This window comes from Salvelinus namaycush, chromosome 1 (assembly GCF_016432855.1).
Source record: "Salvelinus namaycush isolate Seneca chromosome 1, SaNama_1.0, whole genome shotgun sequence".
Taxonomy (NCBI): Eukaryota; Metazoa; Chordata; class Actinopteri; order Salmoniformes; family Salmonidae; genus Salvelinus; species Salvelinus namaycush.
In genome coordinates this window covers 15,264,201-15,330,700 of record NC_052307.1, presented here as the reverse complement: position 1 = coordinate 15,330,700, position 66,500 = coordinate 15,264,201, and the positions used below count along the sequence as shown (strand labels likewise).

General features: G+C 41.6%; 3 protein-coding genes and 1 pseudogene across 3 annotated transcripts; 3 read left to right on the top strand and 1 right to left on the bottom strand.

The window, feature by feature from the left end:
- The first annotated feature begins 23,970 nt into the window (after positions 1-23,970).
- LOC120050534 (solute carrier family 2, facilitated glucose transporter member 11-like) lies at positions 23,971-32,609 on the top strand. The gene is made up of 12 exons (XM_038997124.1): positions 23,971-24,039; positions 24,554-24,652; positions 25,362-25,522; positions 25,829-25,953; positions 26,115-26,244; positions 26,357-26,505; positions 27,080-27,267; positions 27,881-27,991; positions 31,390-31,491; positions 31,764-31,839; positions 32,109-32,236; positions 32,412-32,609. The coding sequence occupies exons 1-12, from the start codon at positions 23,971-23,973 to the stop codon at positions 32,607-32,609; spliced, it is 1,536 nt and encodes a 511-aa protein (XP_038853052.1).
- Positions 32,610-38,105: 5,496 nt separating this feature from the next.
- On the top strand, positions 38,106-40,827 carry LOC120053981 (annotated as a pseudogene).
- A 1,619-nt stretch (positions 40,828-42,446) lies between these two features.
- Positions 42,447-48,278, bottom strand: LOC120053972 (serine/threonine-protein kinase Chk2-like). The gene is made up of 14 exons (XM_039001319.1): positions 48,041-48,278; positions 46,828-46,952; positions 46,589-46,721; positions 46,292-46,382; positions 46,084-46,183; positions 45,942-45,995; positions 45,638-45,702; positions 45,363-45,462; positions 44,706-44,792; positions 44,301-44,464; positions 43,289-43,407; positions 42,997-43,082; positions 42,764-42,856; positions 42,447-42,506 (listed from the first exon to the last, which is right to left on the bottom strand). The coding sequence occupies exons 1-14, from the start codon at positions 48,276-48,278 to the stop codon at positions 42,447-42,449; spliced, it is 1,515 nt and encodes a 504-aa protein (XP_038857247.1).
- A 701-nt stretch (positions 48,279-48,979) lies between these two features.
- LOC120049298 (endosome-associated-trafficking regulator 1-like) lies at positions 48,980-61,183 on the top strand. The gene is made up of 8 exons (XM_038995583.1): positions 48,980-49,282; positions 49,779-49,885; positions 50,118-50,546; positions 52,684-52,757; positions 52,982-53,093; positions 56,648-56,710; positions 60,486-60,625; positions 60,814-61,183. Exons 1-8 carry the CDS (start codon positions 49,237-49,239, stop codon positions 60,902-60,904), a joined length of 1,062 nt encoding a protein of 353 aa, XP_038851511.1. The 5' UTR covers positions 48,980-49,236; the 3' UTR covers positions 60,905-61,183.
- Positions 61,184-66,500: the final 5,317 nt, after the last annotated feature.

The window sequence follows — 66,500 nt, the reverse complement described above, 5'->3', positions numbered from 1 at the left end:
GTTACAGTCCGTAGAAACATGTCAAACGATGTATAGAATCAATCTTTAGGATGTTTTTAACATAAATTTTCAATAATGTTCCAACTGGAGAATTCCTTTGTCTTTAGAATTGCAATGGAACGCAGGTCGCTCTCACGTGAACGCGCATGGTCAGCTCATGCCACTCTGGCAGACCTCTGACTCATTCAGCTCCCATTCCCCCCTCCTTTACAGTAGAAGCATCAAACAAGGTTCTAAAGACTGTTGACATCTAGTGGAAGCCTTAGGAAGTGCAATATGACCCCATAGACACTGTATATTCGATAGGCGATGAGTTGAAAAACTACACACCTCAGATTTCCCACTTCCTGGTTGGATTTTCCTCAGGTTTTCGCCTGCCATATGAGTTCTGTTATACTCATAGAAGAGTTAGGGAGTCTTTGCAGCGTGTAGATGGTGCATGTATCATTGCCAGAATGATCCAGCTTCGTAGCATTGCTTGGCAAAAATACTCTGTTCCTGCTACCCCTGTTCCTGCTCCCCCTTGTATGCATATTGCATATTTCCCATCACCTAATGAACAACCACAATACCAGTCTGGTGTTAAGCTTTCTGTGCTGTATTGACGTATCCTGAAAATGACATCTGTTGCTTTAGATTGGACGGTCATATCTCAGTTATTGTTTTCAAATCTAGAAAAAAATATTTTCTTTACTTTCAGAGTGCGAGCTGATCAAGGGGTCGAAAATGTAGATATTGCCAGATGTATGTTCACTGTCCAAGGAACAGGCCGTGGAAGCTTTATTGCTGGCAAAAGTGTCCATAACCAGAGGTAATTAAACTGGTCTGTGTTCTTTTTCTCTCTTCCTCTCTGCCTGTTTTGTTGTACATGGAACCTGTCTCACATGCATTAATTTAAAAACCCTTAAGATGTCAACTGCTAATTTTAAGATTTACACATAAATCTACATAAACACCACATAAACACTCAGCCATTTCACTGGACTATCAAGCCCCTGTTGCTGCCAAATGTATCTTTTGATCATTCCAGATTCAGCAGGTGGAGGACCTGCTTTATCAGGAGGATAATCTGGAATCTGGAAACACTGACAATGGGGTAATTGTTCCTGACATCCCATGCCCCCTGTCTACTGAGAATCTTGCTGTGCTGCAACATCAAGTGAACCCTGCAGTACCACTGACTCCTCATCTTTTGGTCAGGACATATACATGCATGCCCTTCGATTAGTTATGAGTCTACAGCTTTTTTAGGTGCTGTCCTCCCACACTATGTAGGATATTGTTTTATCCCCAGTGCCACTCTTGATAATGGCAAACATTTGTATTTTTTGGAGTAGGGTGAAAGGATAGCAGGCCCAGCTGTCAAAGTGAGAGACTAGGCTATTCCAGATAGAGCAGGTACTTTTGTGTAGTCTATTTCTTGTGAGGTTTTCTGTCCTCTGATACAGAGAGTTGTGAAAGCCTGTCTGCAGATTAAGAGGTCCCAATGAAGAGCAACTGTTCTCAGTCCTGGTCCTGGTGACTCAAAGGGGTGCACATTTTTGTTTTTGCTGATACATTTTTGTATATAGCTGATTCAAATGATCAAGTCATAATCAAGCTTTAAGTGGTATTTTTATATTAATTTGTGACGCTATCCTTGATATGATCCTGCTATCCTTGTCACATGCATCTATTTATCCAATGCTATCCTTATTTGTTATAAGGGATATTATACTTATATTATACAGGAAGTATAATTAAAGAGATGCCTTACATTGAAATACAGATAGAGATGTAGTAGTCCCAGAGTTGATCCAAGGTCAGTTTTGCATTTCACCTCCTGATGATTATGATGACTGACCGTGTTAGAATTTTAAAAAACTAAGCTTAATCGTGCTCTCTCGCTATCCATCTGTCTCTCGTCTGCAGGTATGTTTTGATGTGAGAGAGGAAGCCAGTCCCGTCAACGCCACCTCACCCGCTCTTAAGATAACCTCCGGGCCGACTGGGAGCCCAAGGCTGGTTAGGAGACACCGCAAGAGACACTATGCAATTGTGATGAACTGAGAGAATATTAGGGTAGCACTGTAATTCATTAATCATATGCTGTCTTCCCTGCTTCTCTGTTTTACCTCTTTTGTTTTCTGTCTTTTACACCTCTCTCCCCACCTCCTCTTTCTTCGTCTTTTTTTATAATGCACACCATATGTGCATTGAAGTATAGCTTGAACTTGTATTTAGAATATTACAATTATAATATTTATAATGCATGTATTATGTATTTATAACACCTGGATAATGAACTTTCAATAAAGCGTTTCACATTCTCCACTGGTTGAAATTAAGTATCTCATTGGAATACTACACAACTATCCTGTGTCATCAGATTAATGCAGATGAAGTATTATAGGTGTATTTCTGTATATATGAATTACAAATCAGCCTTTACTTAAATCACGTTTCTTCTCTATTGCATAGCTACAATGTGTAATCATTGATGTCCCAGGAGCAGGAGTGTCACATCGTGTATGTAGGTGGCAGGGAAGTCAAGCGCAGGAGAATTAAACTTGGTATAAATGGAGTATTTTAATAACTTAAAACATAAACTCCAAAACCAAAGTCCATGATAAAATAAATGTGAGTACAAGAACCAGTCGCACACTAATCCGTAGAACATGAACATAACAAAATCAAATCAAATCAAAATCAAGTTTATTTTATATAGCCCTTCGTACATCAGCTAATATCTCGAAGTGCTGTACAGAAACCCAGCCTAAAACCCCAAACAGCAAGCAATGCAGGTGTAGAAGCACGGTGGCTAGGAAAAACTCCCTAGAAAGGCCAAGACCTAGGAAGAAACCTAGAGAGGAACCAGGTTATGAGGGGTGGCCAGTCCTCTTCTGGCTGTGCCGGGTGGAGATTATAACAGAACATGGCCAAGATGTTCAAAATGTTCATAAGTGACAAGCATGGTCAAATAATAATCAGGAATAAATGTCAGTTGGCTTTTCATAGCCGATCATTAAGAGTTGAAAACAGCAGGTCTGGGACAGGTAGGGGTTCCATAACCACAGGCAGAACAGTTGAAACTGGAATAGCAGCAAGGCCAGGTGGACTGGGAACAGCAAGGAGTCATCATGCCCGGTAGTCCTGACGTATGGTCCTAGGGCTCAGGTCCTCCGAGAGAGAGAAAGAAAGAGAGAAGTAGAGAATTAGAGAGAGCCAAGATTTTCAAAATGTTCATAAATGACAAGCATGGTCAAATAATAATCAGGAATAAATGTCAGTTGGCTTTTCATAGCCGATCATTAAAAGTTGAAAGCAGCAGGTCTGGGACAGGTAGGGGTTCCATAACCGCAGGCAGAACAGTTGAAACTGGAACAGCAGCAAGGCCAGGTGGACTGGGGACAGCAAGGAGTCATCATGCCCGGTAGTCCTGACGTATGGTCCTAGGGCTCAGGTTCTCCGAGAGAGAGAAAGAAAGAGAGAAGGAGAGAATTAGAGAGAGCATACTTAAATTCACACAGGACACTGGATAAGACAGGAGAAGTACTCCAGATATAACCAACTGACCCTAGCCCCCCGACACATAAACTACTGCAGCATAAATACTGGAGGCTGAGACAGGAGGGGTCAGGAGACACTGTGGCCCCATCCGATGATACCCCCGGACAGGGCCAAACAGGAAGGATATAACCCCACCCACTTTGCCAAAGCACAGCCCCCGCGCCACTAGAGGGATATCTTCAACCACCAACTTACAATCCTGAGACAAGGCCGAGTATAGACCACAAAGATCTCCTCCACAGCACAAACCAAGGGGGGGCGCCAACCTCTCCTTGTTCGGGCGGTGCTCGGCGATCGACGTCACCGGTCTTAACAATAAACAATCTCTGACAGGGACATGAGGGGAAACAGAGGGTTAAATACACAACAATTAATGAATGGGATTGGAACTAGGTGTGTAAGAAGACCAGACAAAACCAAAGGAAAATGAAACATAGATCAATGATGGCTAGAAGACCGGTGACGTCGATCGCCGAGCACCGCCCGAACAAGGAGAGGAATCGACTTCCCCCCCCCCGGAGGACGAGGCACAGGGCGATCCGGATGGAGACGGTGGAACTCTCGTAGCAGGGAAGGATCTAACACGTCCTCCACCGGAACCCAGCATCTCTCCTCCGGACCCTACCCCTCCTAGTCCACGAGGTACTGAAGGCCCATCGCCCGACGTCCCGAATCCAGGATGGATCGAACGGAGTATGCTGGGACCCCCTCAATATCCAGAGGGGGCGGAGGAACCTCCCGCACCTCAGCCTCCTGGAGCGGGCCAGCCACCACCGGCCCGAGGAGAGACACATGGAACGAGGGGTTAATACGGTAATTGGGGGGAAGCTGTAACCTATAACATACCTCGTTCACTCTCCTCAGGACTTTAAATGGCCCCACAAACCGCAGACCCAGCTTCCGGCAAGGCAGGCGGACGGGCAGGTTTCGGGTCGAGAGCCAGACCACAAACCTACCCACATCCTGGTTAACTCTCTCTACCGCCCGAACATGGAGAGGCATCGACTTCGGTAGAAGTCGTGACAAGGAGTGGTAAACACTGTTAAAGTGTATAATTGTAGTACATACATGCAGACACAGCATCATTCAAATAATGGAGTTTGATACATCTGGTATTGGATATGACTGAAAAAGAATGTCTCACAGAGATTCATACCTGAACTGCACCTTTAATTGCCAAAGAAGAGTACATGATCAGTGAATATAATCAATGTACAGGCTACAATGTGGGGATCTCATGCGTGGTAATAACTACAGTACATGTATATAGGACTTGCATCCTTGGCACAATAAAGTTATTATATTCTACTCAATCCATAGGCTTCATTAAAGACTTGAAGTTGATGCAAAAACTATGATAGCTGAGGTTCATAGATAGATATGAATATTAATTCAGAACCTAACATTTTAGGGTCCATACACAGATCGGCTACATACTGTAGATAGCTACACATCCATAGGTATACAATTATTCTTATCCTCCACTACACAATAAGCAAGTAATGGTGACTAACCCCATTCCGTACAAATTTACGCAACCACGACATTCAAACGAGGCTGCAATGAAAACTAATGGGACTGCAGCGACTGTGTTGACATCCAAATCTAGGATGTGAACTACGTTTCTATTCATGCGTTGATTGACATGGTAATGGATCAATAGTATTGGAGAAAAGTTGAAAAAACTGACCCCTCCGACGCTGTACGTTAAATTGTGTCGTGTCATGACGTAACGTACAGCACACATAAAGCAACTAATTCTGTGTCTTACAGCCTCTCTCCACCAGGTGTAGCGCTTCTCTCACCGTTTAAAAATAAGAAAGGGACAGGGTAAGGGGGATAACGTTACATAGTTATTTTTGCGTCAACTGTAAGCCATCATGACTCTCAAAAGCCGCTGTTTACTTCTGAAGATAACTTTAGGCCGCCCTAAAAACCTAATTCAAATTCGACACAAACCTTCAAATAGGTATGGAATAACAAATTATATAAACTCTTTATAGTGTTTTATTTACATTTTAGAGGTGATAAGGTGATACGTTGGACAGATCTGGTGAAAAAAGCCGTTTCCCCACATTACATATCTCTCCCTTTCACTATCACACAGTAGGTTTCGCTTCCCCACCTGCCATTTTTAAAAAGACCCGACGGAGCTCATTGCCTTCTTGAATCATGCAGAGATGGGCATCATAAAGGTCTCATCATTGGTTTTGTTGGAAAGGGGAGAAATTGTGCTTTACAATGGTATTGATATTACAGTTGATCTGGAAGTATTACGTTTTTTGGACGCTAAAATAAGGTAAATTGTACGGACCAGTGCGATGTACAAAAGTGAGTTAGTTACCGTTAAATAGTTAGCTAGCTATGTTACTTCAGCTGCATTGCACGGCAAGGCAAGCTTACACAATTGTACATTCAATTTGCAGTAAATGCTTTAGCTAGCTGGATTCTTTACATCCACTGTGTCCCATGACGACAGCCTGGTTTGCTGGTTTTCTCAGGAGCCCCTAAAACATTAGAATTAGAATGTCATACTCATGTCATAACACCAGCTAACTAGCTGGCTAATGTTAGCTAGTCAGCTAACTTGCTAAATAGCGATTTTCGTAAATTAACTTTATGACCAAAAAATATGCACAATCATTTGTCTCTACATGAACTAAAATATTCCTCTCAATTGTACATTTTTTGCTTGACTCGTTATGATGTTAAAATTACTTACACTTGCTTCCCCCGTAATGTTATGTTAGCCATCTTTGCTGAAGAAAGTCACCAGGGACGGGTAGCTCGCGTCAAATTCGTCATTGAAACCCCTCTATATGATTGGTCATATAAAAACCTTGGGACCCAAATGCATAATGAGTGCTGTAACTCCCCCTTGTGGTGGTCTGGAGGAATGACGCCATGATGCTGGGTACCTCTAAGTCCCGCGGTATAAGTTCGCAACTTTTAAAGGAGGAACCACTGTATCCACTCACTGACGCTCCCTGCCAGTCCGAGGCTGGTCCCTTTCTGCTGCGCTTAATCTGAGTGTGGTTACCCTGAGCCGCGTCTACTGTAGCCCCTGTGTGCAGTTAACCTCGGTCTCCTCAGGAACGATCAGTAAGCGGAGTTAGCGTCCCATCCTCGTTGCCAATTGTTGTGGTAATTCTAACCAAAAGGAAGAGAGGTTGCAGATTCTTTCAAACAACACTTTATTTAAGATTTGTAAAAGATTGAGCAGTTAACTATGCACTTCAACAGTTGGGCAGTTAAGGCCCAACGAACAGTGTCGGTTCTCAGCTTTTATAGAGAAGTACATCCTTTTTGTATATGTGCCAGTCAGCAGATAGTGTGTAAAAGGCAATTAGTTGTCTGTGCAGATTTAAGATAGCATGAGGTTGATAGCCAGAGGGCTCAACCGTCTAACTGTATTCACAACAGAAAACACTATCATGTGCTCCTTTCTGCAAGTTTCCATACATGTGACTTCCTGTAGATAGTAAACCCACGGGATGTCACATGCTGCGGTTGCACCCAAACGGCTCTTAGCTGTAAGTCCAGTCTTATGACTAAGCCACACAAGACAAGCCTGTAATTACTTTGCCACTATTGGCCTATTTATTGCCTTACCTCCTTACTTAATTAGCACACACTGTATACAGATTTTTCTATTGTGTTATTGACTGTATGTTTGTTTATCCCATGTGTAACTCTGTGTTGTTGTTTTGTCACGCTGCTTTGCCTTATCTTGGCCAAGTTGCAGTTGTAAATGAGAACTTGTTCGGGACAGGGGGCAGCATTTTCACTTTGGACGAATTGCGTGCCCAAACTGAATTTCCTCCTACTCTGTCCCAGAAGGTAATACATGCATATTATTACTACTATTGTATAGAAAACACTCTGAAGTTTCTAAACCTGTTTGAATTATGTCTGTAAGTATAACAGAACTCATATGGCAGACAAAAACCTGAGAAGAAATCCAAACAGGAAGTGAGAACTCGATTTTCAAAACAGTGCCAAATGATATCCCTTTTAGTTATGGATGAGCAAACACTTCCTAGGGCTTCCACTAGATGTCACCGTCTTTAGATTCTGGTTATATGATTCTACTATAAAGGAGGGGCTCATAGGAGCTATTTTACTGAGTGGTCTGGAGAAATTCTCGGTCTCATTGTGCGCGCTCACGAGAGAGAGTGCTCTCGTTCCAATGCTCTTTCTTCAGACAATGAAATTCTCCGGTTGGATCCTTATTGATGATTAATGTTAAAAACATCCTAAATATGGATTGCATACATCATTTGACTTGTTTCTACGACCTGTAACGGAACTTTTTGAGTTTTTGTCTGGAGGGATTGCTCGTGCGTCATGAAAATGGATTACTGGGCTGAACATGCTAACAACAAGTGGCTAAATGATGGACTTTATGGAACAAATCAGTCATTTATTGTCGAACTGGGAATCCTGGGAGTGCCTTCTGACGAAGTTATTCGAAGGTAAGTGAATATTTATAGTGTTTTGTAGCTTCTGTTGACGCCAAAATGGGGTAAAACTAACCTGTCTCACGACGGTCTAATCCCAGCTCACGTTCCCTATTTCTTTGGCTGGATTGTGCTCTGAGCGCCGTTCTCAGATTATTATTTTTCCGTAAAGTTTAAAAAAAAAATCTGACACAGCGGTTGCATAGAGGATAAGTTTATCTTTAATTCTGTGAATAACACTTGCATCTTTTATCAATGTTTATTATGAGTATTTCTGCAAAATCACCGGATGTTTTGGAATCAACACATTACTGCACGTAACGCGCCAATGTAAACTGAGATTTGTTTTAATATATATATGCACATTATCGAACAAAACACACAATACATATATAACATGATGTCCTATGACTGTCATCTGATGAAGATAATCAAAGGTTAGTGATTCATTTTAACTATATTTCTGCTTTTTCTAACTCCTATTGTTGGCTGAAAAAATGGCTGTGTGTGTTTGTGACTTGGCTCTGACCTAACATAATCATATGTTGTGCTTTCACTGTAAATCCTTTTTGAAATCGGACACCATGGGTAGATTAACAAGATGTTTATTTTTCATTTGCTGTATTGGATATTTCAAAAAATATATTTTTGAATTTCGCGCGCTGCCTTTTCAGTGGAATGTTGTGGGTGTTCCGCTAGCGGAACCCCTGAGCTAGAAAGGTTAAATAAAAGGTGAAAAAAAATATTATAATAATTAACATATAGCAATGGACAATTCTCTAAGTAAAAAGAGCATAGTATGTCTAATTAAACAATATAGTATGTAATGAATATTACATTTCCACCACACCTCAAAGCAGGTGTTTGGAGGATATATTGGCATGATTTGCCGGCCAACATAATAACAACACCCGTGCCAATATATCTTCCAAACATTGGCTTCTCTGGCATTATCACTTAAAATTTAATACCACCCAGTTCTGAACCAACTAGTATAAACACATGTTTCTTTACAGACATCGATCCAGTCACTTCATGGACAGCAGAGGGATCTAGAGATCTAGATACTCTTTGATGTCCGTTAAACCTGTAACTGACCTGTCTGTCCATTTCCCTCCCGGCTTCATCTGCCTTGCTGAGGTAGAATCGCAGCTTGTCCGCAATCTTATCGCTAAGTTTCTTCACGATGTTGAGCGTGCACTTGCACAGCGCCTGGCCCACGGGGTCGAAGAACACAAAACCAGGTCCGCCTGCTCCCCTGGAGAGACACGTAAAGATAAGAGGCAGCCCAAGGTAGAGTGATTTTCTAAAAGATTAAGAGTTATTTCAAAAGGCATCCTCTTTGTTACCCCCCCCCCACCCACCCACAAATTATGTCTACAAAAGGAAAGCATTGGGGTCATCAACTGTCCACGTTAGGGTTGCGTTGGGGTCAGCATCAACTGTCCACGTTGGGGTCAGCATCAACTGTCCACGTTGGGGTCAGCATCAACTGTCCACCCACCAACATACCAGAATGATTACACAAGGTGATGCAGTCCTACCTATGTGATGTGATCAGGGTGTGTGTGTTCGTGCGTGCGTGCATTTACTGTATGTGAAGCCACACCAGAGAAGGGAACGAGTCATGGAATCATACCAAATGAGGTGATAGCGCAGTTGACATCAAAGGGAGGCCATGTCCCCGTTCAACAGGCCCGGGATGTCCACGAACGTCACCAGACTGAACTTCTTCTGCTTTTAGGTGGAGATCTCAGCAGACAGGTAGTCCGTAACATCAACAACACACACCAACTGGGTCAGCTGGCCCCAATTCGCTCCCTACCCCTCCACTTGGACCTAACCCTTTAACGTTAGCAGATCTGTAGTGTATGGATAGGTATAAGCAGTGTAGTGGTGGAGCTTCCACCATATTGCTTCCACCTTACATATCTGCAAACATTAGCGGGTTAGAGTCCAAGAGGAAGGGGTGAATTGGGACTGGCTGTGTGCATACATACAGAACTGGATTCTGGACTAAAGTGTGGCCCTTCTGGAGAACTTGTAGGTGATAAATAAGAAGTGGAGTCCCGCTGAAGGCTGTCAGCTCCAATGTCTGTTTTATTTGTTACCCATAAAGCCGCAGTGCGGTCAATACTTGGAAAGCCGAGGACGTGGCCCTAGTCTGCGAGAATGCAAGAACTGTCCATTCAAAATTGTTAAACTAAATGATTTTGCATACTCCTGCAGTAACAATTATGATTCATCGTTTGTAAACTACTTCAATAACCCTCTGATTTGATCCAGAGCTAGTAGTACACATTGTTTGACCCACTCCTCAGGCAAAAACATGTCCTCAGAGATCAACCCTCAATTTGACTCTGGGATCCCCATTAGTTGACGCCATAACGTCAGCTAATCTTCCTGGGGTCCAACACAGAACTAAAAAGACATTACAAACAATTAGAATTGTCATTAAGACATTACAAACATTTAACAATTAGACATTACAGACAATTAAAATACCTGACAGGTAATACATTTAACATTCAGTAGATGCTCTCTAGTCTCTGTCCAGTAATATGGTCGATCACATTAGATGTACTTTTATTGTTTTCTTGAAGGTTTACTTTTTGTCTGAAAAATGTGAGTTAGTAAAGAATTCCATTCAGTGATTGCTCTGTATAAAACTGTAGATTTGTCCTTGACCTGAGGGGTATCAGGGGCCCTGAATTAGATTGAATCATGTCTTAACATCCCCATCTGCAGAGAGTTCTGTAGTCATAGTTACCCACAACAGCTCTTCAACTGGCAGCTTTACGGAGGGGAGGGAGACATAAAGCTAGCCAGTGAAGAACGACTGTGAAGCAACGCACAGCGGGGGTAACATGACTCCACATACACACACACATACGCATACACATTAAATGTAGCTATGACAGACCCTCCCCCTCCGGCCAACCCCTTCCCTCTCAGCATCAGAACAGGATGGATGAATGTTGAGACACATACCTACCCTCCTCCTCTCCCATTGGGTTGTCACAGCCTTGTGCTGCTGGTGCACATCAGCATTCCCAACATTCTCCTGCATCAACATGGCTGCTCTGTGCTCGCTCCCCTAATGCATCAATCTCCCCAGCGGCTCGAGACGAGACGTCTCCATAGATTTCCACCAACAGGACTTGTCTCCATTCACAACCCAACCAAGACTCAAGGGCAAGTCCCGTCAACGGCACAACCAAGCTGCATGTCAAACACAGTTACCGAGTTTGAGCTCCTGTTACTGCACTCCAGTAGGGTCCAGTTATAAGACATTAAGGATCCAGCGCAGACACCTGTGTCTGCCCCTATAGGGGTTGACAGACACGAGACAACTTGTGCTACTTGTCATTATACAAGAAATTCTAAAAATAGCCAATCAGATAGATTGGGTACAGACATGTTCCTTTAATAGATTACTTAATTGTAAGCAGCCGTAATAAGCCTCTTGAAAGATGAAAAGGTAAAGAAAGAGACATTCTACTCTGGCCCTGCTAGCGCTGGCCTGGCCGCCTCAGACAGAGGGATACATACCCGCCATATCCAGTGCACCAGGAAAAGGCCAAAGGCTGCAAAAATGCAGCATCACCCAAGACTGCTAGACAAGGCGGCCCTGAGGGGCAGCATAGGACAGGGGCTGCATGTATCAAGCATCTCGAAGTAGGAGCTCTGATTTAGGATCAGTTTTGCCTTTTTAGATCACAATGAATCAGATTACATGGACAGGTGTAGCTGATCGTAGTTTGATACATATGGCCCCAGAGTAATGTAGTATAAGTATACACAACCAGAGTTGGACCAAACTGATGGCTGTCAAAACAAATCATTTCTTGACAGGAGTTTGATTAAAGACTGGTGTTCCAACACTCTTTGGAAATGATACTAGGCATATTGTTTTATAAAACACCTGTTCCACAGGAGTGAGTACACATTTTCTGTTCTGACAACTGCTCAATCACCCTTCACTGCAAGGCGTACTGAATAGTGGCAAGCAAATAAAGAAACACATCTTAAAAGACAGTATAAACCAGCAAACAAAAGCCAATAGTCTCACAAAAGATGAAGAAGGATATCAAACAGCGTTTCGATGAGTCATCCTCCAGTGCCTAATAACATCTCAACATGTCTTTGGAGAGAGGCATTGGTGTCGGGGGTGGTGTGGAGATAAATGGCTACTGTATCCAGGACAGATCCATGATGATTCTCCGGCGGCAGCGGCTGAGGGTGCCTTGGCTGCTCCATCTCTAATGGCCGTGACATTTCTCAGCCGCTCCTCCTCCTGTCCTCCCGACTCCACCGCACTGCCGTCAATGGGGTGTGTGACTCACAGCTCCGTACAGTACAGTGTGCACTCTGCACCCGGTGAACCCTCTCTCTCAGTCTCTCTCTGTACTACACATCTCACTGTCAATGTGGCACCACACTGCACAGCCCTCCCCTGGCCCGAGGCACCTTGGGCACACCCACCCAGAACATATCTACATTGTGATTACCACATACCTAGTAGCCACCATACTGGAGCTCCAGCCTACTGCAGTGTCACATACCGTACGTCATAACGGCCACCATGCTATTGGTGTGTATGCATGTGTGCTGTTGTATTGTTGGGGATCTGATTCGATCTGTCACCATCCCTTTGTTTTGCTGCAGACACATCATCTAGCTATCTTCTAAGTGTCATATCCTAAGATGATAGCAGTACTTGTTGTGAAACAATATATACGTAGTGTTATTTGTCCTTATCTGATGGTCCAATGTAATCCCAATTTCACCTCCATCTCATAAATACAGAAAAGAGATTGAAAGGCAAGCACACAGAGTCTGTAGGACAGATGACGTGGTAAATTCCCTGATATACTCAGAGGACACGTCCTAGATGGCACCCTATTCCTTAGTGCAATACTTTAAAGAAGCAACCAGAGACTATGATGACTCAGAATTGAGCATTAACATCAAGACGAACAACCTATAACCTCTTGCTCCTATCAGACAAACACATGCTATAGAGAGAAACAATTAACAGTAGGTTACTGTGGTCATCTTTGGATCTTCAATAAGAAATCACTGCATTCCAAGTGGATTTGATGTAATGTTCTGATACTGTGGACACTTGGGTCAGATTTACAACTTTAAGCCTCCGCACCAGTGAACAGTTTACCACAAAATGGTATTTATTCAAGTGTGAATTTTAAACGTGTGTTTTAAACCTCCCTTAACAAAACAGGTGGACACTTAACAGGTGAAAACTTAGCAGACACTGTGGTGGTTCTGAGGTAAATATGCTTCCCATAAGAATTATGGACAGGAGCACACAGAAGTGTCATTAAGTTACAGGTGGGCAGACTTTCCTGCCACTGTGAAAATGAAAATGGGTGTCAAAATAGGAATACAGCATAAACAGTGAAATATAGGCCCAATATAAAGCTGTGGAAATTAGACGGCAATCAATCTTACTAGGGCCTCCCGGGTGGCGCAGTGGTCTAAGGCACTGCATCGCAGTGCTAGCTGTGCCACCAGAGATTCTGGGTTAGAGCCCAGGCTCTGTCGCAGCCGGTCGTGAACGGGAGGTCCATGGGGCGGCGCACAATTGTCCCAGCGTCGTCCGGGTTAGGGAGGGTTTGGCCGGCAGGGATATCCTTGTCTCATCGCGCACTAGCGACTCCTGTGTCGGGCCGGGCGCAGTGCACGCTGACCAGGTCGCCAGGTGTACGGTGTTTCCTCAAACACATTGGTGCGGCTGGCTTCCGGGTTGGATGTGCCGTGCGGCTAGATTGGGGAGAAAAAAGTTTTTTTTTAATTTAAAAAATGTAATCAACTATGTTATTACTCACGCAAGAGAAAAATATAAATTGTGCCACAAAAAGACTGGAACTCCAGAAAGAATTTCAATCCACAGGGGAGGACCTACCTTTAAACTCCAGGAGTGGTAGGAAATGGGGGTAGAGATGGAGCGTGGCGTTTCCCTGTGGAAGATAAAAAGATGGTGAGAGAGGTGGTAGGAACAGACAGACAGTGTCTAGGTACGTGTGGACTTGTTGTCAGAAAGATGTCTTCCTCCTTCTGTAGCCAGGCGAGGCGACACTCTTGATCTCAATGACAGGGGCTTTTCTGTGGCTTGCACATGGCTTTAAGCCCTTCCTGTATATAGTAGATAATCCTTCACTATAATTATATTATTCATCTTCATTTCTTTCACAATAGTAGGGGAGGGAGAGATAGAAATAAGCTTTTTCCCCGAGCCTAATCATACTGCAGTTACACCTCTCTCTCTGTGCTCTCTCGCTCTCTCCTCTCTCTATGTGCTCTCCCTCTTCCCCCCCTCTCTCTATTTCTCTCTGTGCAGCCCAGCTCCTCTGAGGAAGGAGCAGCATGCAGAGCGAGCTATCACCACTGTCAGTACTGTTATGTTAACACAGGCATGCAGGCATCACTTCAGCGAGTAAAAAAAGTGGCCTCTCATCGCATTGTCTTGTACAACTATATGGAGTACAAATAATGTAGAGTAATATCAATATCAGCAAATCCCACAACATTGGTTGTGTAGATCCAGCTGTATGCCTCAATTCCAAATGAGTGGAAAATATGTGAAAGTGTGATGTCCCTTTAATAACGTCATAGCACCAAAGCTGTCAAGAAGATTTCCTGAATATGTACCATAGCATAGCAATGGCTATAATGAATTACATTCATGGAGCTTATAACAGTAAACCATTGGTAAGCAATCATTATTATAAACAAGGTTTATTATTATGCTATTCAATCACCACTGGGTGAATACAAAATCACTTTTTCATAGCATGGTTCAAATTCAAAAGTGCTTTGAGAGACATTCAGAGCAGTGGTGGCATGGTGCTATAAACATACCGTCAGTGATTCTCTTTTCCAGCTGTTTGTGATCAATTTAAATCCCTGTGTTTTGATGGCAACGCCTATTTTCTGAATATGTTCTTCCACATACCTGAAATGGCAGCGATTGAAATTGGGTCAACAATGTACTCCAAATTGACATTAATTTCATCACCGGTGAAATCACATCAAACTTGCTAATATGAACGAATATTCATTTCAAATGTATAGGTGACCATATGAGATTCAAGATATTCTTCAAGGATACAGTGATAACCATGACAATGTCAGACAAATAAAACATGCAATAAAACAGAATCTTTCAATGTCATCCTGTATGTATTAAACACAAATACATTTACATTCTTAGGTAATTCATACCCTCAATAATTTGCTTGATGCATTTCCATTAGGAAATGTCTCAGATAATCACCTGATTGTTAGGCCACAATGTCAAGGCTAAAATCTTGTTGCACCTCCAATCCCTGTCCCTGCATTGTCATTTGTTTATTTATTTCCCTCCATCCTTCCTTAATTTTCGTCTCACACCCGACTCAGCTCTTGACTGTGGCCTAGCCTGCTCTGGCCCTGAACAGCTATTGTGAAAGTAGAAATTGGGGAGTTATTTGACCAATTAATAATGGAGCTCTTTCCAGCAGTGGTTCCCCATTATCATCACAATGATCTTATACCCTACCCCTGGGATGAATTTCAGTGTTTGGGGAGAGTGACATAATATCACTGGATAGTGACAGAAAACGCTTGTTGATTTGAGTAGAATATTCAAGCAAGGGTAACACTTTGTTTGACGTAAGCAGAAACGTTCAAATGAATGGCTACTTTGTTGCACAGCAGACATGACCAATATGCACAGCTGTTTGTTAATGGATCATATATTTGTGCAGCAACAGCTTGCCAACTTTACGTTTTTGCCGTTGATATATCAATTGTGGCATTCTCACAAGATTCATTCACTGGGTGTGGTCATCACGGATTCCAGAGGGACCTTATATAGACAGGTGTGTGCCTTTCCAAATCATGTCCAATCAATTGGATTTACCACAGGTGGACTCCAATCAAGTTGTAGAAACATCTCAAGGATAATCAATGGAAACAGGATGCACCTGAGCTTAATTTAGAGTCTCATAGCAAAGGGTCTGTTTTTAATTTTTACTACATTTTAACAAAATTCTAATAACCTGTTTTCACTTTGTCATTATGGGGTATTGTGTGTCGATTGCTGAAGAAAATGTTTTATTTAATACATTTTAGAATAAGGCAGTAACGTAACATAATATGGAAAAAGTCAAAGGGTCTGAATACTTTCAGAAGGCACTGTACATACAGATCAGGTGGCTTTCTTTCTTTTACACACTACTGTAACAGTTATGGGTCATGCGAGCTGTCTACCAGTGTCTTAGCTATTGCTAGCTACCTACCTATCCGCCTGCTGTGTAACGGAGTCTTAGCTTGCTAGCACTCAGTGTCCTAAACGCCTGCCGAACACCTACAACACTGGCCCTCGCCGTCGTTAACAGAACTGCGGGAAAACACTACCCAACAAGCGGGGTCTACCGGTGTGCTAGCTAGATACCTCTCCCGCCTGCTGTGTACCGGAGTTCTAGCTAACACACAGTGTCCTTCGTTCCCGCTTGCCAAACGCCTACAGTGCCTTCGGAAAGTATTCAGTCCCCTTGACTTCTCCCATAACGAAAACAGGTTTTTAGACAGCCTCAGAGAATAACATCGCTCTATACGCTGACTCGGTGAGTGAGTTTATAAGGAAGTGCATTGGAGATGTTGTACCCATTGTGACTATTAAAACCTACACTAACTAGAACCCGTGGATGGATGGCGGCATTTGCTCAAAACTAAAAGCGTGAACCATCGCATTTAACCATGGAAAGAGAACTGGAAATATGGCTGAATATAAACAGTGTAGTTATTCCCCCGCAAGGCAATCAAACAAGCGAAATGTCGGTATAGGGACAAAGTGGAGTCGCAATTCAACGGCTCAGACACAAGACGTATGTGGCAGGGTCTACAGGAAATCACAGACTACAAAAAGAAAACCAGCCACGTCACAGACCCCGACGTCTTGCTTCCAGACAAACTAAACACCTTCTTTGTCCGCTTTGAGGATAATACAGTGCCACCGTCACAGCCCGCTAACAAGGGCTGCCCCCCCATGGCCGAAGTGAGTAAGACATTTAAACGTGTTAACCCTCGCAAGGCTGCTGGCCCAGACAGCATCCCTAGCCGCGTCCTCAGAGCATGTGCAGACCAGCTGGCTGGTGTGTTTACGGACATATTCAATCGCTCCCTATCCCAGTCTGCTGTCCCCACATGCTTCAAGATGGCGACCACTGTTCCTGTACCTAAGAAGGCAAAGATAACTGAACTAAATGACTACCGCCCCATAGCACTCCCTTCTGTCATCATGAAGTGCTTTGGGAGACTAGTTAAGGATCATATCACCTCCACCTTACCGGCCACCCTAGACCCACTTCAGTTTGCATACCGCCCCAACAGGTCCACAGACGATGCAATCGCCATCACACTGCACAATCCTATCTGGACAAGAGGAATACCTATGTAAGAATGCTGTTCATTGACTACAGCTCAGCATATAACACCATAGTACCCTCCAAGCTCATCATTAAGCTGGAGGCCTGGGTCTCAAACCCGCCATGTGCAATTGGGTCCTGGACTTTCTGACGTGCCACCCCCAGGTGGTGAAGGTATGAAACAACATCTTCACTTCACTTCGCTGTCACATATACATTCATTTCAGTACAGTACATTTCATTGAGATAATAAGGTATTATGTTGAATACAAACTTAAAGAAGAGGCCAGAGCAAAATATGAAACAAAATTTTAATATATTGATCAACGGTTTATCAAATCAAGTTTATTTTTAGAGCACATTTTAAAACAACTGTAGAGTGCAAAAATGCCAAACAGTGGGCACACAATGAAACAAACAAAACATATCAGATACAATGAATAAGAGTACATAGAAGTCAAACTGGGCAACAACAATGGTAAGATACAATTATGTGAAGTGCAGTGGACATAGAACTGGTGCTCTCCTGATACAAAGGGGAAACAGGGGAAGCAGGTCTACAAATCCTTTACTTTTAGTAGAAATACTCTGATAAAATACAGGTAAAATAGAGACTGGTTAATGGTTAATTTAGGCTGTGGCTAGATTTAATTTCCCAGCCTGAATACAACTGAAGAAGTCTTGAACTCAAAAAAAAGTATTTGCTATTAAATGTACTTAAGGATCAAACATAAAATTACATTTGAAGGTTTTGTAAACCTATCAGATGCTTAATCATTTTAATAAACTTAAACCTCCTCTTCAGACTCCTCACTCTCTACCGCAATCACCCTCTTTACATGGTCCATGAAGTCTGGCCTCCTGCTCCACACAGCTTTTATTGGATCATACTACCTGATCTCTGGAGAGGACAGCTGGACCATAAGGAGATCTGACAGTGTATCAGACTTTAGGTTGGACAGCCAATCGGTTTTTTACTCGCCAAATGGAAAATCTACCCGCATTTGGTGCTTGGTGGGTGTTCATTTCGGACCCTGGTATACAGATATGCATCTGCTGGTCAGATACCTTAAAAAAAAGATAGGGGCGTGGATCAGAAAACCAGTCAGTATCTGGTGTGACCACCATTTGCCTCATGCAGCGCAACACATCTCCTTCGCATAGAGTTGATCAGGCTGTTGATTATGGCACGTGGAATGTTGTCCCACTCCTCTTCAATGGTCATGCAAAATTGTTGGATATTGGCAGGAACTGGAACATGCTGCCGTACACATCAATCCAAAGCCTCCCAAACATACTCAATGGATGACATGTCTGGTGAGTATGCAGGCCATGGAATAAATGGGATTTTTCAGATTCCAGGAATTGTGTCCAGATCCTTGCGACATGGGGCAGTGCATTATAATGCTGAAACATGAAGTGATGGTGGCGGAACGACAATGTACCTCAGGATCTTGACACGGTACCTCTGTGCATTCAAATTGCCATCGATAAAATGCAATTGTGTTCATTGTCCGTAGCTAATGCCTGCACATACCATAACCCCACCGCCACCATGGGTCCCTCTGTTCACAACATTGACATCAGCAAACGGCTTGCCCACACAACGCCATCTGTGAAACTGATTTATCCATGAGGAGCACACTTTTCCAGCGTGCCAGTGGCCATTGAAGGTGAGCATTTGCCCAATGAAGTCAGTTACGTCGCCAAACTGCAGTCAGGTCATGACCCTGGTGAGGACAACGAGCACACAAATGAGCTTCCCTGAGACAGTTTGACAGTTTGTGTAGAAATTCTTAGGTTGTGCGAACCCCCAGTTTCATCAGCTGTCCGGGTGGCTGGTCTCAGACGATTGTGCAGGTGAAGAAGCTGGATGTGGAGGTCCTGGGCTGGCATGGTTACACGTGGTCTGCGGTTATGAAACTGGTTGGATGTACTGCCAAAATCTCTAAAACAATGTTCAGAGGCAGCTAATGGTAGAGAAATGAACATTACATTTTCTGGCAACAGCTCTGGTGGACATTCCTGTAGTCAGCATGCCAAGTACACGCTTCCTCAAAACTTGAGGCATCTGTGGCATTGGGTTGTGTTGCAAAACTGTACATTTTAGAGTGGCCTTTTCAGTGGCAACCTGTCATTCAGGGCAAATCATTGAGTTAATAAACATGGTCTCTTTTTTGCTTTCTTGAGTAAGGCAGATTCAAAATGCAGGTATTTCAGCCTACCTAAGTGCTTTCCGTGGTGGTGGGGCAGCCAGCAGAAAATAGTGGTTAGAGCTTTGGGCCAGTAACCGAAAGGCTGCTAGATCGAATCCCTGAGCTGACAAGGTAAAAATCTGTTGTTCTGCACCGGAACAAGGCAGTTAACCCACTGTTCCTAGGCCGTCACTGTTCCTAGGCCGAATTTGTTCTTAACTGACTTAACTAGTTGAATAAAAAATATTTATTAAACCCGTTTGCCAGCTCCAGGTAGGGTACACAATTGGCACAAATTAACTTGCAAATTAACTCCAGTGATGCAAGTTAATTTGCAAGTTAAGTTCAACAAATTTATTGTATCAAATGGTAGCCTACAGTAGCCTACAATGGCATATAAATGAATAGGCTTATTGATGGCTAACAGAGGCAAATGTATCATTCTTCACATTTAATGTCAGTTTCATTGAGGACTAACCCTAACCTTCCCTTTAAAAAGAACCACGCGATAACTTCCATTTCAAACGTCCACTCGCGCAGTCCCCGACACCCAAGAACTGAGCATGCGTAAAACAGTTCTCGCTTGATTTTTTATTTAACTAGGCAAGTCAGTTAAGAACAAATTCTTATTTACAATGACGGCCTACCCCGGCCAAACCCGGACGACGCTGGGCCAATTGTGCGCCGCCCTATGGGACTCCCAATCACAGCCGTATGTGACACAGCCTGGATTCGAACCAGGTACTGTAGTGACGCCTCTTGTACTGAGATGCTGCGCCACTCGGGAGCCATTTTCTTTAAGTGAAGTCGACATTACAATGGAGTTTAAACCACCTCAAGCGAATATATGTAATCCACCCAAAGTTGTTTTCCAATGCTTTGTCTCCATTATTTATTGATGTGCATCAGTTCTAGAGTGTTAATATGTTTAATGGAAAAAAGATTGGGGAAAAAATAGGTGTCTCCATAATGACAATCTAAATAGCCTACCTATAACTGGTAAAAGTTGTCACGACTTGCGCAAGTGCTGCTCTTTCTCCTCTCACCACTCACTCACTTTGTGTCACTGCCTGACAGTCAGCAGCAATAGAAATAGCCCAATTTTCTCCCAGGACATAATTTTCAAAGTAGCCCAATATTGGGAAAACCGCGAACAGGGCAACCCTGGGTATTATGACTCATACTGTGGCACTCCATGCATGCTGAAATCTACACCCAACAGCACTGCTGAAATCTACACCCAACAGCACTGCTGAAATCTACACCCAACAGCACTGCTGAAATCTACACCCAACAGCACTGCTGACATCTACACCCAACAGCACTGCTGACATCTACACCCAACAGCACTGCTGACATCTACACCCAACAGCACTGCTGACATCTACACCCAACAGCACTGCTGACATCTACACCCAACAGCACTGCTGACATCTACACCCAAGAGCACTGCTGACATCTACACCCAAGAGCACTGCTGACATCTACACCCAAGAGCACTGCTGAAATCTACACCCAAGAGCACTGCTGAAATCTACACCCAAGAGCACTGCTGAAATCTACACCCAACAGCACTGCTGAAATCTACACCCAACAGCACTGCTGACATCTACACCCAACAGCACTGCTGACATCTACACCCAACAGCACTGCTGACATCTACACCCAAGAGCACTGCTGAAATCTACACCCAAGAGCACTGCTGAAATCTACACCCAACAGCACTGCTGAAATCTACACCCAACAGCACTGCTGACATCTACACCCAACAGCACTGCTGACATCTACACCCAACAGCACTGCTGACATCTACACCCAAGAGCACTGCTGAAATCTACACCCAACAGCACTGCTGAAATCTACACCCAAGAGCACTGCTGACATCTACACCCAAGAGCACTGCTGAAATCTACACCCAAGAGCACTGCTGAAATCTACACCCAACAGCACTGCTGTAATCTACACCCAACAGCACTGCTAACATCTACACCCAACAGCACTGCTAACATCTACACCCACCATGACATTAGAACTTTGCACTGGGTGAAATGGCATGAAAAGAGTATGTCCATACCTTACATGCTGACTTGAACGTGCATGCACCATCACGAACATGTTGATTTTGTCCATCCACACCAGACGCGATCAGGACCTGCAGGTTTAAATATAAAAAGAACTCTGAACCACCTATATTAATTTGGGGACAGCTAGCTAGCTTGCTGTTGCTAGCTAATTTGTCCTGGGATATAAACATTTGGTTGTTATTTTACCTGAAATGCACAAGGTCCTCTACTCCGACAATTAATCCACAGATAAAAAGGTAAACCTAGTTAGTTTCTAGTAATCTTTCCTCCTTCAGTCTTCTTCTTCTTTGGACATTATATGGCGGTTGGCAACCAACTTTAAGGTGCATTAAAGAGTGGGGACCTCAATTCGTCTTTCAATCACCCACGTTGGCATATGCTCCTACAAACCAATGAGGAGATGGAAGAGGCGGGACTTGCAGCGCATCACGAGTCAAAAATAGAATAAAGTTCTATTTTAGCGCCTGGCTACTCAAACGTGCGTTCACCGTGTGAGCAGTTTGGATGAAACGCGAGCGATGTGGTCAACATGAAGAAACTAATGTCCGTTGGCATGGAATAGCGTTTGGCTGGTGCAAGGAGTCTGGATTGCCAGCCAAATGTCTGACAGTAGTACTTAAGACAGTCAGTATAGTATGAAGATAGGCAGAAACTGCTTCTTCAATAAAAATCCCCGATCACGCTTGTAGGCGATGTCATGTTGTCTAGCTAAACTCAGATACATATAATTGGGTCTAACAGTCGTCACGCGCAGAACTGCAGATGTTGCATAGTTGTTTTTGACGAAAATCAAAACGTGTTAGTTTATCACTTTCACGTGGTTGGAGTAATAACATGTTCAGATACATAAAAGTTTGGCTCGAAACTAGGTTGTGCCTTTAGATTTCGAGAAAATGAACAACTAAGGAAAGAAAGTTTTGCTTATCTCATTGACTTCTCTAACCCCAAACCCCGGCCTGGTATGCTTGGAACGCTTCGCAAGCATTCCCTGAAGTCTCGCGATGTTGCACGTCTGGGTTTAGAAACTCAAGTAGAACGGTTTACAGTATTTATTTAGTAGGCTATACATCAAATAATATAAGTAATTTAATGCAAGGGTCTCTTTTGTCTACAAATTGGCTAAGAATTTAGACATTTTGACATTCCAAGTCTAATGTTTGTGTAAACATGCAAGGTTATTGTAGGATAGAATGAAAGGTATCTAGTCCCCATAGGCTCAATATGCTAGTCAATACTGAAAAAATATGTTTAAGTTTTTTCCCATTGTGAAAATGTATTTAGAAATGGAAAGGATTGATATTATAGCAAAAACATGTAGATCCTATCTGGCAACAGTTAAATGACCATGCTGCTGACCAAGAAGAGGCTTATGAGCTTTGTTGGTCACTTCACAAACAATGAGGTCTTTATGATCAAAGAGGGAAATTGCCTCACTAATGAAAATGGGTGAAATCCCATATTTCCATATTATATTCTACCTCTTATTATTGTTTTTGTTTTTGTACATGGTTTTAGATCAAAATAATGGATAGTCAACCTCAGTGGAGAGTGCAATTTCTTAACTTGTTTCACATCAGCTTGAGGTGAATGTACTGCATAGGCTACTGGTAGCACAGAGTAAAATAATGTTGATGTGTGCTGTCAAACGCCCTAGTGATAATTATACAGCATAAGGCTACAATGGAATCACACATTAGAACTGCTGTGTGCCCTTGGCTGTTACCAGGCCATAAAGAGCCTAGGTTTTTTTTATCCATAAGTAGGTTGCAGTTGCCTAACTTTCATTAATGGTGCCTATTGAATGTTCTGGCTCAATTAACCAAAAATGGATAGTAATGAAGAGTCTGCAGAATTAAAGAAAAGGGTAGGCATAACAGATTTTCTTTATTTATTGATATAATGACAAATAAAAAAATAGCCTGTTTGATGACGATATCCACACAGAATGGATTATCTGTAACCGGTGTATGAGAGAGGAATGCCTTTCACACAGTCATAATCAACGGTTTCTGTGTAAAGAGTGCAGAATTAACTTAGACTGTAATTCGATGTTATGCTCAGACAATGGGACACTGATTAAAACAACTGATCAATTGTATTATAGTCAGTATATTTACTGCGCATCCAACCACATTCTCGAAAGGCATTCTGCTTAAGGATGAGTATGTTTGCACTTGTAAGATAGATAGATAGATAAATGTATTTTGCTTGACAGCAAAATCTATAGATTAAACAAAGTACAGGACTCAAAATGACTAAAACAGATACGGAATATCAACCTTTGCTTGAAGGTATCACAGAAACAAAACAGAAAATTAAGGTACGTATAATAATACAATAACAATGTGTTATTACTATATTAGTAATAATAATGACAACAGTAATAACACAGTAATGACAATTTATTATAATTACTACTATTATGATTACTATTATTATTATTAAAATTGCTTGTAATGACAGTTTAAAAGTGAATTATAGGTTACATAAATGTATTATAATGCATATCAACTAAGCCCACTGTTTTAAGTGTCCTTCATCTGCAAATGGGGCCTGAAATTATTATTAACTTATTTTAAGAAACCTATAGTTTACTTCATTGTCTACACTTGGCTATTGTAATTAATAACCTTAGCTAAAATATAGTTGATCTGTACTTGTGCCTCATTTGAACTTCTGAAAGCTATCTAATAGTAAAATATGATAATGATTAGGCTGCTCTTGTTGAAGATATCCTTTTTCTGTTAATAATGAATGTTGAAAAGTACTACTGCACAGATTCTGTACATATTATGGAATGCTAATCCACCAATTATGTGTGTTATTGGTTTCAGTGTCCTAACACATCCCTTCTACTGGCAATTTGTGCAGCTTGCATCGGAGGAACCTTTCAATATGGTTATAATATTTCGATCATCAATTCCCCCACCAAGGTAAGACATTATTGTCCATATTTGTCTACTTAAATTGACTGTACGTAGATAGCTAAAGAGGAGAGGTTTAGTTGTTATTGAACTGATGAGATGATGATGAGGACATTGGATAATAATTTGTATTTTGCCCTCATTGAACCATGCCTGTGTGTTCAGAAAACAGTCACATGCAACCCTGAAGACTATATTCCATTTCAATCTTAGGTCACACTACAAGGGAATCTTGACTAATCATTTAACACTAACAAGAATACTCCTTTGAGTAATTCTTTTTTAAATTCTACCATGTAATTTCAGTAGCCTTGTGTAACTGTTGTGTGGTTGGTACATTTCTCACACACATTCAAGGGCACAGATGTAGGATTTTAATTTGATCTATATGTTCACAACAAAATAATACTGCATTAACAGGATTTAAACATTTAGTGCATAATGTTGCTTGATCGGTGGTTATGCCAAAACTAGGTTACATGAAAAGTACAATACTATTAATATAACTGTAGGTTTTCAATGAATTTATGTAAATCACAAAGCTCATCAGCATTTCCTGCGGTGCAGGAAGATTCTCAGCAACAAAAGAGTGATCAAATTAAGATCTTACAACTGTATAATAATACTAAAATAATGAAAATGATGATTACATTTCAGCTGTGAGCAATGCATTCTCTTTTCAAGGCAGTATTGAGTAAGGGAAGCCTTCTTTGTCCAGTCTGTGCAGAATTTCATCAACCAAACCTGGCTGGAGCGCTATGAAGAGAACATCTCAGAGCAATACCTCACTCTACTGTGGTCCAGCATCGTGTCCATTTTCACAATAGGTGGATTTATTGGAGCGACTATTGGTGGAACACTGGCTATTAAATTTGGGAGGTATAGAGAAGTGTTTTGTTAATAGTGGCTACTGGCTATAATTCCCATTTGGATATTTGTGTCAGTTTCCAATTTTACACATAGGCTATTATTACTATTTTAGCAATATCCATTTGACTGTATGTATTTTTTCTATCCAAACAAGGCACTTTCAATAAATGTTGAATTAATGGCAAATATTCTCTATACCCTGATGCAGACAGCTTGTCTGTCGAAACATTGGATATTAGGTTATTAAATAATTGCATCTGAGCTCCTAGAGTGTGCGGCTTTCCTTTCATTTTTCAAATATTCTCTGTGTCACAGAAAAGGGACACTGATGATGAACAATGCATTTGCCTTACTGGCTGCTCTGTTGATGGGCCTGAGCTATCCCACTGGATTATTTGAACTGCTCATAATTGGACGATTTTTCATTGGAGTAAATGCGGGTAAATATGTCAGTTAGTTAGTCAAGTGAAGTGTTGACATCAGCAGTTTGCACTCTTTATTTCTAAGATGAGTGTGTTGAAAAATATAGATGTATTGAAGGTTCTGTCTTGCCTGTAAGTCAATGTGCAGCACTTTGTTCTAACAATCTTCTGATTTGCAGGCATTGGCATATGCGTTCAGCCACTGTATCTGGGGGAAATCGCCCCAAGGGCACTTCGTGGCGCCATGGCGATGGGGACCTCTATTTTCATCACTGGGGGCATCCTTACTGGACAGGTGATTGGGCTTAAGTAAGTTAAGATCATCCTGGACTAAAGCCTACCTCGCAGAGTACTTTGAAATGAAGACGGTGTATAATGTCTTGTCTGCGTTCCCACACTAAATGTGTCTATGATCCTGCAGTGAGCTCCTGGGTAAAGAAGAGTACTGGCCCATCCTACTCTCCACCACCTGTATCCCAGCGTTCCTGCAGCTCCTCATACTACCCTGGTTCCCAGAGAGCCCTCGCTACCTGCTGATCGACAGAGGGGATGACGTTGGATGTGGAACCGGTATGTTTCAATCACATGTAAAAATCCCTCTCACATAAGAACTGACAACTTGTCTTAAAACAACATTAATCGTGCTTTACACTATTTTGACAGAAAAAAAGTTGTTTCAGTGACAAAGTAGGAAGGAACAAAGTGTGCAAACCTATATCGTAACCTACAATCATTGATCTAAAAAAGAGAGCTGAGCTGTGTCACTCTCAGTCCCTGAACATTGATTTGACATGGTGCACATGGTGGAAACTTTGGAGAGGGTGATCATTCCACCTTTATCTCAGATCAGAAGGGTTGGAACTCTGAAACATCAATTGTACAAATATTTCCCCTTGAGAGACATACCGGGTCAAGCATATGACTGCAGTACATACTATAACAGAAGGTTACACTGCTAGGCAATGTCTCTCTAGTCACACAATCCTTGATTCTTAAAGAAATATTACTGTGTATCCCACTGTGTCTGATTTGGTTGGCTGGGTGAATGAGTGGATTCCTGTTTGTTATGAGTGTGAGGGATAACAAATTAACCGTGGAGAGGAGAGGGACCATGTGAGCTGTGTCTTGTGTTCCTTGTGGACAGCGATGAAGCAACTCCACGGCACAGATAACTTTGACCGCGAGCGGGAGGACATGGAGAGGGAGAGGATCAGCGCTATGGGGATCAAACCCAAAAAGCCCTGGGAGCTGTTCATGGACCGCAGCCTCCGCTGGCAAGTCCTCACCATCATCCTGATCAATGCCGCCCAGCAGCTCAACGGCATCAATGCTGTACGTCAGCAGCAGACCAATTCACCACATGACCCTATGAGCCCTCAGGGCTGCAATGTTTCTCAGTATAAACGCAAGTCAGCTGAGATGAGAAGATGTTGGTTTAAATGTACAATATTCCATTCAGTTAGAACCCTTTTGGGTTTCATGTAGAACCCTTTCCACAGAGGGTTCTAGATGGAACCCCAAAAGGTTCTACCTAGTACCAAAATGGATTCTCCAAAGGGTTCTCCTATGGGGACAGTCAAAGAACCATTTTAGGTTCTAGCACTTTTTTTCCCTAAGAGTGTATGTATGCCCTGTATAGTCTATATACTCTATAACAACTTGCATGTCCAGGAGGCTATATGAACTTAACGCGAGAGTTCTGTAAATGGAATATTGTACACAGAGGGTTCTACATGGAACCCAAAAGGATTCTACCTGGAACCAAAAAGGGTCCTAACTGGAACCGAAAAGGGTTCTCCTATGGAGACAGCCGAAGAACCCTTTTGAAAGCGTATTTTTGTCAGAGTGTAGGGTATGGTATACACTTTACAATATAGGGTATAGTATGAAGCCCCTGTGTTTAATTCTTTTTCTATAACTCTCTCTTTTTCTCTCGCTCTTGAAGATTTATTTCTATACAGATTATGTGTTTGAGGAGGCTGGAATTCCAGAGGTTAACATACCCTACGTAACTGTGGGCACAGGAGCCTGTGAATGCCTCACTGCCCTCACCTGTGTAAGTGTCAACTATTGCTCAGAGTACAGATACTTTATATCCAAGTATTTAGAAGCATGCATGGAGTATATTGCAGAGCGTATTGTCACGCAACCCCATGCCTCTTCTCCAGATGACTGATCACAAATTGCATCATGCCATGGTGGTATTCCCACAATATTGTTCTCATAGAACATAAGTATTCATATGCCTTGGATTTCTTCACATTTTATTGTGTTACAAAGTCGGATTCAAATGGATTTCATTGTAATTTTCTGTCAACAATCCACACAAAATACTCTTTTTATTGTATTTTTTAGACTAATAGAAATGAAATAACAAAAATATGGTCGTTACATAACTACTCAGCTCCCTGAGTCAATACATGTTAAAAACACATTTGGCAGCGATCTGGATTGTGCAACATTTCCCCATTATTCTTTTCATAATTATTCAAGCTCTGTCAAGATGTTGGGGATCATGGCTAGAAAGCAATTTTCAAGTCTTGCCATAGATTTTCAAGCAGATTTAAGTCAAAACTGTAACTTGGCTACTCAGGAACATTAACTGTCTTCTTGATAAGCTACTCCAGTGTATATTTGGCCTTTTGTTGGAGGTTATTGTCCTGCTGAAAGGTGAATTCCTCTCCCAGTGTCTGGTATAAAGCAGACTGAAGCAGGTTTTCCTCCAGGATTTTGCCTGTGCTTAGCAGCATCCCATTTCTTTTTATCCTGACAAACTCCCCAGTATTTGCCAAGCATACCCATACCATGATGCAGCCACCAACATGCTTGAAAATAAGGAGGTAGTTACTCCGTGATGTGTTGTGTTTGGCCCAAACATAAGGCTTTGAATTTAGGCCAAAAAGTTTATTCATTTTCCATGTTTTTTTTGCAGTAATACTTTAGTGCGTTGTTGCATACAGGATGCATGTTTTGGATTTTTTTTATGCTGTATATTTGTATTCAACTTTTCACTCTGTCATTTAAGTCATTATTGTGGAGTCAGTGCAATGTCGTTGATCAACCCTCAGTTTTCTCCCATCACAGCCACTGAACTCTGTAACTGTTTTAAAATCACAAATGGCCTCATGGTAACATCCCTGAGAAGTTTAATTCCTGTCCCGCAGCTCAGTTCAGAAGGACAACTGTATCTTTAATGTGTCTGGGTGGTTTTATACATAATCCACAGCATAATCATTAACTTGACCATGCTTAAAGAGATATTCAATGTCTGATTTGTTATTGTTACCAATCACTTCCCTTCTCAATGAGGCTTTCGAAAAGCTCCCTGGTCTTTGTAGTTAAATCTGTGCTTGAAATTCAATACTTTATTGGGGGACCTTACAGATGTTGTATGCATGGGGGACAGAGGAAGGGTTAGTCATAAAGAAATTATGTCAACCCCTATTATTTCACACAGAGTGAGTTCATGTAACTTGTGTGATTTGTTAAGCCAAATTTTACTCCTGAACTAATTTATGTTTGCCTGAACAAAGGGGCTGAATACTTATGCAGTGACTATATTTTAGTTATACCATTTTTATTAACCTTAGTTAAAGATTTTTCCCACTTTGACATTACAGATCATTTCGAGTAGATTCAATTTAATTCAATTTTAATTCCACTTTTAACACAATAAAATGTGAAGAAATCCAAGGGTTATGAATACATTTGCAAGACACTGAATGTTACTATTCATCCAATGGATTAACATACAGTTCATTCAGAAAGTATTCAGACCCCTTCACTTTTCCCACATTTTGTTACATTACTGCCTTATTCCAAAACTGATTAAATAAAAAATGTTCCTCATCAATTTACACACAATGCCACATAATGACAAAGCCAAAAAATCTGAAATACCTTATTTACATAAGTATTCAGACCCTATGCTACGAGACGCAAAATTGAGCTCAGTTGTGTCCTGTTTCCATTGACCATCCTTGAGATGTTTCACCTGTGGTACATTTAATTGATTGGACATGATTTGGAAAGGAAGACACCTGTCTATATAAGGTCCCACAGTTGACAGTGCATGTCAGAGCAAAAACCAAGCCATGAGGTCGAAGGATTTGTCCTTAGAGCTCTGAGATAGGATTGGGTCGAGGCACAGATCTGGGGATGGGCACCAAAAAATGTCTGCAGCATTGAAGGTCCCCAAGAACACAGTGGCCTCCAGCATTCTTAAATGGAAGAACTTTGGAACCACCAAGACTCTTCCTAGAGCTGGCCGCCGGGCCAAACTGAGCGATCGGCGGAGAACAGCCTTGGTCAGGGAGGTGACTAAGAACCTGATGGTTACTCTGACAGAGCTCCAGAGTTCCTCTGTGGAGAGGAACCTTCCAGAAGGACAACCATCTCTACAGCAGTCCACCAATCAGTCCTTTATGGTAGAGTGTACAGACGGAAGCCACTCCTCACTAAAAGGCATATGACAGCCCACTTGGGAGTTTACCAAAAGGCACCTAAAGGAATCTCAGACCATGAGAAACAAGATTCTCTGGTCTGATGAAACCAAGATTGAACTCTTTGGCCTGAATGCCAAGCGTCACGTCTGGAGGAAACCAGGCACCGCTCATCACCTGGCCAATACCATCCCTACGGTGAAGCATGGTGGTGGCAGCATCATGCTGTGGGGATGTTTTTCAGCGGAAGGGACTGGGAGACTAGTCAGGATCAAGGGGAAGAGGAACAAAGCAAAGTACAGAGAGATCCTTGAAAACATGCTCCAGAGCTCTCAGGACCTTAGACTGTGGCGAAGGTTCACCTTCCGACAGGACAATGTCCCTAAGCACACAGCCAAGAAAATGCCAGAGTGGCTTTGGGACAAGTCTCTGAATATCCTTGAGTGGCCCAGCCAGAGCCCGGACTTGAACCCGATTGAATATCTCTGGAGATACCTGAAAATAGCTGTGCAGCAACGCTCCCCATCCAATCTGACAGAGTTTGAGAGGATCTGCAGAGAAGAATGGGAGAAACTCCCCAAATACAGGTGTGCCAAGCTTGTAGCGTCATACCCAAGTAGACTTGAGGCTGTAATCGCTGCCAAATATGGTTCAACAAAGTACTGAGTAGAGTGTCTGAATACGTATGTAAATGTGATATCAGTTTTTTAATTATTTTTATACATTTACAAAAATGTCTGTTTTTGCTTTGTCATTATGGGGTATTGTGTGTAGATTGATGAGGGGGAAATAACAATTTAATCAATTTTAGAATAAGGCTATAACTTAACAAAATGTGGAAAAAGTGAAGGTGTCTGAATACTTTCCGAATGCACTGTACTTAATGAAGATACCAGTGGTGTGATACTAGGTATGACTGGAAATGTGTTAATTAGGTTTTTCAACTAAGAAGATCATATATTTCTCCACGGCTTGTCTGCTGGTATGTCATGTGAGATGCTGTGTCTTTCAGGGCATGCTGATCGAATCTCTGGGACGAAAAGTGCTTATCATCGGAGGGTACACCCTTATGGCTTTCTGGTGTATTTGCTTCACTCTGACCCTCACCTTCCAAGTAAAGCATCTTTGATCTAACAATTCCATTTTGTGTGAATGTTTTAAATCAGAAAAAGATACATGTATTGCACTTATGCATTTTTAAATGTGACTTGCTCGTTTCTGTAACGTCAGCAATAGTATGTTTCTATACCCTTGTGTGTTACCATAAGAAAAATTATATAAAATAAATCACGTTGGTGTTGCCAACCCTGAATGTGGCTTGGGTGGCCACTTTGGGAACACTAGTTTGTTTATGATTTTATTGTTGTGTTCTTTCCTTGAACACAGGGAGCAGGCCCATGGATACCTTATCTTAGTATGGGATGTGTCTTTGCTTTCATACTGAGCTTTGGCATGGGACCAGGTAACCGACAGAACTTACGTATAACTAATCTATGCCAGTATGGTGTGATCTCGCAGCAATATTATTTATAACCTGATTATAAATCCATTTAAAACTAACACTTTAGCTCAGGTTTTAGGTCAATTCAGGAAGCACACTGAAATTCAAATTATTTTCAATGCTTTTCAATTAGAACATTTTGAGTTGAAATTTGGTTTACTTTCTGAATTGACTGGAATTGAAATGGAATTGACCCCAACCCTGCTATACCTTCACTTTGTCCTTTGCAGGTGGTGTGACAAATATCTTGATCACAGAGTTATTCACACAAACCACACGGCCTGCTGCGTACATGATCGGAGGGTCCGTGAACTGGCTCAGCTTCTTCTTCATTGGCATGGCGTTTCCATTTATTGTGGTAGGTTCCAACTGTTTCGTGATACTTAACATTTAAAATAAGGTGGTTACTGTTAGGTTATATGTATTGATATCAGATTAGTTTTATTTAAGTACCGTTGACTGATATGGAATTAGGATATGGTTGTTTTGAAGCTGGCTTTAGATGGATTTGGTCTGCTCTTCTACCCCCACAGACTAAGTTGCAGCAGTATTGTTTCCTGGTGTTCTTGGTTGTTTGTGTCTTGGTGGCTGTATACATATTCCTGGTAGTCCCCGAGACGAAGAACAAAACCTTCCTGGAGATCCAAACAGAGTTCCAGTCTGGAGAAAAGAGGAAGGCTTCCAAAGCTGACCACAGCCCAAGGACAACGTTGTTGTCAACCCCTCTGTGAAACAGAGCTACAGTGTTTGCTGCAGGGACTTGTCAAATGTGTACCACACTATGAATATCTCCCTGTCATTTGGATTTTTTTCAAGTTCCAGAATGTTCAGTCTTTGTCAGGGATCGTGATTTTGAAGAGTAGACATTATGATAATGGAACACAGGAAACAACATTTGGTGCTGTTAATGTTACTGTTAAGTCCAGATCCACAACATATTGGATCCATTTTTACAAATATACTAATGATTTAAGGCTCAGTAGTTTAACATACTGGTCATATGGTATTAGCTGCTCAGGATTACATTATAAGAATTTTACTGGAAAATGTGTTGACATTTGATCTATATATGTATCTGCCAACATCTGTCAATTTACCTATTGAATTAATAAAATACATTTTGAGATGACTATCCTCCAAGTCCGTATTTCCAATAAAATCTGTCCCCAACATGTCAGTCTCCTAAATGAACACATGGAGAGAGGCTTACAAGTTTGCAGCCCACTTTATATGAGGCAGTCTATGATTTCATGGATTTAACTGGACCATACCATACTCCCACCCAAATCATCTCCAAACAAACCAGCACTCAGTTCAATGTTTTTGTGCTTACACACTTACAGCATCATATTGTAGTGTAGTCATAATGTGTTGTTAGTTTACTTACTTTTTAGTTACTCAACATTTAATTTGAGGTTGGATTACCGAGATTAAAATCAATAGAATCACAGCCATATGGCCATTCCAGGGCATGTGATAATGAGGCTGTCTAGAAACTGAACAAAGGAATCATTCATGGTCAATGGGACAAAAAATGCCATTGCAGCATTATAATATAAAACAAGTGGTAATATTAAAATATAATAAAGAAATTAGCTAATGACAAAGTGAAAAAATGTTTTTAGAAATGTTTGCAAATATCTCCTTTACATAAGTATTCACACCCATGAGTCAATACATTGTAGAAGCACCTTTGGCAGCGATTACAGCTGTGAGTCTTTCTGGGTAAGTAGCTTTCCACATCTGGATTGTGCAACATTTGCCCATTATTCTTTTAAAAATTCTTCAAGATCTGTCAAATTGGTTGTTGATCATTGCTAGACAACAATTTGCAGGTCTTGCCATAGATTTTCAAGTAGACTTATGTCAAAACTGTCTGCCTTCTTGGTAAGCAACTTGTGTAGATTTGGCCTTGTGTTTTAGGTCAGTGGTTCCCAAACTGTGGGGCGAGGGGGAGCGCTCCAACTGGCGCACTCAGTCCGGCTTTCAACTTACTAATAGAACGTAATAGCGATAGAATGCACAAGGTACAATTGCGAAATTGGTTAGTGCAAACCTACAAAATATTTTGCAAACTGTTTGAAGTTTGTGTCATGAACAGTGCTTGTGCCCATAGAAATAGACGTGGCGTATGCACAAGGGGAGCGCGGGATGTTCCTCAATGCTGGAAGGGGGGCCTGAGTGAAAAAGTTTACGGACCCCTGTTTTAGGTTATTGTCCTGCTGAAAGGTGAATTCATCTCCCAGTGTCTGGTGGAAAGCAGAATGAACCAAGTTTCCCTCTAGGATTTTAAGGTTTATTTTTTATCATAAAAAACTCTACAGTCCTTGACGATTACAAGCATACCCATAACATGATGCAACCACCACTATGATTGAAATTATGGAGAGTGGTATTCAGTAATGTGTTTTATTGGATTTGCCACAAATATAACACTTTGTATTCAGAACAAAAAGTGAATTGCTTTGGCACATTTTTTGCAGTATTACTTTAGTGCCTTGTTGCAAACAGAATGCATGTTTTGGACTATTTATATTCTGTACAGGCTTCCTTCTTTTCACTCTGTCAATTAGGTTAGTATTGTGGAGTAACTACAACGTTGTTGATCTATCCTCAGTTTCTCCTATCACAGCCATTAAGCATCCTTCACTCATGCTACCAAACATACCCTCGTAAAACTGACTATCCTACCGATCCTTAACTTCGGTGATGTAATTTACAAAATAGCCTCCAACACTCTACTCAGCAAATTGGATGTAGTCTATCACAGTGCCATCCGTTTTGTCACCAAAGCCCCATATACTACCCACCACTGTGACCTGTATGCTCTCGTTTAGCTGGCCCTCGCTACATATTCGTCGCCAAACACACTGGCTCCAGGTCATCTATAAGTCTTTGCTAGGTAAAGCCCCACCTTATCTCAGCTCACTGGTCACCATAGCAGCACACACCCGTAGCACGCACTCCAGCAGGTATATTTTACTGGTCATCTCCAAAGCCAAGTCCTCTTTGGCCGCCTTTCCTTCCAGTTCTCTGCTGCCAATGACTGAAACTAATTGCAAAAATCACTGAAGCCAGAGTCTTATATCTCCCTCACTAACTTTAAGCATCAGCTGTCAGAGCAGCTTACCGATCATTGCACCTGTACACAGCCCATCTGTAAATAGCACACCCAACTACATCATCCCCATATTGTTATTTATTTTGTTGCTCCTTTGCACCCCAGTATCTCTACTTGCACATTCATCTTCTGCACATCTATCACTCCAGTGTTTAATTGATAAATGGTCATTATTTCGCCACTATGGCCTATTTATTGCCTTACCTCCCTAATCTTACTACATTTGCACACACTGTATATAGATTTTTCTATTGTGTTATTGACTGTACGTTTGTTTATCCCATGTGTAACTCTGTGTTGTTTGTGTCGCACTGCTTTGCTTTATCTTGGCTAGGTCGCAGTTGTAAATGAGAACTTGTTCTCAACTGGCCTACCTGGTTATAAATAAATAAAATAAAAACACTAACTGTTTTAAAGTTCCCATTGGCCTCATTGTGAAATCCCTGAGCGGTTTCCTTCCTCTCCGGCAACTGAGTTCAGAAGGAGGACTGCATCTTTGATGTGTCAGGGTGGTTTAATACATCATCCACAGCATAATTATTAACTTGACCATGCTTAAAGATATATTCAATGTCTGATTCTTTATGAGGCTTTTGAAATGTTCCCTGGTCTTTGTAGTAGAAACTGTGCTTGAAATTCAATACTTGACTAAGGGATAGATAGATGTATGTATGGGGGACAGAGGAAGGGGTAGTCATCATGTCAACCCCTATTATTTCACACAGAGTGAGTCCATATAACTTATGTGATTTGTTAAGACAAATTTGACTTCTGGTCTAATTTAGGCTTGCCTAAATAAAGGTGGTGAATACTTATGCAATTACTATATTTTAGTTATTTAAAGGTGCAATATGCAGAAATCGCTCTGCTATTTCCTGGTTGCTAAAATTCAAATAGTTCACCTAAGTTCAATTGTGACAAAACAAGCAATGTATAGTGTAGAGAATCATTTTACCATCTAAACCGATGCAAAATATATTTTCAATAACCAAAAAGAGAGTATCTTCAGCTGTTTGAAACTGGTGTACAAAACCGAAAGTAAAAGAAGCAAAAACTGAACTTAAAAACAGGATTCGAACTTACAAGTCCAACACTCTAACCACTATGCATGCCAGTCTCTCTTGGCTAAAAGTAGAGGAGAGACTGACTGCATCACTTCTTGTTTTTCTAAGAAACGTTAATGTGTTGAAAATTCCAAATTGTTTACATAGTCAACTTACACACAACACTGATTTACCCCATCAGACATGCCACCAGGGGTTTTTCACAGTCCCCAAATCAAGAACAAATTCAAGAAGACGTACCGCCATGATTGCATAGAACTCCCTTCCGTCTCAGATTGCTCAAGTGAACAGAAAACCTGATAAAAAAAAAACAGATAAAGCAACTCCTCATGGCACAACGCATCTTCCCTACTTGACCTAGATATTTTGTGTATGTACTGATATGTAGGCTGTGTGAGATGTTTTAAATTGATCAAATCACATTTTTTAGTGGTCACACACATGGTTAGCAGATATTATTGCGAGTGTAGCGAAATGCTTGTAGATAATTCTATCCTTGAGGTGTTGTCTATTAATTCATGTTCTGTATAATGTAATGTTTCATGTTTTGAGTGTACCTCAAGAAGAGTAAGCTAATGGGATCATAATAAAATACCAAACTGATGGTTTGTAACTTCCATAATGTTGTTTTTACAGCCATATGATCTACTTTGAAAACTGAGCATAACCTGCAAAGATTTACTTAGAAATTAGATGTAAAGCGTTCTAACAAAGATTTTATAGCTAATTGTTCTGTCGTTCTACTAACATGTACTTTTTTTAATAAAATCTAAAAGGATCATGGGCAATCTGCTGCCAGTGTTGCCAATTTAGCGACTTTGTCGCTATATTTAGCGAGTATTCAGACCACTCTAGCGACACATTTTCAAAAAAGCAGCTAGCAACAAATCTAGCGACTTTTTCTGGTGTTATTGGAGACTGACGTGAAAGCACGTATCGTTCTAACTCTTCTCAACGAGCAGCAGGTGCTGCGTGGGCCCCACCCCTGTCCCAAAGCACTCATAGGCGGCCCAGTCCTCATGCAGCAGTCCCTCCCAGCTGCAGTCAGAGCAGGAGATATTCACCCCTCCGAGTCCAGACTGCAAATGAATCGCGCATGCGGGAAGCTGCCGCTGGCTGATCCAGCCCTGGCTTACATAAAAAAAAACAATTAACCTGAATTAGGGCCAGACTAGCTACCATAATTTTCTCACATTGACAGTTTTTTCTATTGTCTCTTTTTGGTCCATTTAGATTGTTAATGTAGATTGTATACCAATTTTTTTTTTAAAATGTTATGGCTAAAAATGTTCATGTTTTACCGTGACTTGTTGTAGGCTCCTAAGTGAGGAGCCTACAAGGTTAAAAACCAAACCAAATCAAGAAAACTAAAATAAAAAACAAAATAAAAAATAAAACAAAAAACGAGGTAACTCCGCCAGAGTCTCTCTTTAGGTCACTTTTGCCGGTCCCAAGCCCGGAAAAAGGAGGAGGGTTGGAATTGTGACATTATTTTTTCTATTATTATTATTATTTTATTTTTTACATACGATAGAAATAAGCTGAAACATTTTTATGTAATTAATTTCATTATTCTTTTGGCCAAATTTCATATACACAAATGTAAATTTACAAACAAAAAAACACATTTTCTTACCCTACAAAAAGAAATTGAACTGTATTTTAAGACAATTAAATACTCTAACAAAAAAGCTGTTAGAATTATAAGTGTATGTATGTCCCTTAAGGTCCTTGTGCAATTGTAATGTGATATTGTACCCCCTAGCTCGATTGTCCATTGTATATCATCTATATATACTTGTGTTCCCTCATGTACTTTCTGTATTGATTTGTTGTTAATAAAAATAAATTAAAGGACAGCCAATAGCTACTTTCCTTACTGAGGAGTTGGCAACACTGTCTGCTGCTAGTCCATCCATTGATTACGACTTGCACGCACTGAGTATATGCCTGCACGCCTTTGTTTTGACTCACTTGGTGGCAGTGCTTGTTGGTGGCTGAGTAATTTACAGTACCTAGTTAAGAATACAAATACGTTTATAATGCCTGGTAGAAAGGCATTAGAAGTGTATTTAGATTTATTGTCACAACCATGTAGAGCAATACAATATCGCACACGGTGAAAACTGTTGCGATACGAAAAGGTGAGTTTACAGCTGGCTGGGCTACTAACTAGTGCCGTAGCCCAAAGGCCGGCATATATTACCATCTGCCGGCCTTTGGGCTACAGGTAACGTTACCAACAACATCTAGCTAACATGCAAGCAATCTTATCCTTAAGGTTCCTGGTTCCTACACAGATTATTCATGTTAAATGGAAATGCATATATATGTTTGATACATTTAACAGACTGAGCGATACATTGTTTTAAAAGCAGAGTGCTGTCCTGCATTGAACTTTGTCCTACTTCGGCATGCATGGATGATCTCTGTTGATAGTTATCCTCAGTGTGTAGGATACTTGCAAGCTACCTACCTAGCTATTCAAAATGTCAACAGTCTATGCTATTATTTCACAATCGACAATGAAAAAAAATTGATAGGCTTCAGTTGTTTCTATAGTAACCAAAACATGTGGCGCAGCAGTCTAACATGCTGACCAGACCGGACACGTCGCGTGCGCGAGCGTCGCAAAATAAATGTAGAAATCCATGTTATTCAATTATTGCACCCACTGCTCGCGCACGCCAACGAGCGTCTGCGACACCAAGGGCTAAAATAGATGTCATTCCTATTTCTGACGCAGATCGTGCTGCAAGATCTGCCTCTCCCATCTCCTCATTGGTTTATAGAAGCAGGTACCCACGTGCCATCTCCTCATTGGTTATACCCACGTGGGTGATTGAAAGACGAACTTTGTTGCCGGTTGTCGTGGTAATACAATGAAAGTTTAGATGGATCACCATATAAGTTCAAAGATGAAAAAGCCTGGAAGGAGGCGAGATGATTAGAAACGATTCGGTTGGCCGTTTTATGTGTGGATTAATTGTCGGAGTAGAAGACCTTGTGCATTTCAGGTAAAAGAACAACTCAATGTTTATATCCCAGGACAAATTAGCTAGCAACAGCAAGCTAGATAAATAGGACAAATTAGCTAGCAAGTGCAAGCTAACTAGCTAAATTGCCATACATGTTTAATGCTTTTCGACCTGTCCCCAAATTAATGTCATTGGTTCAGAGTTTGTTTTGATATTTTAACCTGCGTGTCGTGATCGCGTTTGGTGTGGAGGGGCAAAATACATTTATGCACGATAGCGCAAGTGCGCAGCCGGTTTGGATTCCGTGTTAAGGCACTGCATCTCAATTGCTAGAGGCGTCACTAGACCCTGGTTCGATTCCAGGCTGTATCACAATCGGTCGTGAATGGAAGTCCGGTGCACAATTGGCCCAGCGTCGTTAGGGGTTGGCCGGGGTAGGCCGTCATCATGGGGCGGTAGGTGGGCTAGTGGTTAGAGCGTTGGTCTAGTAATCGGAAGGTTGCAAGATCAAATCCCCGAACTGACAAGGTAGAAATCTGTCGTTCTGCCCCTGAACAAGGCAGTTTTTCAGCAGAAATGTTCCTAGGCCGTCATTGAAAATAAGAATTTGTTCTTAACTGACTTGCCTAGTTAAAAATAAATGAACCTGTCTCAACTTTTTATATGTTTATATAGGGGAGAATAGGACTCCACAGTATACAAAACTAAATCCCATGCAGATGGTCGACAATGACTTTGTTCTGACTGAGATAAGATTCTTGATTCACGGTCAGATCCTACTAGTTGAAGGGTTTAAAAATTGAAAATAAAAGGACATTTCCCCTCCCTCATCTTGTTATAGTGATGCCATATTAAAATACCTGCCCACCAAATACAATGTCCCAAGTAAACGGTATCCTCGCCACCTGATTTAGATGCACTATTGTAAAGTGGCTGTTCCACTGGATATCATAAGGTGAATGCACCAATTTGTAAGTCGCTCTGGATAAGAGCGTCTGCTAAATGACTTAAATGTAAATGGAGAGGAGGGCGAGAGTGGATGAGTACACAGCCCGGCACCATACCAACACACCACCACATGCAACCAAGGTCTTTATCATGGAGGTAAGGCTCGCTCATGGAACACACTATGCTTTATGGCAGGTAAAATGTAGCCTAGTCCCACCATCTCTTTGCAGCCTAGATATTACACATAATTGCAATACAAAGACTTTTGTAGGCAATGTTATAGCTGATGTTCTGTGTCTGTTGTTGCTGGCACACAATGCTGCTTTGTGGTGTAGGTTTTACTGCCCCGTATGACAGGGCAGCCCACAGACCCACTGAAGGTGGAGAGGGCTTTAGCAGACCTGGGTGACACGCTGGAGAACATGTTCCTCAAGAGGCAGCCCTTCCTCTATGGAGATGACATCAGCCTGGCTGACCTTGTGTGAACTCATGCAGGTGAGGAGCAGTGGACCAACTTCTCCAGCAGAGTTCAATCACTGGGTGAAGCATACATTTCTGCTGAAAATATGGTCCTACAACGCAGTCGAGGAACATTGTCTGTTTAACCACATACTATAGAATATTTAGATTTATGGATTGTCTGATTGCTACCCATTTACAGAATCACGTGAGTCAGCCTAAATAAATTGACTGCTTGCTCTCAGCCCCTAGGTGGTGTTAGAGACATACTGAAGGATCGGCCCGAGCTGGAAGAGTCGGGTCCAGGGGGGGGGACTCTTTTGACGAGGCACACACAGTGCTGCACCGTCTCTGGGACAGGTCCAATGCCAATCTATGAGATAATCTGAATATAGTTTGATATAAAAGCTTGCACAATGATTAACAGCAACACTACTCACAGATTAATGCACTGATTATGCTTGTGCTGTCCTTGTTGACCTAGAGATTGATGTTCTGTTTAAAGGCTCTTTGGGTGAGTGATCAGAGTGCCTTACATGAGCCACTATGATATGATGCAAAATATGTAGCTAGATGGTTCAGGTTAATGAACAAGAACCTTGACCTGGGGTGAAAATGTTCAATAGAGTAAGATTTTTTTATGATATACAAATCAAGAATTATGGGATGCACAACAATAAAAACCCAGTGGAAAATAACATTTTTGTACAAAAACAATTATTTACAAAACAGGAGGCAATTTCCAGTAGACATAGCTCCACATTGTTGCGCTGATCTATGAATGCTTCCATACAGCCATTACACATTAGCTAGTATAAGGCATAGCAGGCCAATTTTCAACTAACCTGTTCTTGGTGATACTTTCTTTGTTCTTGATATGGGAGAAAAGTACATCTTATAAATATCCAGTTGCAGGTGGTTCTCCCCTAAAAAAATGAATATTCAAACAGATATTAAATCCACGTTTTGTATCGAGTGAGAAATGCAAATGCCTCTTGCATGTCTGCAGTTATTTGTTTTGGTCGCACTGTGTGACGCTCCGTCACCTACATGTGGCCGTATCACATAGAAACATCTAGTTCCTGCAAAGCTCTTGGGGAAACGCAAGATGCAGCTAAAATGGCGAGGGAACTCCTCACTCGGTGCAAACGTGGAATTAATATATTTTTGGAGAACCACCTGCAACTGGACATCGAGAAAACTTTTGTCATTCTCAATTCTGGAGAAAAGTATCGCCAAGAACAGGTTAGTTGAAAATTGGCCTGCTATGCTTTACACTAGCTAATGTATAACTGCTGTATGGAAGCTTTCACATACCACCACTGGAACAATGTGGAGCTAGCTCTGCATGTGCCCACGAGTTGGAACTCAACATGCAGTAATCAAGTAAATTCCAGTTGATTGCACTATCCTGAACAGGGACATTGTGGGAATGATTACAGTGATGCGTGATGAAATGCAATACAGTGATCCCTCGCCACTTCGCGGTTCACTTATCGCGGATTCGCTATTTCGCGGATTTTCATAATGCATTTTTTTTTTTTTTTTGGTGCATTGTGCTCTGCATTCTGATTCGCTAAAAACTCACTCCCGCTTCTTGTATCAAAACATGCTACGAATTGTGCTATCATTTTGTCGTCTCGTGCAGTTATGTGTACGTACATAAAACAGCTTGGCAAATTTACATTAAGTTGGCCAAATTATCTTGTAATTTCGAACATCTCCTAAACCCATAATGTCGACGAAACGGCCTACACGTGAGTCACTGTATTTGTATACATGTAATAGTTGCTAATTGTAAAAAAAAAAAAAAGTTTTCTATTTCGCGGATTTCACTTATCGCGGGTCATTTTCGGAACGTAACCCCCGCGATAAACGAGGGATTACTGTATACTGATTTCAAGTAGGCCTAATTGCCAGAAGAAAAATATCAGGGGAGTCTGCAATGGGGAGACGAGGGTGGAATGTGGCTCATGTTGCCTCTGTGGATGGGCCTGGTCACCTCTTTGTTGGCTGCTGCTCTTCCTTATCTTCTCTTGACCTCTTTCCGGTTGAGGCCTAAAGTAATAAGAGACATACTTCAATTTTGTGAGCAACACCATACTCTGGACAATATTGACATATGGCAAACCCTCTCCTGCGGGGACCATCAGATAGTTCACATTTTTGTTCTTGCCCTGCACTTAAGTACCTAATTCAACTAAACACCAAGAACTTGCTTAGTTAAAGCAGGCTAGAACAAAAATGTGGACTGTCTAGTGGTACCCCAGGAGAGGGGTGGGAAACTACTGTAGTAGAATGACATTGTTTCTCACTACTGTGGCATCTCCAGAGTCTGCTGTGGCATCGGCATCTCTGGAGTCCTTGGGGTACATGATGCCTTCAGCAATCTCCTTCATTGCCTCATCCTGAGATGGAGATTGATGGGATCAGAGATTACTCGCCATTAACACTTACAACACTGCCTAGCCCAAAATACCCATTATGCAGTAAACGTACCCGCATTGATGGCACTGGGGCCAGGCAATGAGACCGCAATAAACCTTACCATCAGCCAGGGATGCTGTAAAGCCTCCTCAATGGTGAGGCGGGCATTGGGGTCCACTCGAAGCAGTTTCTTCACAACATCTTTGGCTAGACATGATTGGATAAGTAAAAGAAGTTTCAGGCAACATTGAATTATCAATATGACTGTAGTAAAGTAGCAAAAGTTGTTTACAAACCCAAGACAGGTGGAATCCATTTCAAATGTATGTTCTCTAGCACACGTATGACAGAGCCAAACATGCATGCAGTACATTTTTAGGTCATTTTGATGAGGATTTACATTAGTCCCTTACCATCATCGGAGATGCCATTCCATTTTGATGGAATAAATGTATATATTCCCTGGGTGATCTGATCACTGACTGACAAACCAATTCGTGCATTAGGGTAGAATGGGGGATAGCCTGCCAAACTGTGAGGGGGAGAGAAGTAAACTTCACATATAAAAGTATTAACACTTATAAGTGAATCTGTGAACAGGAAAACTGTGTGCTGTTGAAAAGTAATCTTGGCCCAAGTTATTTGCAAATTGATTGAAATAGTTGCATTACAATGCCCTTAGTACACTGATAAGCCCGGAAACATTTAAAGTTGCAACAAAAGTATTGGGACAAGGGCACTTTTTTGGTCCAATATTCATAGCACGCAATGATTACATCAAGCTTGTGACTCTACAAACCTGTTGGATGCAGTTGCTGTTTGTTTTGGTTGCGATTCAGATTATTTTGTGCCTAATAGAAATGAATAGTAAATAATGTAGTGTGTCATTTTGGAGTCACTATTGTAAATAAGAATAGAATGTTTCTAAACACTACTACATGAATGTGGATACTACCATGATTAGGGATATACCTGACTTTCCAAAATCATGGTAGCATCCACATTAATGTAGTAGTGTTTAGAAACATTATTTTCTTATTTACAATAAAAGTGACCCCAAAATGACACTACATTATTTACCATTAATTTCTATTGGGCACAAAATAATCTGAAACGCAACCAAAACAAACAGAAAATGCATCCAACAAGTTTGTAGAGTCACAAGCTTGATGTAATCATTGCGTGCTAGGAATATTGGACCAGATACTAAACTTTTGACTATTTTAATATACATAAGTGAGTTTGTCCCAATACCTTGGTCCCCTCAAATGGGAGGACTGTGTACATAGTGTTGTAATTTCTAAACGGTTCACCCGATATGGATGAAAATACCCTCAAATTAAAGCTGACAGTCCTGTATATCTACTAGTCAGAGCAAGCAGCACTTATGTCTGTGATCCTGGCATGAGGAACATGGATCCCTACCACACAAACAGGATGACCCCTAAACTCCAGGCGTCTACAGCCCTGCTGTAGCCCACAGTGACTGCGTCTGTAAACACCTCTGGTGCCAGGTATGTGGGTGTTCCACAAAGGGTCCTCATCAGGGCAGACTCCTCCAGTATCTTGGACTGATTAAAGTCTGTGATCTGTCACAGAGAGAGAGGCCTGTAACTCTTCACTTCAGTGAGGCTATTCAACCAAGCTTTTAGTTTTTTTTCCTTCTCCAGCTTTTAGTTTTTTTCCCTTCTCCAGATCTAGTGTGTCTAGAGGTCCACTTCAGGAGGGCAATGAATAAGTGGATAACTTTATCTACCCTCACATACTCTTGATCTACCATGATCATTCACTGTGGAAGAAAGACCCACATTGGGATTTGAGAAACCTTACCTTGATGACGCAAACATCATCGTGAGACGAAAGCAGCACATTTTCAGGTTTGAGGTCTCTGTGGATGATGCCATTGTTGTGAAGGTACTAGTGGAAGGAATGCGAGATGAACCAGTATAAGGAAGCAGTCGAATATCTACTCAAGTGACAGTATCTCCAGTATAAAACAAGATGTGTAAAGGTATGGCGTATTTTGACATTTCAACATCACACCGGAATGTATTTAATAAATCCTACCATGAATTTGCCTGGCTACCCAGACTCATTGCTCCGGCCAAATGCCACACCCACAAGCATTTGTTTCTTCTCCTCAATGAGTCTGGATTTGAATCCCTCCCCGACCCTTCTAGAACACGAACACATTCAGACCATCTGACTGGTCCTAGAAATCCAGAGCCAAAACAAGTGGGTAGTGAAGTTTAAAAATGTGTCATTGGCTTTGATACTCTGGTTAGAGACGATCCAATTGCTGATTACTTTATTTTGTACAACACCCATCGTCACCACAAACGACTTCAATGATGGCAGATTCAGACTGAAGTATGTAGAAATTGATAAAGCAGCGGAAGCATTCAGTGCGAGTCGTCAGGCAAACCATAAATATCACTATTCTAACAATTCTGAAGGAAAAATTGAGAAATACATCAATCCACCCACCTCTACTGCTTTCAACATCTGGTAAAAATATAGCTTGGCAATCGGCTCCTTGATCTGTTGCTTGCTTTTGACCCTGTCGTAGAGTTCTCCACCCTCCATGCTGAAACACACACATGCTATCAGTTGAAACAGGAAACAAAGGGGAAGGGAAATACTATGCTTGTGACAATTATACTTCTTCAGAGGGCTACAGAAATTATTACACACAACGAAAATTATAATGGTTTCTCATTGATAAAAAAAAAGTGTCTGCTTGAATGAAAAACTAAACTCACAGCTCTAAAACAATGTAGTAGGAGTCATCTGTTTGGAAGAAGTCTTTTGTTTTGATCAGACATGGCTGGAAAAGACAGGAGGCAAAAGTTACACACAGAAAATTAGCAGGCAAATACTAGAGGTGGTGGTAGAAAAGTGTGATGTCTGTGGCTTTGTCCAGTAGAAAACATACGTTGAAAATGACTACTTCTATGGCATTTGATTACCCCAGGTAAGGAAACATTGTTGGACATGAGGAGCCATTGCTTTACTAGGCTCCTTGGCAGTTATTACATCATAATAAGTTCTAGATATAATACTTACATGGTCAATCTTTTGAAGGATCTGGATCTCTCGTTCTGCACTTCGTGTGGCAGTCTATAATTGAACAAAGATGAGTGTTACATTTATTGCATTAGTTAGTATTCATAAACTAGAAGAGGAGGAAAATGGTGATAAGACTTACGCCAACAGATGCCGGGAAATCTTTCTTGTTGATAGTCTTCAAGGCCACCTTTTTGCAAGTGGCCCTCTCAAAAGCCAGCTTCACTTCCCCGCACACACCACTGGTATAACAAATCATATTAGAATGTTATTCTGTAATTCAAAACAAAACCATGAGTAACAAGATTTAGTAAAATACACAAGTTAAAATGAATAAAATGCTCACTTACACTCCAATCTTTTTGGTGATCATGTATTTCTCGCTTAACTCTTTGGGTAGGTTGGACTGCTCATCCGCCATGAGATCAATGAACACAAACACTATTGAAGGGAGAAAATCAGTTGAATTGATTATTAATGCAAAGACTAAGGCCGACGTCACCATTAAGGGAATGATGCAACATACTTAATGTTTAGAGGTACATGGAATATAGTGTCATGATGGATAGGGCCTCCTTGCTGCTATTTAAGTATCAGTGACCTAAACAGAAATGTATTGAAATAAACCTCTGGGGAACAAAAGGTACCTTTGTGGCGTTCTTCAGCAAGGGACAACACTGCATTGTTCGCTAGTGGCAACATTTTTCCTTTTCCAATAACTTTACCGTCAACAAACGTGCCATTGTTACTGTTGTCAAAGACATAGACAATGTTCTTCTCCTGCAAGGTAAAGATCTGACCGTCATTACGGAGCACACTGATTAACAAAACAATGGTCTTCCTTAAATAAAATACATAGATAGTGGTGAAAAATAAATCGACCTACTCGGAATATCCTAAAATGTTTATTGCTGTATGCAGCAAATCTGGATGATTTCCTCAGTATGGGGACATCAAAGGAATAGTTGCATTTAGTGTGCCTGCCAAACCAAGCGTTGTCCTCAACACAGTCTGAGGAAAAAAGTCAAACTAACACCATCACTTCAATAGAGGCTAAGAGAAGAGAATACACAGATGCTAGTGCTAGTTGAAAAATACAAAAAAAATCTCACTCAGTTGCCATATGGGCCACCTTCAGCAGGACACATTATTGCGCAATGTTTAAATGAACGGAAATGCTACTGATCTGAAAGACCACTTGAAGAACATTGTGATTACTGATTATGGCGGCTCAGAGGACGATGTTGTAGTGTGCTGCTGCAGTAGTTTTATGATTTGAAATGGTCACACTTATTGATCAGGGCCGATTTCCCGATAGCGATGGAACTTAGTTTTACGGGTGTTTTAACAATACATCTTTCCTACAATGGCCGAAAATGTAACATGCGTTTCCCAAAACACCACACAGAGAAAACGGTTACTTAGTGCGTTGTTTTCTCAGTAGGTGGTAATATCTCCTAGAAAGATATTACCACCTACTGCTGCAAATACTGAAGTGGCTTACTCTAATGCTTACCGAATAAAAATGCACAAAATCCCTGATTTGGGACATCATTGTGCACATGTTAGGCTACACATCATGAATTATATTGAGAAATTACAGATGGTAGGTAGCCTACAAGTAGCAAAATAGAACTCAATTGAACATGAAAATGCATTTTAATATAATTGAAATGGGCCTATAGCCTACTGTTTATATTTTTATTCTGTTTAGCAGAGATCTTGTGTATAAAGTGATGCGTGAGGGCAAAAAAAAAGCATTAACGACACACTTAGCTGTTCTACAAGTGGTCTGAGGCAGGCGTTAGATTACAAGCACTTTCAAGTGCAACATTAATAATGTTTTGGGAAACAACTCAGAGATTTAATGATGCCCCTACGAAGGTTCTAACAGTGAACTTAGCCTTAAGATGCTTTTGAGAAACTGGGCCCTGGCTCAAACAGACCTCAAAAGAATGTTCCCGCACTATTGTGGAAAACTTGTTCAGTACAAACTGCAGCAAAACGTTTAAATCAACTAAACTCCCCCAGTACTCACTGCCTAAAGGCATCCTAACCACCCAGGTAACAGGTGCACGTCATGTGGTTGTTGAACTCACTGTGGGCTCTGAAGCCTCTCTGCATAGGCAGCAGGAGGCCCCAGGGCTGTGGCTCAGGCTCCTCTGGTATGGAGCCCAGGTCCCTAACAGGGATGGTGTCGACTGAACTGACTGTGCCAGACCCAGAAGATGACTGGCTGGCAGAGCATGGAGCAGAGGAGGAGCTGGAGCCACTCTGGGACTGGGTCTGAGGCTGCGACTGGGTCTGGCTGCAAGCGTCTGGCTTCTCTTGGGACATGGTCAATATTTCTCCTCTGCCGGAGTCTATTAAAGTAAATAATAAACACACCACTCAGGTGATCGTCACATCTTTCAATTTTCCAAACAATGTGCCCCACATCCGTAAACTTAGCAAAGTCCTTATATGTGAGAATACAAGGCCTACATAGGGCGCCGTGCAGTATGAATATGAAAGCATGACAATGATATGAACGAATGATTATGAATTCAGCGTGCGGTGTCTGAAAAATCCATGATCTTGGCAACTCCATAAATTAAGTGGAATTCATTCACCATGCTCCATCTCTATACAAATACGTTTCTTATTTATAGCTTCTTGCTAACAGTGCATGGTATTATCTGGTAACCAGCCCTCGAGCTATCCTCACCAAACATGGATAGCTAGCGCAAAACTAAATTAGTTTCACAGGTGTGCCAATTTCCGTAACTAGCACGTCTGCGAAATTAAGTGGTTGTTTGGTAGCCGAATAAATGTGACGGCTCGCTAGCTATAGTGTGTGCAATTGAACTATATTTTAAACATGATATTGATAAGAATGGCCATTTAAATACACTTTTCCACTTACCGGGATTTCGAATTAATCGCGGCACGTGTAGATTTGCCGGAGAAATTGGATCTCTAGAGACTCATGGGAAATGTTGTTTGTTTTTCATTTTACGTCACCGGAATTTTAGCAAGTGAGAAGTTTAGGATTTTCCACGTGATTTTCAGCAGCTAGCTAACGTTTGCTGCATGGATATACACATCTGATGTGGACAATGTAATTTTGATCAATTACCATTCTTAGGACAAGTAATTTTGTCTACATCGAGTTATTAGCAAGTAGCTACATTATTTCGGGAGTTAATAATCAAATGGACCGCGTCACACTTCTGTTTTTCGCAACCTAGCTAACGCTAGCTTTCTGTTCTAGCTAGCTACCATTCCATCGCCGATTGACTGGTTAACCATCAACATGGCAAAGCATAAAACATCTGCAAAAACTCTTATAATTGAAGATGGTAAGTTGTTAATTCCATAGCAAATCCAGTATAGATACTAAGCTAGCTATAGTAGCTAGTTGATCAGTGTCCAGATGACATAGGCTACTTAATATTCACATCATTGTATGAGACAACACACATCCCATCTATCTAAGGCAGGGGCACATCTATTCAACGCCATCGAAGGGTGATCAGCGTGTGTTATTAGTGTTCGGTTTAAAACCTCTGCTGTGTTTGGCCTGGGTGGTTGTTTGAAATCATGCTGCTGGCATGGTGTTGGATGGCCAGTAGGGGGCACGCTTCCCCCTGGTCAAAGTACTCTGGCACGGTGCTGTCATTTAGTGAGACATTCTGGACTCACAGGTCATTACAAATCACATGGCACTTGGAGTAGGGGCATTGGCCCCCACACATCCACAACATTGTCCAACTCTTGTATTTCTCCAATAATGACAACTAGACAGTTTGAAAATTACTATCATCCAAATATGTACCGATATGTCTTATTTCATAGATGAAGTCCGAGAAGATGGTGATGATATGAATCCCTTTTCCTTCAAAGAGTTCATCCGCAGTAAAAACCAAGGGGATCCAGATGAGAAGAAGTACCCAACGCGAAAGGTGCTGATCATTTTAAATGAACCACTGTTACATTCAATCCCAGAGATGAACTGTTACAAAGCATATGCATGTAATTTGGTGTTAGGTCATTGGAGGTGTTCATTCATTGGAAAAATGTCACAGCATGATATTCAAAGTCTGAAAAGATGGTCAGACTGTTCAGATTATTACTTTTGATGTAATTTTTATGTGAAGGTGACCTATATTCTTACTGCTGCATTTTGTGTTATAGGAGGCATATGGGCGCCCATTCCTGGCAGAGGGGGAATATACTATCCCGGGCCCTAAGAGCTTCGATCAAGACTTCCAGGGTCACTTTTACATAGACCCCGCACCGTTTCCTCAGTCTCTGGACAATGAGACAAAGGAGTGGGCTGGGAGTTACCAGCCATCAGCCATTGAGGAGGCGCATGAATTTAGACTGTTTGGCACTGCAGCAGCAGACAGCAGCACATACTCGGGTCAGTCTTCCCTGTGCACAGAGGAAGAAGAGGATACTTCCTTATCTGTATGGCAGGTGGATGAAGAATTCTCACCAAAGGCCCCCCAGTACAGGAGGGCACCAGTGAACTATGAGGGAGATGACGAGACATCCATGGCAGAGCTCTCCTACAAGACCAAGAAGAGTAGTACAGAGAATGGCCATAGGGATCAACAAAAGGTTATTTTTGTATCTCTCTCTTTGCTTACAGATGCACTTCCCTTCAAACTGGAAGACATAGGGGTATCAATTAGTTAGTCAGCTAAGTTGCCAAAATATTCTAAAATAACTTTACATTTTTTTTAAACAAGCTTGAAATGGGCATGGTCTAATTGACTCAACAAACAAAATCACAAATCCAAGTTTAGCTTTTTAATTAAGCAGAAAATCAGTTATTTTATCAAATCAACATTTATTTGTCACATGTGCCAAATACAACAGGTGTAGACCTTACAGTGAAATACTTACTTACAAGCCCTTAACCAATAATTAAAGAGCAGCAGTAAAATAACAACAGCGTAGCTATATACAGGGGGTAGCGGTACAGAGTCAATGTGCAGGGGCACCGGTTAGTTGAGGTAATTGAGGTAATATGTACAGTCGTGGCCAAAAGTTTTGAGAATGACACAATTATTAATTTCCACGAAGTTTGCTGCTTCAGTGTCTTTAGATATTTTTGTCAGATGTTACTATGGAATACTGAAGTATAATTACAAGCATTTCATAAGTGTCAAAGGCTTTTATTGACAATTACATGAAGTTGATGCAAAGAGTCAATATTTGCAGTGTTGACCCTTCTTTTTCAAGACCTCTGCAATCCTCCCTGGCATGCTGTCAATTAACTTCTGGGCCACATCCTGACTGATGGCAACCCATTCTTGCATAATCAATGCTTGGAATTTGTCAGAATTTGTGGGTTTTTGTTTGTCCACCTGCCTCTTGAGGATTGACCACAAGTTCTCAATGGGATTAAGGTCTGGGGAGTTTCCTGGCCATGGACCCAAAATATCGATGTTTTGTTCCCTGAGCCACTTAGTTATCACTTTTGCCTTATGGCAAGGTGCTCCATCATGCTGGAAAAGGCATTGTTCATCACCAAACTGTTCCTGGATGGTTGGGAGAAGTTGCTCTCGGAGGAGGTGTTGGTACCATTCTTTATTCATGGCTGTGTTCTTAGGCAAAATTGTGAGTGAGCCCACTCTCTTGGCTGAGAAGCAACCCCACACATGAATGGTCTCAGGATGCTTTACTGTTGGCATGACACAGGACTGATGGTAACGCTCACCTTGTCTTCTCCGGACAAGCTTTTTTCCGGATGCCCCAAACAATCGTAAAGGGGATTCATCAGAGAAAATGACTTTACCCCAGTCCTCAGCAGTCCAATCCCTGTACCTTTTACAGAATATCAGTCTGTCCCTGATGTTTTTCCTGGAGAGAAGTGGCTTCTTTGCTGCCCTTCTTGACACCAGGCCATCCTCCAAAAGTCTTCGCCTCACTGTGCGTGCAGATGCACTCACACCTGCCTGCTGCCATTCCTGAGCAAGCTCTACTGGTGGTGGCCCGATCCCGCAGCTGAATCAACTTTGGGAGACGGTCCTGGCGCTTGGTGGACTATCTTGGGCGCCCTGAAGCCTTCTTCAAAACAATTGAACCGCTCTCCTTGAAGTTCTTGATGATCTGATAAATGGTTGATTTAGGTCCAATCTTACCCATCAGCAATATCCTTGCCTGTGAAGCCCTTTTTGTGCAAAGCAATGATGACGGGACGTGTTTCCTTGCAGGTAACCATGGTTGACAGAAGAAGAACAATGATTCCAAGCACCACCCTCCTTTTGAAGCTTCCAGTCTGTTATTCAAACTCAATCAGCATGACAGAGAAATCTCCAGCCTTGTCCACGTCAACACACACCTGTGTTAACGAGAGAATCACTGACATGATGTCAGCTGGTCCTTTTGTGGCAGGGCTGTAATGCAGTGAAAATGTTTTTTGGGGGATTCAGTTCATTTGCATGGCAAAGAGGGACTTTGCAATTAATTGCAATTCATCTGATCACTCTTCATAACATTCTGGAGTATATGCAAATTGCCATCATACAAACTGAGGCAGCATACTGAAAATGTATATTTGTGTCATTCTCAAAACTTTTGGCCACGACTGTACATGTAGGTAGAGTTATTAAAGTGGATCTGAGGCTGCTTATTAATGGTTGTTTTAGCAAAGTTAGCTGGCTAACTCACGGATCCTACTTTGTAGTGTACCCCCCCATGTGATTGGCCACAAGTCCTTTATTTTGTATTTTCTGTTTCTCTTTTAAAGCTGAGGGAGGAAAATACGCAGCTCAGGAATAACATTAAATATCTTGTGAAAAAGTCTGAGAAGGATGATCAAAGGTAGGTGGACAGAAGTGATATGGTCTGCTGAGAACAGACCTTCCTGGAGTGTGAGAGGGATTTAGGGGATGGTGTTAAAGCCCGTATATTATGTTATGGCATGGGAGTAATGCTTTGAATATCACTCTTTACATGTATATTTAAGATGTCAATTGTACACATATTCATGCTATTTAATGAATGTTTAACCTATGCTCATCATCATGTCTCTGACTGACCCATAGAATTCGACACCTCACAGATGAGTTGCAGAAGAGAAGAGTGCAGGAGGAGAGGGAGGCTCAGGCTTTAGAGACCATGGTCCACTCCGTAGAGCAGAACTTGCAGTTAATGACCGTATGCACCTGTCCCTCTTTCTTCTACTTCATCAGTTTATCAAGGATTTAAGAATATGTTTTGTTCACTGATCATCTAGAAGATGTGAAATACTGTGTATTCTGAAAGTATTCAGACCCCTTGACTTTTCCCACATTTTGTTATGTTACAGCCTTATTCTAAAATTGATTAAATGTTTTTTTCCTCCTCAATCTACAGACAATACCCTATACTGACAAAGCATTTTTTTGCAAATGTATTAAAAATAAAAACTTTGCACATTTACATAAGTATTCAGACCCTTTACTCAGTACTTTGTTGAAGCACCGTTGGCAGTGATTACAGCCTCGAGTCTTCTTGGGTATGACGCTACAAGCTTGGCACACCTGTATTTGGGGAGTTTCTCCCATTCTTCTCTGCAGATCCTCTCAAGCTCTGTCAGATTGGATGGGGAGTGTCGCTGCATTGCTATTATCAGATTAACCGGCCTCCCGGGTGGCGCAGTGGTCTAGGGCACTGCATCGCAGTGCTAGCTGCGCCACCAGAGTCTCTGGGTTCGCGCCCAGGCTCTGTCGCAGCCGGCCGCAACCGGGAGGTCCGTGGGGTGACGCACAATTGGCATAGCGTCGTCCGGGTTAGGTAGGGTTTGACCGGTAGGGATATCCTTGTCTCAGTATGTAAAAATGTATGCACTCTACTGTAAGTCGCTCTGGATAAGAGCGTCTGCTAAATGACTAAAATGTAAAATGTAATCAGATCTCTCCAGAGATGTTCGATCGGGTTCAAATCCGGGCTCTGGCTGGGCCACTCAAGGATATTCAGAGACTTGTCCTGAAGCCACTCTTGCGTTGTCTTGGTCGTGTGTTTAGGGTTGTTGTCCTGTGGCAAGGTTAACCTTCACCCCAGTCTGAGGTCCTGAGCGCTCGAGCAGGTTTTCATCAAAGATCTCTCTGTACTTTGTTCAGTTCATCTTTCACTTGATCCTGACTAGTCTCCCAGTCCCTGCTGCTGAAAAACATCCCCACAGCATGATGCTGCCACCACCATGCTTCACCGTAGGGATGGTGCCAGATTTCCTCCAGGCGTAATGCTTGACATTCAGGCCAAAGAGTTTAATCTTGGTTTCATCAGACCAGATAATCTTATTTCTCATGGTTTGAGAGTCTTTAAGTGCCTTTTGGCAAACTCCAAGCGGGCTGTCATGTGCCTTTTACTGAGGAGTGGCTTCCGTCTGATTGGTAGAGATGGTTGTCCTGGAAGGTTCTCCCATCTCCACAGAGGAACTCTGGAGCTCTGTCAGTGTGACCATTGGGTACTTGGTCACCTCCCTGACCAAGGCTCTTCTCCCCCGATTGCTCAGTTTGGCAAGGTGGCCAGCTCTAGGAATGATCTTGGTGGTTCCAAACTTCTTCCGTTTAAGAATGATGGCCACTGTGTTCTTGGGGACCTTCAATGCTGCAGACATTTTTTGGTACTCTTCCTCAGATCTGTGCCTAGACACAATCCTGTCTCGGAGCTCTACGGTCAATTCCTTCAATCTCATGGTTTGGTTTTTGCTCTGACATGCACTGCTCTGACATGCACTGTGGGACCTTCTATAGACAGGTGTGTGCCTTTCCAAATCATGTCCAATCAATTAAATTTGATAGCAAAGGCTCTGAATACTTATGTACAGTTGAAGTCGGAAGTTTACATACACCTTAGCCAAATACGTTGAAACTGAGTTTTTCACAATTCCTGACATTTAATCCCAGTAAAAATCCCCTCTCTTAGGTCAGTTAGGATCACCACTTATTTTAAGAATGTGAAATGTTCAGAAGTAGTAGTAGAGAGAATTATTTATTTCAGCTTTTTTCTTTCATCACATTCACAGTGGGTCAGAAGTTTACATACACTCAATTTGTATTTGGTAGCATTGCCTTTAAATTGTTTAACTTGGGTCAAACGTTTCAGGTAGCCTTCCACAAGCTTCCCACGATAAGTTGGGTGAATTTTGGCCCATTCCTCCTGACAGAGCTGGTGTAACTGAGTCAGGTTTGTAGGCCTCCTTGCTCGCACACGCTTTTTCAGTTCTGCCCACAAATTTTCTACAGGCTTGAGGTCAGGAATTTGTGATGGCCACTCCAATACCTTGACTTTGTTGTCCTTGAGCCATGTTGCCACAACTTTGGAAGTATGCCTGGGGTCATTGTCCATTTGGAAGACTCATTAGCGACCAAGCTTTAACTTCCTGACGGATGTCTTGAGATGTTGCTTCAATATATCCACATCATTTTCCTCCCTCATGATGCCATCTATTTTGTGAAGTGCACCAGTCCCTCCTGCAGCAAAGCACCCCCACAACATGATGCTGCCACCCCCGTGCTTCACGGTTGGGATGGTGTTCTTCGGCTTGCAAGCCTCCCCCTTTTTCCTCCAAACATAACAATGGTCATTATGGCCAAACAGTTATATTTTTGTTTCATCAGACCAGAGGACATTTCTCCAAAAAGTACGATTTTTGTCCCCATGTGCAGTTGCAAACCATAGTCTGGCTTTTTTATGGCGGTTTTGGAGCAGTGGCTTCTTCCTTGCTGAGCGGCCTTTCAGGTTATGTTGATATAGGACTCGTTTTACTGTGGATGAAGATACTTTTGTACCTGTTTCCTCCATCTTCACAAGGTAATTTGCTGTTGTTCTGGGATTGATTTGCACTTTTCGCACCAAAGTACGTTCATCTTTAGGAGACAGAACGTGTTTCCTTCCTGAGCGGTTTGATGGCTGCGTGGTCCCATGGTGTTTATACTTGCGTACTATTGTTTGTACAGATGAACGTGGTACCTTCAGGCGTTTGGAAATTGCTCCCAAGGATGAACCAGACTTGTGGAGGTCTACAATATTTTTTCTGAAGTCTTGGCTGATTTCTTTTGATTTTCCCATGGTGTCAAGCAAAGAGGCACTCAGTTTGAAGGTAGGCCTTGAAATACGTCCACAGGTACACCTCCAATTGACTCAAATGATGTCAATTAGCATTTCAGAAGCTTCTAAAGCCATTCCATCATTTTATGGAATTTCCCAAGCTGTTTAATGGCACAGTCAACTTAGTGAATGTAAACTTCTGACCCACTGGAGTTGTGATACAGTGAAATAATCTGTCTGTAAACAATTGTAGGAAAAATGACTTGTGTCATGCACAAAGTAGATGTCCTAAACGATTTGCAAAAACTATAGTTTGTTAACAAGAAATCTGTGGAGTGGTTGAAAAACGAGTTTTAATGACTCCAACCTAAATGTATGTAAACTTCTGACAACTGTAAATAAGGTTTGTTTTTGATTAAATACATTTGCTAAAAATTCTAAACCTTTTTCACTTTGTCATTATGGGGTATTGTGTGTGTAGATCGATGAAATACATTAATTGAATCAATTTTAGAATAAGGCTATAACAAAATTTGGAAAAAGTCAAATGGTCTGAATACTTTCTCAATGCAATGTATAGCTCACTAAGATTACAAGGAAATGTCATGATTAGTTACTAAACAGAAGTGTGTTGATATGAAGTCTTATTCATTACTTGGACCTTTTCTTCTTGACAGAAACGAGCATTGAAGGGTGAAAACCTTGTGTCAAAACTCAAACAGGAGCTTCATCAATTACAGGTTTGACTCTTACTGGTGTTACTGCATGATTAGCTCCATTGACATATGTTTGCACAGTGTTTCCCCTATATTAATTTAGCAGAGGTGGCCAACGCAGCAAAAAAATTATTTAAATATATACAGGGGGGCAAAAAAATATTTTGTCAGCCACCAATTGTGCAAGTTCTCCCACTTAAAAAGATGAGAGAGGCCTGTAATTTTCATCATAGGTACACTTCAACTATGACAGACAAAATGAGAAAAACAAATCCAGAAAATCACATTGTAGGATTTTTTATGAATTTATTTGCAAATTATGGCGGAAAATAAGTATTTGGTCACCTACAAACAAGCAAGATTTCTGGCTCTCACAGACCTGTAACTTCTTCTTTAAGAGGCTCCTCTGTCCTCCACTCGTTACCTGTATTAATGGCACTTGTTTGAACTTGTTATCAGTATAAAAGACACCTGTCCACAACCTCAAACAGTCACACTCCAAACTCCACTATGGCCAAGACCAAAGAGCTGTCAAAGGACACCAGAAACAAAATTGTAGACCTGCACCAGGCTGGGAAGACTGAATCTGCAATAGGTAAGCAGCTTGGTTTGAAGAAATCAACTGTGGGAGCAATTATTAGGAAATGGAAGACATACAAGACCACTGATAATCTCCCTCGATCTGGGGCTCCACGCAAGATCTCACCCCGTGGGGTCAAAATGATCACAAGAACGGTGAGCAAAAATCCCAGAACCACACGGGGGGACCTAGTGAATGACCTGCAGAGAGCTGGGACCAAAGTAACAAAGCCTACCATCAGTAACACACTACGCCGCCAGGGACTCAAATCCTGCAGTGCCAGACGTGTCCCCCTGCTTAAGCCAGTACATGTCCAGGCCCGTCTGAAGTTTGCTAGAGAGCATTTGGATGATCCAGAAGAAGATTGGGAGAATGTCATATGGTCAGATGAAACCAAAATATAACTATTTGGTAAAAACTCAACTCGTCGTGTTTGGAGGACAAAGAATGCTGAGTTGCATCCAAAGAACACCATACCTACTGTGAAGCATGGGGGTGGAAACATCATGCTTTGGGGCTGTTTTTCTGCAAAGGGACCAGGACGACTGATCCGTGTAAAGGAAAGAATGAATGGGGCCATGTATCGTGAGATTTTGAGTGAAAACCTCCTTCAATCCGCAAGGGCATTGAGGATGAAACGTGGCTGGGTCTTTCAGCATGACAATGATCCCAAACACACCGCCCGGGCAACGAAGGAGTGGCTTCGTAAGAAGCATTTCAAGGTCCTGGAGTGGCCTAGCCAGTCTCCAGATCTCAACCCCATAGAAAATCTTTGGAGGAAGTTGAAAGTCCGTGTTGCCCAGCAACAGCCCCAAAACATCACTGCTCTAGAGGAGATCTGCATGGAGGAATGGGCCAAAATACCAGCAAGTGTGTGAAAACCTTGTGAAGACTTACAGAAAACGTTTCACCTCTGTCATTGCCAACAAAGGGTATATAACAAAGTATTGAGATAAACTTTTGTTATTGACCAAATACTTATTTTCCACCATAATTTGCAAATAAATTCATTAAAAATCCTACAATGTGATTTTCTGGATTTTTTTTCTCATTTTGTCTGTCATAGTTGAAGTGTACCTATGATGAAAATTACAGGCCTCTCTCATCTTTTTAAGTGGGAGAACTTGCACAATTGGTGGCTGACTAAATACTTTTTTGCCCCACTGTATATATATACTACCGTTCAAAAGTTTGGGGTCACTTAGAAATGTCCTTTCTAAGTGCAGCTCAATAGGGTTGAGATCAGGTGACTATGCTGGCCACTCCATTATAGACAGAACACCAGCTGACTGCTTCTTCCCTAAATATTTCTTGCAAAGTTTGGAGCTGTGCTTTGGGTCATTGACCTGTTGTAGTTGGAAATTGGCTCCAATTAAGCGCCGTCCACAGGGTATAGCATGGCGTTGCAAAATGGGGTGATTGCCTTCCTTCTTCAAGATCCCTTTTACCTTGTACAAATCTCCCACTTTACCACCACAAAAGCACCCCCAGACCATCACATTGCCTCCACCATGCTTGACAGAAGGCGTCAAGCACTCCTCCTGCATCTTCATTTTTTTCTGCGTCTCACAAATGTTCTTTGTGATCCGAACACCTCGAACTTCGTCTGTCCATAACACTTTTTTCCAGTCTTCCTCTGTCCAGTGTCTGTGTTCTTTTGCCCATATTAATCTTTTCCTTTTATTGGCCAGTCTGAGATATGGCATTTTCTTTGCAACTCTGCGTAGAAGGCCAGCATCTCGGAGTCGCCTCTTCACTGTTGACATTGAGACTGGTGTTTTGTGGGTACTATTTAATGAAGCTGCCAGTTGAGGACTTGTGAGGTGTCTGTTTCTCAAACTAGACACTCTAATATACTTGTCCTCTTGCTCAGGTGTGCACCGGTGCTCCCACTCCTCTTTCTATACTGGTTAGAGCAAGTTTGCGCTGTTCTGTGAAGGCAGTAGTACACAGTATTGTATGAGATCTTCAGTTTCTTGGCAATTTCTCACATGGAATAGCCTTCATTTCTCAGAACAAGAATAGACTGATGAGTTTCATTAGAAAGTTATTTGTTTCTGGCCATTTTTACCCTGTAATCAAACTCACAAATGCTGATGCTCCAGATACTCAACTAGTCTAAAGAAGGCCAGTTTTATTGCTTCTTTAATCAGAACAACAGTTTTCAGCTGTGCTTAGATAATTGCAAAAGGTTTTTCTAATGATCAATTAGCCTTTTAAAATGATCAACTTGGATGAGCAAACACAACGTGCCATTGGACCACAGGAGTGATGGTTGCTGATAATGGGCCTGTGTAGGCCTGTGTATCCATTTAACCTATGTAGATATTACATAAAACAAATCTGCCGTTTCCAGCTACAATAGTCATTTACAACATTAACAATGGCTACACTGTATTTCTGATCAATTTGATGTTATTTTAATGTACAAGAAATGTGCTTTTCTTTTAAAAACAAGGACATTTTTAAGTGACCCTAAACTTTTGAACGATAGTGTACATACATACATACTGAGTGTACACAACATTAGGAACACCTGCTCTTTCCTTGGCAAAGACTGACCAGGTGATAGCTATGATCCCTTATTGATGTCAGTTGTTAAATCACGTAAATTGAAGGGGAGGGGAAAGGTTAAAGAAGGATTTTTAAGCTTGAGACAATTGAGACATGGTGTATGTGTGCCATGCAGAGGTTGAATGGGCAAGACAAAAGATTTAAGTGCCTTTTGAACGGGGTATGGTTGTAGGTACCATGCGTACCGGTTTGAGTGTGTCAAGAACTGCAATGCTGCTGGGTTTTTCACACCAACAGTTTGCCTTGTGTTTCAAGAATGGTACACTACCCAAAAGACATTCAGCCAACTTGATACAACTGTGGGAAGCATTGAAGTCAATGTGGGCCAGCATCCTTGTAGAGTCCATTCCCCACAATTTAAGGCTGTTCTGAGGGCAAAAGGGGGTGCAACTCCATATTAGAGAAAATGTTCCTAATGCTTTGTCCACTCCAGTGTATGTATGTATGTATGTATATTATTATTATTATTTTTTGCCCGAGACACGCTTTCAAATGGATAGTTGTTGGCTCAATGACTGGAAGTGTATCTATGGAAACAGCTAGCATGACATTGCGCTAATGCTAGCAGCGCAACCCTTGCCACCACTGCTGGAAAAAATCCTAGAGGAAACACTGTTGCATGATGTGATACTCTTTATATTGCAGGGCCAAGTAGAGGGGTGCCGATATGAGAATGAGAGACTTCGAGCTAGAGAGACAGCTGCCTTAAATACAATGAAACACAACGCGCAAGTGGCCTCGGAGTACCTTAACAAAGCAGCACTCAATGCTGAGACTTCCATCAAGTAAGGTTTCTCTTCCATAGTGTCATCTACATACAGATGTGAATACACAGTTCCTCATATTGATTGTGTGGGTATTTGGTCAAATGCAACGTGCAAGATCAGTTCATAGTGTTTTCTAACCATAATTAAACATTGTGGTATTTGCTCCAAGTTCTATGACCAGGCTTTCGGTTTGATTCTGTCCACAGGCAATTACTTACAGGAGCAGAAGCTCTTTGTCTTGTATCTCAACTGCTGCAGTCCATTGACAACATATCTGAGATTCACAATGAAGGCTGATGGAGTTTAAGGAGGCCATAGAATTCAGATCTAGAACCATCCATCAAGAAACTGGAAAACAATTATGGCGTGTCATTGTCACTCAACACTCACAGAGAATCTAAAGTTGTAGCACTGATTTGTGACAAAATAAGAAATATTGCTTTTTTTACTTGTACTTCATAAAATGTTTAGTTTTGAACCACTTTAACAGGCCATTTGAAAACAATATGCTAGCAGCTGTATTTAAAGCTGAGGCAAATATGACTCAGATTTCAATGAATAAATGTGACTCAAAGTTGTTTGTGTTTTATTTTGTGAGCATTGATTACACATTTTACACTGCATATGTTCCACAATCTTTGCTTGAACGTAGTCCTACTATTCATAGTAGGAATTATCAGGAGACTTTCTGTAGCTACTTGTCAGTTAATTGCTTGCTAAGTTTTCCAACTGCTGATACCACTACATTTTTTAACCAGAAATGGTATTGTATCCACTTTTGCTAAGACTCAGTCTGGTTAGTAATGAGTGTCTTTGATAGTTGTTAATTGTACTGGTATTACAGTATTAAATAATACATAAATACATTATTATACTAGGTCAAGTGGGCATTTGGCATTCATTTCATTGGTATTCATGAATGCCATGCATACTGTATGTAGCACTTTTTGGGGTTCTGATTGGATAATAGTTATGATGATCCCACCAGCCACCACCGTGTACATAATCTCAACCCATAACCCCACTCGCTCTAGTCTAATGTGTATGTGTAGTTTAATGTGTATTGTGCTAAACGGGACTAATCTAGAAAATAGACTTTGGTTTTAGCATTGACTCCCTGTCTAAATATATATATTTTTAAATGCTCTGGGTTTAGAAACGGTTAGTGCTATCCCTAACCTTAAAACCCCTTGCCTTAACCCTTTTACAGTTCATCCCAGGGGTGCCGGATAGCGAGTAACGTTGAAAAACTGGAGCTGCAGTGTAAAGCCTGTGGCTTTTACTGTGGCGCTTGTGTTGCATTGTGGGTATTTCATGCATTTGAAGATTACAACGCTACATTTGATTGTTTTAATCAAGGAATTGAGTTGGAACATTCGTTAATCTAAATTGTTTATGAATGCCACGATATTAAAAACAACCAACTTTGATTCCTTCAAAATTGCATGCTGGGAAAAATGTTAATGTTCCAGCCGTGTTGTTTGCGGCGCGTAGAGATGTTAAACGAATAAGCATGCCAACCAATTTCATTGGGATTTAGCTAGCGAGACAGTTGTTCTAATATTTACCACATCATATTTTGTAACTCATAACAAGACATCTGTTAGCCTGTCTGCATTTGACACTTGGTAAGTCGAGCTAAATTAGACCAGACTTTTTGACTGATGCTGAAATTGAGGGATGTTGCTTTTGCATTAGGGTTATTTCAGGTGTTGTTTGTTAGATACTGAATTAGCTGCAAATGTTATGTTGTCGTTGCTGCTCGCGCATGGGCTTGGATTCCAGCACGCCCCACCAGCTCGAGTTTCCACTAGTTTGCGAGCTACCTACCATAGCCACAAAGTCAAAATTGGCTATATTGTAAAAATTAACTTTGTCTTATTTTAAGGGTAGGCATAAGATTAGCAGTGTGGTTAAAATTAGGTTTAAAACCACATTTTAAGAAAAATTGTAGAAATGGGTGGGGTTTATGACTGTGGTAACTATTGACAAATCAAACTTTATTTGTCACATGCGCCGAATACAAGTGTCGACCTTACGGTGAAATGATTACTTACCAGCCCTTAACCAACAGTGCAGTTCAAGAGTTAAGAAAATATAACAAACTAAAGTAACAATAACGAGGCTATATACAGGGGGTACCGAGTCAGTGTGTAATTTGTACACTTAGGTAGGGGTGAAGTGACTGCATAGATAATAAACAGCGAGTACCAACAGCGTACTTTTGATCCTAGACTTGGCGCTCCGGTACGGCTTGCAGTGCAGTGCTGTAGCAGAGAAAACAGTCTATGACTTGGGTGACTGGAGTCTCTGACGATTTAATGGGCTTTTCTGACACCGCCTATTATACAGGTCCTGGATGGCAGGAAGCTTGGCCCCGGTGATGTACTGGGCTGTACGCACTACCCTCTTTAGCGCCTTACAGGCTGACTACACCGCTCGCATCGCGTGCGTTGCAAAATAAATGTATAAATCTATATTATTCAATTATTGCACCCACACTGCTCGCGCGCGCCAACGACCGTCTGCGTTGCCAAGGGCTGACCCGGACACGTCGCGTGCGCGAGCGTTGCAAAATAAATTTAGAAATCCATGTTATTCAATTATTGCACCGCCAACAAGCGTCTGCGTTGCCAAGGGCTAAAATATAACTCCTATTTCTGACGCAGATCGCGCTGAAAGTCCTGCCTCTCCCATCTTCTCATTGGTTTATAGAAGCAGGTACCCAGGTGCCATCTCCTCATTGGTTATACCCACGTGGGTGATTGAAAGATGAAATGTTTTGCCAGTTGTACTGAAAGTGTAGATGCCAATCACCATATAATTTAAAAAATGAAAAAGCCTGGAAGGAGGAGAGATGACTAGAAATTATTCGGTTGGCCATTTTTTGTGTGGATTAATTGTCGGAGTAGAAGACCTTGTGCATTTCAGGTAAAAGAACAACTCAATGTTTATATCCCAGGACAAATTAGCTAGCAACAGCAAGCTAGCTAAATAGGACAAATTAGCTAGCAAGTGCAAGCTAACTAGCTAAATTGCCATACATGTTTAATGCTTTTCGACCTGTCCCCAAATTAATGCCATTGGTTCAGAGTTTGTTTTCAAATTTTAACCTGCGTGTCGTGATTGCGTTTGGTGTAGGGGGACAAAATACATTTATGCACGAAAGCGCACGATGGCACACGCGCGCAGCCGTTTTGGGTTCCGTCTGCCAATTTATTTTGTTACCAAACTCGATCATGACACGCTGGTTAAAATATCAAAGCAAACTCTGAACCAATTACATTAATCAAATCAAATGGTTAGCAGGTGTTAATGCAAGCGTAGCGAAATACTTGTGCTTCTAGTTCCGACCATGCAGTAATATCTAACAAGTAATATAACCTAACAATTTCACAACAACTACCTTATACACACAAGTGTAAAGGAATGAATACGAATATGTACATAAAAATATATAAATGAGTGATGGCCGAACGGCATAGGCAAGATGCAGTAGATGGTATAGAGTACAGTATATACATATGAGATGAGTAATGTAGGGTATGAAAACATATAAAGCGGCATTGTTTAAAGTGGCTAGTGATACATTACATGAAGATGGCAAGATGCAGTAGATGGTATAGAGTATAGTATATACATATGAGATGAGTAATGTAGGGTAAGTAAACATTATATAATATAAAGTGGCTAGTGATAAATTGATTACATGAATTTTTCCATAACAAATCTGCCGTTTCCAGCTACAATAGTCATTAACAATGTCTACACTGTATTTCTGATCAATTTGATGTTATTTTAATGGATAAAAAATGTGCTTTTCTTTCAAAAACAAGGACTTTTCTAAGTGACCCCAAACCTTTGAACGGTAGTGTATGCTGATATGTGTAACGGATGTGAAATGGCTATCTAGTTAGCGGTGGTGCGCGCTAATAGCCTTTCAATTGGTGACGTCACTTGCTCTGAGATCTTGAAGTAGTGGTTCCCCTTGCTCTGCAAGGGCCGCGGCTTTTATGGAGCGATGGGTAACGATGCTTCGTGGGTGACTGTTGTTGATGTGTGCAGAGGGTCCCTGGTTCGCGCCCGGGTCGGGGCAAGGGGACGGACTAAAGTTATACTGTTACATTGGTGCCGTGACCCGGATCACTGGTTGCTGCGGAAAAGGAGGAGGTCGAAAGGGGGGTGAGTGTAACGGATGTGAAATGGCTAGCTAGTTAGCGGTGGTGCGCGCTAATAGCCTTTCAATCGGTGACTTCACTTGCTCTGAGACCTTGAAGTAGTGGTTCCCCTTGCTCTGCAAGGGCCGCGGCTTTTGTGGAGCGATGGGTAACGATGCTTCGTGGGTGAATGTTGTTGATGTGTGCAGAGGGTCGGGGCGAGGGGACGGACTAAAGTTATACTGTTACATATGCCACATTTTTCATATCAGCGAGAAAGAATCTTTCAAACATAAAAGATGCACTTACTGTTGCAGTTTTGCACAGATCTATAAACTGTGTGCCTCCAGTTGACGATCTATACTTTCTCCCCAGTTACGCTTACTCACTAGATGGCTAATAATCACAGGTGGCGGCTGTCTTCCCTCTGTCTTCCAGTAACAAGCACTGTTACATGAAGATATGGTCATATGGAAACACTAACCTTATAAATGTGTGTAGTAATTTAACCTTTTTTAGATTTGTATTATTTCTCGCTGATATGAAAGATACCTTCCTTGTGTTTCCAAAACAGTATCGCAGGTGATGCGTTTGAACCACGGGTTAAATTATTTTCCAATCTTTTCGTTCTGAACAGAACCATCATTTGTTTAATTCCGTTCCACTGTTCCCACCAGCAAAATAAAGTTCTGAACTGGTTCAAACCCCAAAAGAGTAACGGTTTATATCGTTCTTTTCTGTTCCTTTTTAAACCTCTGAAATTGTTTTTTGGGGGGGGGGGGGGGGGGGGGTTTAGCGCAACATTTAATTAACTTCACCAATCAGTGCAGATTAGAGTTGTGAGCGGAGTTGAGTGATTGGAAATCCAATGAGCGTTGAGTAACTGCTCTGGTGCTCCATGTCCTTTTCTACCACTCCTAAAAAAACGCTCACAAAGCTCATTAAAATCACAATTTAACCAACACCCATCTATTTTTTGGACTACCTCAAATCAAATTTTATTTGTCACATGCACCGAATACAACAGGTGTAGACCTTACTGTGAAATGGTTACTTACAAGCCCTTAACTTCTTATGGCTGCAGGGGCAGTATTGAGTAGCTTGGATGAAAGGTGCACAGAGGTGCCCAGAGTAAACGGCCTGGTCCTCAGTCATAGTTGCTAATATATGCATATTATTATTAGTATTGGATAGAAAACACTCTGAAGTTTCTAAAACGGTTTGAATTATGTCTGTGAGTATAACAGAACTCATATGGCAGGCAAAAACCTGAGAAGTTCCACTTCCTGTTTGGATTTTTTCTGAGCCTGGTAGATTTTCAACCAAGCTCCCATTGAAATTACAGCGAGATATGGATGAGTTTTCACTTCCTACGGCTTCCACTAGATGTCAACAGTCAATAGAACTTTGTCTGATGACTACAGTGAAGGGGGGCCGAAGGAGACAGGAATGAGTAACCACTGCCATGAGGTGACCACGCGCGTTCACGTGAGAGGCAGCTCCGTTCCATCGCTCAACTGAAGTCAATGTAATTCTCCTGTTGGAACGTTATTCAAGATGTATGTTAACAACATTCTAAAGATTCATTCAATACATCGTTTGACATGTTTCTACTGACTGTTACGGAACTTTTGGACATTTCGTCACGTTTTAGTGAACGCGCTTTGTGACTTTGGAATTGTTTACCAAACGCGCTAACCAAAGTAGCTAATTGGACATAAATAACGGACATTATC

Coding starts and splice junctions, on each gene's coding strand:
- LOC120053972 (XM_039001319.1), bottom strand. CDS start 48,278: ATGTCCCAAGAGAAGCCAGACGCTTGCAGCCAGACCCAGTCGCAGCCT. Junction 45,463..45,637: donor TACTACATTGTTTTAGAGCT/GTGAGTTTAGTT, acceptor TGTGTGTTTCAG/CATGGAGGGTGGAGAACTCT. Junction 42,507..42,763: donor ACTCTGGAGATGCCACAGTA/GTGAGAAACAAT, acceptor TTATTACTTTAG/GCCTCAACCGGAAAGAGGTC.
- LOC120049298 (XM_038995583.1), top strand. CDS start 49,237: ATGGCAAAGCATAAAACATCTGCAAAAACTCTTATAATTGAAGATG. Junction 56,711..60,485: donor AGGAGCTTCATCAATTACAG/GTTTGACTCTTA, acceptor TTTATATTGCAG/GGCCAAGTAGAGGGGTGCCG. Junction 60,626..60,813: donor AATGCTGAGACTTCCATCAA/GTAAGGTTTCTC, acceptor TTCTGTCCACAG/GCAATTACTTACAGGAGCAG.
- LOC120050534 (XM_038997124.1), top strand. CDS start 23,971: ATGACTAAAACAGATACGGAATATCAACCTTTGCTTGAAGGTATCACA. Junction 24,653..25,361: donor TCATCAATTCCCCCACCAAG/GTAAGACATTAT, acceptor TTCTTTGTCCAG/TCTGTGCAGAATTTCATCAA. Junction 25,523..25,828: donor CTGGCTATTAAATTTGGGAG/GTATAGAGAAGT, acceptor TCTGTGTCACAG/AAAAGGGACACTGATGATGA.